The sequence below is a fragment of the Glycine soja genome, chromosome 11 (assembly GCF_004193775.1).
Source record: "Glycine soja cultivar W05 chromosome 11, ASM419377v2, whole genome shotgun sequence".
NCBI lineage: Eukaryota > Viridiplantae > Streptophyta > Magnoliopsida > Fabales > Fabaceae > Glycine > Glycine soja.
The window spans coordinates 29,636,069-29,708,157 of record NC_041012.1 but is presented as its reverse complement, the minus strand read 5'-3'; the positions used below and the strand labels follow the sequence as shown (position 1 = coordinate 29,708,157).

Sequence of the window (72,089 nt, the reverse complement as noted above, 5' to 3'; positions counted from 1 at the left end):
CTAAATATTTTGAAATTAATTTAAGTGTTCCATGTTAATGTGAGAAATTCTTTTATGCCATAGCCATGGATCATTATCTTTGCTAAGAAAACATTGATTATTACCTAGTTTTTGACTTAAGTCTATCATGTAAACATTATTGACTCTAAACCCTATATGCTTTATATTTGTATCATGTCCATGTTCAATGACACATTTTTGAGAATCAAATGATACTAGATAGCCTTTATCACACAATTGACTAACACTAAGCAGGTTGTGCTTAAGACCTTCAACTAGTAGAACATTTTCAATGGAGGTTGAAGAATTTGTACCTATTTTTCCAACTCCAAGAATTCTACCTTTGTTGTTGTCACCATAGGTTACATGCTCGCTTTTCTTGGGAGACATATGTGTGAACTTTGATGCATCTCCTGTCATATGTTTTGAGCACCCGCTATCTATGTACCACTTTTCCTCAAGGGTTCCTACAAGATCAATATTGTGACTTAGGTACCCAATCTTTATTGGGTCCTTGAGTGTTAGTGTGAACAATGGATCCTTTTGGGACCCAAATCATTTTAATATTGTTGCAATTTTTCCTAAAATATCATTTAGATATGCCATGCCCTTTTCTTCCACAGTAAAAACATGTAATGAAAGGAGAATTATATTTTTGTGTGGAAGAAAAGAAATTTTTATAAAACTTTTGTCATTTTTCTGGTTTATATCCAATCCCTGCTTTATCAAAAATACATCTTTGTTTTCCTAATATAATATCTAGGTTGTTTTTGCCACTTGAGAGTTTGGCAAGTGAGTTTTTCAGATTTTTAATTTCTTCTACATATTTACTACAACATTCACATGAATTTTCTTTTTCAATTGTCATAGTAGAAGCATGAACTTTATCACTTGATTTAGAGATTGACACTTCAAACTTAAGATGATCTAACTCTTTATTTAACTTTGAAATCTCTTTCTCTAAATCTGAAATAGTTTTCTTAGATGAACAAACAAGTTTTGCAAGTTTAATAGATTCGCTATGTAATTCAGCAAATGCATCTTGTAACTCATCAAAAGAAATAGATTTGTTAGAAGATGTTACCTTTTCGTCACTTTCATAGTTTTTGCCCATTAGACATAGATTAATCACTTCTTTTTCAGAATCATCAGACGATTCTAAGTCGTTATCATCCCATGTGATGTAGGCCTTCTTTGCCTTCTTTTCTCCAATGTTTTGTTCTCGAATTTCTCCATTCTTTTCTTAAAGATTGGACAATCAACCCTCAGATGTCTGAGTTGATTGTACTCCTTGGAGTTTGAGATGATTCTTCAATCCTTCTTTTAGGTTTGAAGTTTTGTTTCTTTGAGTTTTTCTCATCCTAAGAAATTTGTTGAATCTTTTGACAAAGAGACTAAGTTCTTCATCATTATCCAAGTCAATTGAATCTTCCGTATCACTTTATTCTTGGATTGAAGATGAGGCTTTAAGAGCAATTCCCTTCTTCTTCTTATCATTTTCTTCATGTTGATTTAGTCTTTGCAACTCCATTTCATGTTCCTGTAATTTTCCAAATAATGTAGCAAGAGACATACTAGATAAATCTCGAGATTCTGTGATGGCTGTTACCTTGGGTTGCCTTTCTCTACTTAGACATCTCAAAACTTTATTTATTAGATCCTCATTTGGAAATATTTTTCCTAAAGATGCAAGATGATTAACTATGTGTGTGAACCTCTTTTGCATGTCCTGTATACTTTCATTTGCATTCATCCTAAATAGTTCATATTCACGAGTTAATGTGTTTATCCTAGATCTTTTAACATCTGTTGTGCCTTCATGTGTTACTTGTAGGGTATCCCACATATCCTTTGCACTTTTACAGTTTGATACCCTAAGGTATTCTTCCATTCATAGGGTTGATGTAATTATGTTTTTGGCTTTTAAGTTATATTGTACTAGTCTTCTTTCTTCCTCACTCCAATCTTCCCTAGGCTTTTCTATTGTTGTATTTCCAGCAACCATGGTGGGAATATAAGGCCCTATTTCTATGGCTTCCCAAATGTTTAAATCTATAGCCTCTATGAATATTTGCATGCGGGTTTTCCAATAGTGGTAACCCACTCCATTAAAAATGGAAGGCCTATTAATTGAATTGCCTTCGGGGAACAAGTAGTTTGATGAGGCCATTAATTCTTGAAGCTTCTAAAATTTGTACAAGAATGAAGCTTTGATACCACTTGTTGGACAAGTGGCCTCATATACCTTAAGAAAGGGGGGTTGAATTAAGATATCACAAACTATTCCCCAATTAAAAATTCTACTTTGATTTTAACCCAAGTCCCAAGATTCCTTTTAAAATGAATTCCTAAATAATAATTCAAATTAAATTTACAAAATAAAAACAATAAGCAACAATAAATAAAAGAGTTTAAGGGAAGAGAAAGTGCAAACATAATTTTTATACTGGTTCGGCAAAGTTTGTTGCCTACGTCCAGTCCCTAAGAGATCCGCTTGGGAGTTCCACTATCTCACAAATCCTTTACACCTTCTGAAACACACAAGGACAACCCTTCCTTTGTGCTAAGATGCTTTATAACAAGAGACTCACAGTCTCTTAGCCCTTTTTCATAAGTAAGAAGAAAAAGAAGAAATTATCTCTCTTGAAAGAGACAGATGTTACAATAAGAGCTTTTTGTTTGAGAGGATTATGTCTTTTGTGAACAGTGAAAACTCTAAAGAAAATTCATGCCCAAGTCACCTATTTAAATGCCTTTGATGGCCATTCAAGAATCCAATGAAAAGTTGTGACTATTGGCAGATTTTCTCGAAAATCCTCTCTGGTAATCGATTATAGCATTTGTGTAATCGATTACACAGTTTATTTTATTCAAAATTCGAATGTCCAACATTCAAAAGCTCTGGTAATCGATTACATATGATGTGTAATTGATTACACACCTACAAAATCATTTGTAACCGTTTTAAAGCATTGGTAATCGATTACATAGTTTTGGTAATCGATTACAGCTTTGAAAACTTTGAAAATAACTTTGAAAACATTTCCAGAAAGCTTTGTGGCCACTTGTAATCGATTACCAGAGAGTAAAATGCTTTGAAAAGTTTTTTGTTAAGATAGAAACTCACTTGGCCAATCATTTGTGCTTTTCAAAAACTTTTCTAAGAGTCTATCTTAATTCTTATCTTGAGATCTTTGCTTTGCTTGACATCTTGCTTTCTTCATCCTTGAAATTCATCTTGAATGATCTTTGAAATTCCTTGGCATCATCAAAATAATTATTGAAGCTTTGCTTCTACAATATGAACTCTATCACGCAAGATTGTGTGGTCACTGGCAGCCATATTTTTAATCAAATCCATGGCTTCTTCAGGAGTCTTCAACTTAATCTTTCCTCCTGCAGAAGCATCAAGTAAATGCTTTGACTGTGGCCTTAACCCATCGATGAAGATGTTCATCTTTATAGCCTCTAAAAAACCATGAGTGGGAGTTTTCCACAGCAAGCTACGGAACCTCTCTAATGCCTCACTTAAAGACTCATTGGGAAATTGATGAGATGAAGAAATTGCAGCTTTTCCCTCTGCAGTTTTAGACCCTATAAAATAATTTTTTAGAAACTTCTCAACAACTTGATCCTAGGTCTTTAAACTGTTGCCCTTGAATGAATGTAGCCATCTCTTAGCCTCCCCAGACAAAGAAAATGAAAACAAACTGAGCCTAATAGCATCCTCAGGTACACCGGTAAGCTTGACAGTATTACAAATCTCAATATATGTTGCCAAGTGTGAGTATGGGTCTTCATTAGGTAAACCATGAAATAAATTGCTCTGTATTAGCTATATCAAAGAAGGTGGGTAAGTAAAATTTTGTTCTTGAACTTCTAGTCGTGCCTCACTAGTAAAGAACTGCGGCACACTCGAGCTAGAGTAATCTTCAAGGGTAATTCTTCTTTCCTCATCCGCAATGATATTGGCTTCAATTAAAACTGTGTGAGATTCCCCTTGTCTTGGAAAACTAGAAGATGCCTCAGAAGATAAAGGTTTTTCTTGAATTGCTACTGCCTCAATGTCCTACAAAAGCTTTCTATTCCTTTCTGCATTCCTTTTCCTGCAAGTTGCGTTAATTTCCAAATCTATAGGAATCAAAACACTTGCAAAAGATCTTCTTTGCATGCAAAACAAGCAAAAACAGCAGTTAACCAATTCCAAAGAACAATGAATTCTGAACTAAACAAATATTGACAAAAATAGAAATTAATGAATCAAAGAATAATGAATTGATGCCTTCAAATTGAACTAAACTTTCCAAATAAAAATAGTTCCCCGACAACGGCGCCAAAATACTTGTTGACTGCTTTCACGACCACTATACTTGTTTATATATGGGAGTGGTCTTACCGGCAGGTACACCGGGTCGCCAAGTAAATAATTAAAACGAAATTATCCGAGTATCAAACTCAGGGAACTAGTTATTTGGCATAGGTTTGTTCAATAAGCAGGCATTTGCAAACAGAAATCATGGTTTTGAATGAAAATAAAAGTATTTTTTATTCTAATTGAAAAGCAATAAACAAAATCAAGTAAGTTTGAAAACAAATATCTAAAGGCATTGGGTCCTCTTACTGAGTAAGTTGATGCAATTAAAGGTGTTTCTCTAATTAAAGATATTCCTGTGTTCTATGCTAATGACTCAAGTACTAAACACCGATGTCTCGCGAGTTTAGCCTAATTCTAATTAAACTTCGTTCGCAGATGTCTCTTGTTGAACTTAGAATAATCGAACAACATTATAATCACAGCATAAGGGAAAATTAAATTACCGCACTCTGTGTCCAGACATACAGTAACCTAATCCTTCCCTATCAAGTTCTAAGGAAACAGTACATCTTTCAATGCTAAAGTTCCCCAACAACACATACAAATGGGTGATCTAGCCACAAGCATGCAATAATGAAGCACTGATAAAAGCAATGAACACATAAAATAACCTTAATTAGATATGAAAAAGAGTTTACATCAACTACACAGTAAGAATCCCCAACTGAGGGTTTTGGCCTTCCATGGCAAGGAAGCTCCTTTTACACTCAAGAAGAGGAATCAAGAGAAATTGCTTGCTTACTAAGGAGTGGGGATGTCTCCTCCACCTCTAGGAATCTCACAATCACTCAAAAACTCTCTAATCTCCCTAAAAGATGAAAACTTGTCTCCTTGCTCTGTTCTTGCACTCTCTGCAATCCACACCTCAGGCCCTTTTCTCAGTCTATTCAGACTCTTTAAATTATATGAAAATCAGGCTTAAAAGGGCTTCCTGACCTCGACGCCGCACTTAGCGCCATTCTCGCGCTTAGCACGAGTAAGTGAATTTGAGCTTAGCGGCATTTTCATTCTAAGCCTGGAAGGCGACAGACGACTCGCTTAGCGAGCTGATAACGCGCTAAGCGCGTCCTTACATAGCATATGCCTTTCCAGATTCCCTTGACTTGCTAAGCGCACTGGTGTTGGGCTTAGCGGTTGATGCGCGCTAAGCGCATTGAACTCGCTTAGTCGACAACCACTTTGGCACATCCTCAAAATAGCTCCTTTTTGCCTGAAATTGAAGAGAATTTAACATTATTTCCATATAAAGAGGATTCTAATGAGCAGAGATCAAAACAAAGCAAAATTTATTTATAATCCTATAAAAAGAACTATAAATTGGGGAAATATTTATATTTTCTAAAAATTTTCTATACAAAAGTTAGTCGAATAAGACGACTAACAATGCCTCTGGTTGACAAAGGGGAGACTAAAGTAGTCTCGATCGATAGACATTGAGTCTTCGATGAAAGGGTGCAAATGATCATATTGGTCTCTGCGTGTCAACGGGCTTGCTTGCCTCTAGTTGACAAAAAGGAGACTAAAGTGGTCTCGGTCGACAGACATTGAGTCTTCGACGAAAGGGTGCAGATGACCATATCGGTCTCTGCGTGTCAATGGGCTCGCTTGCCTCTAGTTGACGAAGGGGAGACTAAAGTAGTCTCGGTTGATAGACATGGAGTCTTCGACGAAAGGGTGTAGATGACCATATTGGTCTCTACATGTCAACGGGCTCGCTTGCCTCTGGTTGACAAAGGGGAGACTAAAGTAGTCTCAGTCAGCATACATGATAGAGGACTTTGAGTCCCATAAAGGCAAGTGAGGACTTTGAATCTTGTGAATGATTAGGTTAGGACTTCGAGTCTTATAAAGGTGAGGACTTTGAGCCCTACAAAGGTGAGGACATTTGAGTCCACTGAAGGCAAGGACTTTGAGCCTTCTAAAGGCAAGGACCTTGAGTCCTCTAAAAGTAAGGACTTTGAGTCCTATGAAGACGAAGACTTTGAGTCCTCTGAAGGCGAGGACTTTAAGTCCAATGAAGGCTAGGACTTTGAGTCCTATGAAGGTGAATACTTTGAGTCCTCTTAAGGCGAAGGATGTTGAGTCCTATGAAACAAGCCAATGGGCACTAGTACCAAAGGGCTCAACCTTATGAAAAAGCAAGAGATTGACTCCTTGAGAAGGCTTATCCTCTTTAAAGAGAATATATGCATTTAATATGAACATGATTTTTTTTTCGGATGCAGACGCATGCAACTTTTATCTTGAAATGCACTAAATGCAGGCTTTGTATGCTACAATGCAATGCAATGGAAATTGTACAATGTTCATGACATTCTTTCCTATTTTGTAATTTTGATTTGATTTGACATTCTTTCCTATTTTGTAATTTTGATTTGATTTGAATTTCTTCATATTTTGTGGGAAACCTAGATTGACTGTCTCTTTTTTGAAAGATGTGATAACTCATGCAACCCCATCCTATTTTGCAAATCTCTTTGGAAGCTCCCTCAAAGTGTATGTTCTATTTTGATTTTGTCACTTGACAATTTTAGAGTGATGGCAGTTGAGGCATTTGACATTTAATCAATCAATTGAAATATTGTTTCTAGGGTTTGTCCCCCCTTGTTTTCAAAAACTTTGATTATTCTGCACAGCAAGAAAACACAAGTCTTTGGGATCAATCACATGCACCATTAAAGGATGGCAATGGATTGTTACACTTTGGTATATGACCAAGTGAAACTTTCTTGAAAGAGTGATGCTATGGGTTTGTTGATCCCACTGATACTCAATGGCAAGGGCCAATCCTGAAAGAACTTATCTGACGAAGGCTACCCTTGGATTCGAATGGAATCCTAAGGAGTTTTGCATGAGAGACTAACATCAGATGTTTGGGCATCTTCCACGAGCTCTTGGTCAAATGAGCTTTCTTCTTAAATGTGCAAGCCTGAAACCTCGGGGGTTTTTCTTTTTTTTTAGATATATATTTTTTTTAACAATCACAAGCATGTGCGAGTTCCATTCCAGAATCCCAACTTAAAAGCAAATTAGTCATTCCTTGATCCACATGGACTTTATTAGGCTTGTAACGTGGTCAGGGGTGAGAGGGCTATGAAAGAAAGGGTTAGAGGCTCAAAGAGTGTTTGAGGGTTATATTGAGTAAGAACCTCGAGAGCGTCCCTTGTAACTTTTGGGTTGGGCTCTACTCTTTTTATACATTAATCTTCCATTGCACTTTTGTGCCCTCTTTGTAGAACCTGGAGACCTTTGTCTCTCTTTTTTTCATTTGCCTTTGGCGGATTTTATTTTCCTTTTTTTTTTGCTGCCCAATTTCATGCATGTGTTGTTTTGCATTGCTCTTCCTGCTGGTTTAGTGGTGATTCCTACTCAGGGTTTCTACTTTGCTTTTACTTTTTCTTTTGTTTGTTTTTAGAAAACAAATATGCTTTGGCTCTGAGGGGGTAGCTAAGGATAAACTAGTGTTTGGGATGTTGAAACATGGCCATGTGTCATTTCAAATCCTGACTTGGATCCTTTTGTAGTTTGGATTTTGGGACCAAACCTTAACAACATGCCCCTGATTTTATTTTTTTACATCACCCTAATTCTTGCCTGGATCATCCTTTCCAGGTTTTCAACCTACTGGGTGAGAAATTTTGATTTGCCCCATAGGTTCGCTTAAGGCTCATGCACGGTGCCTCTAATTGCCCCAATGTTGGACTCTGAGGTTTCTATTGCCACCTTTTGTCATGACCTTGTAGCAAGGAAAAAAAGAAAGAAACTGTGCGGATTCTCGAAAATGAATTTTTCAAGGACGAGAAACATTCGCAGGATTTTTCAATTGACAAATCAAGTCAAATGACTCCTATTATTGATAACTCACTTTTCTCTCAAAAAGACAAACTTTTAGGAATGATAAAATGAGGTCACATGAAAGTCTTATTTTTGGTTTGAAACATAGTCAATCAAATGTTTTTGTTAATTTTTTTTTGTTTTTTTTTGCTTTGAACTTTACTCGTCGTTTTACGGCACCCTTACCAAACGTGTAGAACGAGTAATTTCTTATTGAATGGTCTTAAAAGTCAAGACTCAGAAACATAGGTCACTTGAGAAAACAAAACCATCAGCTTACACTCACATTCCAGTGGAAAATAAGCAAAGACATATTTGGGAGAGGATGAGAGACAAAGATGTCAAATTTAACCATATTATTAGCATTGTAACTGTGGCTTACAATAACGGCATAAACTTGAAAACCCTAATGAGTCATTAGAGACATCTAACAACAACCTTCAAATTGCCCCATGTATAATGTCGCTTGCCAATGTCAGAATTCACAAGCGCTTTTCTTCAAATTTCAGCCAGCCTGTATCAATTAGACCTTGCACCTTATGCTTCAGGGTCCTACAATGCTCAATGGAATGCCTCGGAACTCCTCCTTGGTAAGCACATGTTACATTCGAGTCATATCCTCAAAAAAATAGGGGTTGAGGAACCTTGGCTAGGGTTATGGCTACCATTGAATTATCGAGTAGATACGGGAGCAAGTCAGCATAGGACACTGGAATTTGTAGACAAAGGATCAAGCTGAATGTTTTGATGATGCCAAAGGATTACATGAATCACATGCTTCTCAAAGATTTATTCAAGACAAAGATATTCAAGATGAATGATCAAGACAGTCTTTAGAGTCTTAGGAAGGGTATATTAAATAGGAAGGGAATTCCAATTGAAGTCGCAAAAGGTTTGGCCAAGAAATCTAAGTTAAAAAGGTTTTTTCAATAGATTTACTCTCTGGTAATCGATTACCAGAGGATGTAATCGATTACCAGTGACCAAAAATGATTTACAACAGCTATTAAATTTGAATTCAAAATTTGTATTGTGTAATCGATTACACATATATGGTAATCGATTACCAGCAGATATTGAACGTTTTTAATTCAAATTTTAAAGCTTGTAATCGATTACACACATACTGTAATCGATTACCATAGAAGTTTTTCAGAAAATATTCTCAACAGTCACATCATTTTACTTGATTCTTGAATGGCTGTCAAAGGCCTACATATGTGTGACTTGGGACACAAATTTGCTAAGATTTTTTCAGAACAAAAAGGTCTTATCCTCTTAAAAAGCAAATCGTTTTATCCTCTTACAAATTCCTTGGCCAAATTACTTGTGATTCAATAAGGAATTATTTGAGTGCTCAAATTGTTCAATCAATCTCTTTCAAGAGAGATTTCTTCTTTTCTTCTTCTTCATTCCGAAAAGGGATTAAGAGATCGAGGGTCTCTTGTTGTGAAAGAATTCTAAACACAAAGGAAGGGTTGTCCTTGTGTGTTTAGAACTTGTAAAAGGAATTTACAAGATAGTGGAACTCTCAAGCGGGTTGCTTGGGGACTGGACGTAGGCACAAGGGTGTGGCCGAACCAGTGTAAATCTGAGTTTGCATTTTCTCTTCCCTTAAACTCCTTTATTTATTATTTTTTATATTCATATTCAAATTGTTCTATTTGAATCAATATTTAAGAAATTCATTATTAAGGGAATTTATAACTTGAATAGAAAGTGAAATAGAATTTTAATTGGGGAAATAAGTTGTAATATCTTAATTCAACCCCCCTTCTTAAGATATCTGAGGCCACTTGTCCAACATAATTGGGGTGATTTCTATAGGCTTTTTTGCTACAAAATTCCTTCCTTGGTTGGTGTTTTGGTTTGTGCTAAAGGTGGTGTTTGGCATTGGTCTATGGTAGGTAGGCTTTGTGGTTGATTTACGGATGGCCTTTGTGGGTGATTGGGTGGTGGGTAATGAGAAGGGTTGATATTGGCTGAGTAATTCGGCCCTGTAGGAATGGCAGTCACAGCATGGGTTTCTTCCTCCTTCTCATTCTCAGGCTTTTTACATGTCAAAGCGAGACAATCAAATTTGCCTCTTCTCAGACCCACTTCGATCCTTTCGCTGGGGAACACTAAATCGACAAAGCTTGAAGGCATGTAACCCACCATCTTCTCATAGTAGAACATTGGTAACGTGTCTACTATCATTGTTATCAACTCTCTCTCCATCATTGGGGGTGTTACTTGAGTTGTCATAACCCTCCACCTTTCGGCGTACCCTTTGAAAGATTTGTGCTCCTTTTCAAACATGTTCTATAGTTGCATCCTATCTGAAGCCATATCAGAATTGTACTGATGCTGCCTAACGAAGGCAACCATTAGGTCCTTCCAAGAATGGACTCGGGAAGGTTCCAAGTTAGTATACTAGGTGACAACTGCCCTAGTAAGACTTTCTTGGAAAAAATGCCTCAGCAATTTTTCATCTTTTGCATACGCCCCCATCTTCCAACAGTACATTTTCAGATGATTCTTGGGGCAAGTAGTCCCCATGTACTTATCAAATTTTGGCACCTTGAACTTTGGAGGAATGAGCACGTTGGGTACTAAGAACAACTCTTCTATGTTAGCAAAGGCATAATCTCTGCCTCCTTCAGTGGCCCTGAGCCTTTCCTCTACATGATCCAACTTCTCCTTTTCCGCCATAGCAAGAGGGACTCTTCCCGCTGCAAAATGCAAGGGTTGTGGTTGTGGGCAAAACTGAGTGCCCTCCAAAGTGTTAGGCAGGGACTACCAACTTCCTACCCCTTAGTATTGTATCCGAGGCAAGACTCGAAGTTGGCTAGATTGTGGTGGGATATTTTATGCGTCTTCCCCATGGGCTGAGAGACATGTGCATGATCAAATTGAGGTCGTTGGCTCTCAATAAGTATAGGTTTAGAGTTATTGACATTCTCATCGGGAGTGTGCGCCACATTGGGTGGTGTATAGTTGGGAGGCAAGTCATATAGCGGGAAGGTGTGCTTGTTCAGAACTTGCACAAAATAGGGGCCACTCATACTTCCCAACTCTTTGCCTCCTAGACCTACCATATCTGAGGTTGGATGATTTACTTGGTTGAGGCCAGATGGGGGAATCGGTTCCACTCCAACAATGACACTAGTAGCGGCAACTGCAGTCGCATTGACTTCCATCATCTTCTTCATGCCCATCATGGCCTCCATCATTGTGGCCATTTGCTCTTTCATGGCCTCCATGTCGGCTTTCATCCGCTCTTGCACCTCCTCTTCTTCACCCATTACTCTAGCTCTTGCACGCGTTTGGTAAGGGCATCGTAAAGCGCACTCTTTCCTTTTGATAACAATGATTGTAGTTATGATTTCAAGGAAAGAATGCAATGAGCAAGGCAACCAATGAAATGCATGGATGTATGTGAATGATGCATTATTGAAGTATTGCAAATTTTACACAGGACATAGGGTTGAATCAATCTAGATTTTCATTAAAACAACAAGGTCCATCGCATCTTGTCAAAGAGGAGCTAGAAATAAAACATGGACGTCAATAGTCCTCAAGTTTTTTTGTAAATTGGCACAATCATGTGTTGGCATTAGACAAAGAAACAATGTAACTCGATCCATCTTTTGCCCTAATTTTTGCAAGCTGGTTACTTCCATACTTGACCTTGACTTAATGACCCTTTTCTTAAAACATGTGCTTGGTTCACTCCCATAATCCAAGGAATAGCAATTTTGATCGCAATTACTTTGACAACATCTCATAGAGATGAATGATTTGGGCATACTTATGCATGGAAAATGTAATTATGAGATTGAGATGCCCGAAGAACCATCATTTCCTAGTTAACCACATTCACATGATTTTCAATCACTTTTTTAGGGAGATGGGTGTATAATCCCAACATGGTTGGTTTATAGCCATTATCATGGTACAAAACACATGCAACTAAGAATATGGTGTGACTTTCTTTTGTTCTTTTTTTGTTTTTGCTTTTGCTTATTTTCTTTTTTGTTTTGCAGAGGAAAATGCAAGGATCATGCATGAGTGAACATGAAAATAAAAGGTATGCAGATTGTAGAACAAAAAAAGCATGTTGAATGCAGATGCATGATGATGCAATGACTCATGCAAAATGCAATGCTTGAATATGATAAATAACAAATGCAAGAATGATATGTTCATTACGATGCCATGAAGAGATTCATGATGTAATCAAGGAATACGCCAGAGTGAGTTTTCTATGTGCCCCTAATTGAGGAATCTAATGGAAAAGACCCAAAATTCCCCTTCTAGTGACAATTCCCAAGTGTGGTTTCATGTAACCTTACTGGCTTCTAGAGATATCATCCTCTTAGGTAATATATTATGGCGATAGGGACTATCAGTGACAATGCATCACTGAAAAAAGAAAACTCTAGATGAGGCTTCACTGTCATCAAGCAAGTCAGAGACCCAACATGACCACAGATTGACCTCTACTCCTTATGGCTCACATAGACCCGGGTATAGGGAAAAATATCTTAATGTGTGTGCGAGGTGTAGGTGTCATGTGTGTGTAGAAAAAAATTATTTCTAACTATGAATGTAATCGATAGACAAACACACACCAAACACAACAACATAGCAAAGGTTATGTACAAATATGGACAAAAAACCAAAGACAAAAGGGAAAAGGGAACATAAATAACAAAGAAGTCATGATAAGATGTTGCACACTGATTGAATAGCCTAACTCTCTAAAAATAGTCCCTAGTAGAGTCACCACCAACATTTATTTGAGGAAAACGTTAGAAAAACCAAAAGATGATGGTCTACAAAATTTTGAAAATGAGGGTTCGGGAGTTGTTTGCGCACGGGGAAGGTATTAGCACCCCACGCGCCTGTCACAAGGGACGGAAGCCTTCAATCAAGCATGCAATGTGACTTCAAAACTATATATTTTCCTTGTTTTATGTTTTTTATGTATTTTCCCTTTTTAAGTTTTTTTTATCTCTTTTGCTTTTTATGTTTTTTTACTTTTTTATGGTCGACAAGGGTGCTTCCCTCGCTCCTACGTATTCTCGAGTGCGATGAGGAAATTAGATCTACGTAGTTCTTTAAGAACTAAATGGTGGTTAAATTGTTTTTTTATCTTTTTTTGTAAGATTATTTTTAACCAAACAAAAGTTATTTAAGGCGTTAGACCTTTAAACGATCTTTTGGTTCTTGAAGAGAAAATCGTTAAGGCGTTGGACCTTTGAACGATCTCTTGATTTTGAAAGGAGGAGAGAAACGTTAAGGCGTTGGGCCTTGAAATGATCTTCTCAAGTTTGAAAAGAAAAGAATCGTTTAAGGCATTGGACCTTTAAACTATCTCTTGATTTTTGAAAGGGAAGAATTGTCAAGGCGTTGGACCTTTAAACGGTCTCTTGATTTTTGAAAGGAGAGAATCGTCAAGGCGTTGGACTTTGAAACAATATTCTTAAGTTTGAAAAAGAGAGAATCATTTAAGGCATTGGACCTTCAAACGAACTTCTCAAGTTTGAAAGGAGAGAATCGTCTAAGGCGTTGGACCTTTAAACGATCTCTTGATTTTTTTTATGAAATGAAGTTTATGAGTTGGTTTTTTTCTTTATTTGTCTTTGGGCTCACTAATCTTCAATTCCCTCTTTTTTTTAAGATAACTTACGGCGTTAATGACCAGTAAAAACTTACTTTATATTGATGAAAAACAATCGATTGAAATTTATTTTAACGGTGATTAAGTGAGATTACGGTATGAACGACCGGTCGAAACTCGCTTAAAACAAGGAAAAGGAATACCGAAAGTAAAAGATTGAAGATGAAAACATACAAAGCAAGAATGGACCCTAAGGGTGCATAGAATGAATTCAAAGCTTTGAAATCAAAAACTAACCGGTCAAAGAATGATGAACGATGAAGAACAAATGAGGAACAGTGAAGAATGTCCACGAATTTGATCACAGAAATGTTACGGAAGCGCCTCGACCTTGATTTTCTCCTTCTTTCTTCTTCTCTTCACTAATTTTAAGTGAAATATGCTTGCCAAGGGTGTTGAACCCCTTCCCCTCAGCCTCCTCTGCCATTTAATAGCCAAAATAGGGGAGGAGGTTACCGCCCAGCTCGCCAAGGCGAGCTGGTGGCTTAAGCTTGAAGTAACATGCTCGCCCAGGTGAGCTAGTTGCTTCCTCCAGAAGCTTCCTGATAGGCCTAGATGGGCCCAGGGTTAAAGAACACCCCCTATATTGATTAGTTCACCCCAATTATGTGTTTCTGGCTCATTTCCTTCCAAAATGTCATGAAACTTTATGGACTACACGGCAATGAGTGTTAAGCATCTCAATTTGGCTAGCAAAAGTCCACACATTGACAAACAATTGTCCCCAGACGAAATTAGGGTATGACAGGGGGCACATAGCAAGCTCACTCTGGCATGTTCCTTGCTTGCATCATGCATATCTTCATGGCATCGTAATGGACATATCATTCTTGCATTTATCATTTATCATATTCATGCATTGCATTTGCATGAGTCATTGCATCATCATACATCTTCATTTAGCATGCTTTTATTTTGCCAACTGCATACATTCCATTTTCATCGTTCTCAAGTTATGTTTACTCGTGCATGATCCTTGGATTTTCCACTGCCAAAAAAAAACATTTGATTGACTGTGTTTCAAATCAAAAATAAGAAGTATGAACATTCATGTGACCTCATTTTATTGTTCTTAAAAGTCATATTTTTTAGAGAAAACTGAGTTATCAAGAACATGAGTCATTTGACTTAATCTATCAATTGAAAATCTTTTAAATATTTCTCGTCCTTGAAAATTCTTTTTTTGAGAACCTGCACAATTTCTTTCATTTTTCTTTGCTACAAAGTCATGACAAAAGACAACAATAGATACCTCAGAGCCCTACACTAGGGCAATGAAAGGCACCATGCATGAGCCTCAAGCAAACCTAGGGGCAGATCAAAAGTTCTCACCCGGTAGGTCGAAAACCCGAAAGGGCGGCATAGGCAAAAATTAGGGTTGATAAAAAAGAAAAAAAAACAACGAGGAGCATGTTTACCAGAGGTTTGGTCCCAAAATTCAAACTATAAAAGGATCTAAGTCAAGATTTGAAATGACACATGGTCGTGTTTCAACATCCCAAACACTAATTTATCCCTTGCTACCCCCCTCTGAGCCAAAGCATATTTGTTTTCTAAAAACAACACAAAAAACAACAAAAACAAAATAGGAACCCATAGTAGGAACCACCGCTAAACCGGCGAGAAGAGCAATGACACATGCATGAAGTCGGGCAACAATGAAAAGAAAAAGAAAATGAAATTTGCCAAAGGCGAGAAAAAATAAAAGAGATACAAAAGATCTCTAGATTTTACATGAAAGGCACAAAAGTGCAATAAGGATTAATGTATAAGACAAAAGGAGTATAGTCTGACCCAAGAATTGAAATCAACAAAGTACGAGCAAGACTCTCAAGGTTCTTACTCAATATAAACCTTAAACACTCTTTGAGCCTCTCTGATCCTTTCTTTCATAGCCCTCTTACCCCTGAACATGCTACAAGCCCAATAAAGCTCATGTGGTTCGAGGAATGATTAATGTTGCTTTTAAGTTAGTATTCTGGAATGGAACCTACACATGCTTGTGATTTTTTAAATATATATATATATATATATATATATATATATATATATATATATATATATATAAGAGAAACCTAAGGTTCACACACATTTAAGAAGAAAACTCGTTTGACCAGGAGCTCGTGGAAGATTCCCAAAGACAATTGTGATAGTAGGGTACATCTGATGTTAGACTCCTTGGGATTCTTTTCAAATCCAATGGTAGCTTCATCATATAAATTCTTTCATGATCAACCCATGTCATAAAGTTTCAGCAGGATCGATAAACCCTTGGCATCACTCTATGACCTTAAATCAAGAAAGTTTCACTTGGTCACATACCAAAGTATGAGAATCCATTTTCATCCTTCAATGGGGCACAAGATCGATCCCAAAGCCTTATGTTTCCTTGTTGTGTAGAATAATAGAAGGTTTTAAACAAAAAAAAAGAAAGAAAGGGACAATCCCTAGGATCAATATTTTGGTTGATTGATTAAATGTCAAATGGCTCCACTGTTGTCATCCAAAATTGTCGAGTGACTAAATCAAACAAACATACCCTCTAAGGGAGTCCCCGAAGAGATTTGCAAAAGGGTCTCATGAGTTGTCACATATTTTAGATAGGGGCAGTCAATCTGTGTTTTCCACAAAAATGGAAAAAAAGAGCAAAAAAATAATATAAAAATCACAATCACAAAAATAGGAAAGAATGTCATGAGCATTACACAATTTTCATGGTTCAAAACCTTTTACATTTTACTACATTTAAAGATGAAGGTTGCATGCATCTGCATCCCAAAAATCATGTTTGGTTATAATTACGTAGATTTCTCTTTATATACCCAATTCCTAAATCTAGTGTCCTATCTTTTGAGTTTAGCATGAGAGGCTCTCTCAAAGAGTCAACCTCTTGCTTTGTCATGAGGTTCATCCCTTTGGTACTAGTACCTATTGGCTTCTTTCACAAGACTCAAAGTCCTTGCTTTATCTTTCATAGGACTCAAAGTCCTCGCTTTTATGCTTTCATAGGACTCAAAGTCCTCGCTTTTATCTTTCATAGGACTCAAAGTTTTCGCCTTTGTCTTTCATAGGACTCAAAGTCCTCACCTTTGTCTTTCATAGGACTCAAAGTCCTCGCTTTTATCTTTCACAGGACTCAAAGTCCTCGCTTTTATCTTTCATAGGACTCAAAGTCCTCGCTTTTATCTTTCACAGGACTCAAAGTCCTCACCTTTGTCTTTCATAGGACTCAAAGTCCTCGCTTTTATGCTTTCACAGGACTCAAAGTCCTCGTGTTTATCTTTCATAGGACTCAAATTCCTCGCCTTTATCTTTCATAGGACTCAAAGTACTCGCTTTTATCTTTCATAGGACTCAAAGTCCTCGCTTTTATCTTTCAAAGGACTAAAAGTCCTCGCTATTATCTTTCATAGGACTCAAAGTCCTCGCCTTTATCTTTCATAGGACTCAAAGTCCTCTGCCTTTATGCTTTCATAGGACTCAAAGTCCTCTATCATTTACATTTCAAAGACTTCAATGTCTTCAGTCATTTATGCTTTCAAAAGCCTACAATGTCTTCATTTATATTTCAAAGACTTCAATGTCTTCAGTCATTTATGCTTTCAAAAGACTACAATGTCTTCATTTACATTTCAAAGACTTCAATGTCTTTAGTCATTTACACTTTCAAAAGAATACAGTGTCTTCATTTACATTTCAAAAGACTTCAATGTCTTCAATCATTTACGCTTTCAAAAGACTTCAATGTCTTCTATCTTTTACTCTTTACAAAACTTCAACGTCTTTTGTCTTTTATAGGACTCATTGTCCTTGTCTTTGTGCTTCATAGGACTTGACGTCATCTGTTTCTATGCTTTGAAAAAAAAAACTTCAGATGTCTTCCGCTCTATAGAACTTCAATGTCCTCATGTTTTCTCGGTTTAACTTTCTTGGTTCGCCAGTTGCTCGGTCGAATAGCAAGATCGCTCGAACGAAATTAGTGTCTTTATCTTTACTTCCCTTTTATTTCCAATAAGTAAAGAGGGCAAGCAGTTGGTGGTATACCCCTGCAAAACACTTTGGAGGGCCCTCAGTATCACCCATAACCACACCCCTTGCATTCCACAACAGGTAAAAACCCTCATGCTATGGCAGAAATGGGAGAAGTTGGATCATCTAGAGGAAAGGCTCAGGGTCGTTGAAGGAGGCAGAGATTATGCCTTTACTGACGTAGAAGAGTCGTTCCTAGTACCCAAACATGGTCATTCCCAAGTTCAAGGTGTCGGACTTTGACAAGTACAAGGGGACTACTTGCCCCGAGAACCATCTAAAGATATATTGTCGAAAGATGGGGGCATACGCAAAAGATGGGAAACTGCTAATACATTTCTTCCAAGAAAGTCTTACTAGGGTAGTTGTCACCTGGTATACTAACTTGGAACCTTCCCGAGTCCATTCTTGGACGGACCTAATGGTTGCCTTTGTTAGGCAGTATCAATACATTTCTAATATGGCTCCGGATAGGATGCAACTACAAAGCATATGCAAGAGGGGTCACGGATCTTTCAAAGAATACGCCCAAAGGTGGAGGGATCTGGCAGCCCAAGTGGTTCCCTCAATGATGGAGAAGGAAATGATAACAATGATAGTAGACATGTTACCAGTGTTCTATTATGAAAAATGGTAGGTTACACACCTTCAAGCTTTCCGGATTTGGTCTTCACTGGTGAAATGATCGAAGTGGGTCTGAAAAGAGGCAAATCTGATCATCATGCTTTGATAAATACAAAAAAACTGGGGCAAATGAAGAAGGTGAGAATGAGGGAGAAACCCATGCTGTGACTGCCATTCTTATACGGCCAAGTTTCCCACCAACCCAACAATGTCATTACTCAGCCAATAACAACCCTTCTCCTTACCCACCACCCAGTTATCCACAAAGGCCATCCCTAAGTCAACCACAAAACCCACCTACCACACAACCAATGCTAAACACCACCTTTAGCACGAACCAAAACACCAACCATGGAAGGAATTTTGCAGCAAAAAGCCTGTAGAATTCACCCCAATTCTGGTGTCCTATGCTAACTTGCTCCCTTATCTACTTTATAATGCAATGGTAGCCATAACCCCTGCTAGGTTTCCTCAAGTGTGGTTTCATGTAACCTTACTGGCTTCTAGAGATATCATCCTCTTAGGTAATATATTATGGCGATAGGGACTATCAGTGACAATGCATCACTGAAAAAAGAAAACTCTAGATGAGGCTTCACTGTCATCAAGCAAGTCAAAGACCCAACATGACCACAGATTGACCTCTACTCCTTATGGCTCACATAGACCCGGGTATAGGGAAAAATATCTTAATGTGTGTGCGAGGTGTAGGTGTCATGTGTGTGTAGAGGGCTACACATCCTTGTCTTCAGAGGACTACACATTCTTGCCTTCAGAGGGCTGCACGCCCTCACCTTCAGAGGACTACACGTCCTCACCTTCAGAAGACTACACATCCTCGCCATCAGAGGACTACACGCCCTCGCCTTCAGAGGACTACATGTGCTCGCCTTCAAAGGGCTACACGTCCTCACCTTCAAAGGGCTACACGTCCTCGCTTTTAGAGGGCTCCACATCTGCGCCTTTAGAGGACTTAAGGTCCTCTGCCCTTAATGCTTAACCAAGACTTACGCTCCCGGGTGAAGGGCCAGTAGTTTCCCTTTATCAGACCCTTGGTCAGCCCCATGATCTCGGAGGAGGGCCAACTATGTGAACACAACCAGAGAAGGAGGCTATCGTGCAGGTACTATGCATACCGGGGCAAGATTTCACCCAGCGACCACAATGCCGATCTCCCCCTACGGAAGTATCAGTTGGTCTGTTCCGTCATGACATTGGTAAGTATGCACGTGGCTCAATTGATTTCTGATTCCATCCACTGCTTGTAGGGATCACGCCCACAAGACACCTAGTGGACCCGGAGAAGTCTAATAGGGTTCTGGGGTTTCCAGCTCTGGTTATGGGCCTCTGTAAGTCCTACCGAGTGCCCGCCCCCCCAGCAAGATCACACCATCGTGACATAGGTAAGTATGCACATCACTCAACTGATTTTTGATGTCATATATTGTTTGCAGGCATCACGCCCGCAAGACACCCAGTGGACCCAGAGAAGTCCAGCAGGGTCTTAGGGTTTCCAGCTCTGATTACGGGCCTGTATCAGTTCTACGGAGTGCCTGTCACCCCCAGCATGGTCATCAGGCCCCCTACTAACCGAGCTTTCGCCAAGAAGTACTGCGCCCCAAGGCAGGCGCAGGGCGAGACACCACAACAGCCTGGGGATGGCCGACAGCAGGCAACAGACGCACCGCTGCCCCCTCCAAAGCCCCTCAGCTCATCTACAAAAGCTGGAGCATTGCCTATGACCCGTGGTCGACCAGCAGGTGACCAAGTCCAAAGCCAAAGGTAAGCAAAAGTACTAGGTCCGTGACCGACAAGTCATCACACGTCCAACTCAAGACGTTAAAGAAGTGCTATCAGGAGGCAACCTAGTACCTTTTAAATTTCTGCTTGTTATTTGATCACCTTTTGTTTCTCAAGTCATAGTAGGACACACCTAGTGGCTCATGATCCTAGGAATTTAAATAAGACAAGCACAAGCTCGGAAGGTAGTCATACCTCACAAAATATATGTATGTGTGTTTAGGTAGTGAAAATACCTTAGATATGCATGTATATAGCAAAAATACATATATATATATATATATATATATATATATATATATATGTATGTATGTATGTATGTATGTATGTATGTTTAGGTAGCAAGATACCTTGGATATGCATGTATATAGCAAAAATACCTCACAAAAATATACATATGTTTAGGTAGCAAAATACCTCAAAAAAAAAAAAACAAAAACAAACAAGAACAAAAAATATATCTTTCGGCTGAAAAGCCAGCACGCTTTTGAAAAGAAATAACTTCCAGCTTTTCTTTGAAAAAAATTCACTGATCATAACCAGTTTTTGAAAAAAAATGTGTATGCACCTGAAGGGTGAATGCTGTGAAAATTTTCCCGAACGCCCAAAATGAACTTGGATGAATGCACGAATTGATGAAAAAACATGTTTTGGAAACATTGGGTTGACTTAATAGGGAAAATGAATCCTGAGCCCTAGTGTCACATGACCATAAAAACTTGATGCTTGAGTGTCCCCATGGGTGCATGCATGACCAGTTTTGCATAAAATTTCCTAATCATCATTGTTGCATGTGTGTCATGGAAATAATGTGGGACATCCCCTTTATCCCTGAACCACTGACCAAACCAACACTCCGACATATATCATGTCCAGCCGTTCTACAAGCCTTGAGCCAAAATCCCAAACTCATCATAAACCTTGACCCAGGGTGAGAATGTCCATCCTTGCCCTCAGAAGAAGAGAAAGGAAAGAAAAAGAAGGTTCCCGATCAAAGATCGAAAGAAAGCAAAAAAAAAAAGAAAATTCCCAATCAAAGATTAGGAGAAAGCAAAAAAGAAAGAAAATTCCCGATCAAAGATCGGAAGAAAACAAAAGAAATATGCAGAAAGGTCTTTGGACCAGAAAATATCTTAACAGTACAGAATTGTCACCATCAAATAAGGAAAGAAAGGAAACCATGACCTGAAGTGGTCCTCTCCCTTTGATTGCCAACCAAAAATCCTGTGCGTCGGTGACTTTTTCACCTCGCACTAAACAAAAACAGAAAAGGAAAAGGCCAAAACACTCAACCAAATTCCCCTCCAAAAAAGAACTATTCCCAAGGAAAAGTCCTATTGATCCATGATCACGCGTGTAATCTTTGATTTGATAGGAAATGATTTGCAAAATCAAGTCATGACATATCCATGGTTCAGAATTAGGATGAAGCACTTACCTGTGTGAGATTGATACACTTGGAGTGATTTTCTTCTATTTTGTTGGACCTAGGGTTTCCTCTAAGTGGTCGTTTAGAAACGAAACGCTAACATCCAAAATCTCATTCATGGTTATGAGAAAATTTTATCAGCATACTCTCCTTCCCCAATGGACACATTTGTTTTTCATCAAAAGTCATATGTTGCTCTGATCAGTTGGAGGTTTTGTTTCTTTACTAAAGCATGTTCGCATTTTAGTGAAAGAACACCGAGACTATTTTAGTCTCACAAAGGCAAGAACTACGTAGGTCTAAGTTCCTCATCACAAATTGAGGATACGTAGGAGCAAAAGCCCCGCTTTTGTCGACTGCCCCACCTTTCGCTATCGTGACCCGTGAGTCCGTTGGCACGCGGAAATGCCCTATACGGTAACCCGCACACACCCTTTGCTATCATGACCCAAGAGTTCGGTAGCATGCGGAGACACCTTACGATTATCAGTACCCCATCATTCGAAGACCCCAAGCCCGATTGACACGAGGAGACAAATGTGGTCATCTGCACCCTTTTCGGAGATGTCAGCATCTTCCAGCCGAGACTATTTTAGTCTCACACAGTTAGCAAGAACTACGTAGGTCTGAGTTCCTCATCACAAATGGAGGATACATAGGAGCAAAATCCTCGCTTTTGTCGACCACCCCACCCTTTGCTATCCAGCGACCCGAGAGACCGGTAGCATGCGGAGACACCTTACAGTTATCCGCACCTCATCATTCGGAGATCCCAAGTGCGATTGACAAGTAGAGACCAATGTGGTCATCTGCACCCTTTCCGAAGATGTCAGCATCTTCCGGTAGAGACTATTTTAGTCTCACACCGCTTTTGCAATAACTATGTAGGTTTGAGTTCCTCATCATAAATGAAGGATACGTAGGAGCAAAAGCCCCACTTTTGTCGACCACCCCACCTTTTGTTATCATGACCCGTGAAGTCAGGTGACGTGCGGAGATACACAAGTGATTGTCTGCACAAACTATTTCTGTTGATCCTAACCCATGAAGTTAGGTGGCAGGCGGAGATACCCAAGTAGTTATCCGTATAAACACACTTTCACTATCCGTCAGACTAAGAGTCCAATAGCATGCAAAGACTAATGTCGTCTTCTGCCCCCTTTTTCAATCGGGGCCAACGAACCCGTTGACACACGGAGATTCGTCTTCCGTGCTTTCTGTCATCCTAACCTGTGAAGTCAGGTGACATACGGAGATACCCAAGTGGTTATCCATACAAACGGTTTCCGTCAGCCTGACCCGTGAAGTCAGGTGACGTGCGGAGATACACAAGTGATTGTCCGCACACATGATTTTTGTTGATCCTAACCCATGAAGTTAGGTGGCAGGCGGAGGTACCCAAGTGGTTATCCGTATAAACACACTTTCGCTATCCGTCAGACTAAGAGTCCGGTAGCATGCAGAGACTAACGTCGTCTTCTGCCCCCTTTGTTAATCGGGGCCAACGAACACGTGGAGATTTACGTCGTCTTCTGCGCTTTCTATCATCCTGACCCGTGAAGTCAGGTGACGTGCGGAAATATCCAATCGGTTATCCGTACAAACTGTTTCTGTCATCCTGACCCATGAAGTCAGGTGACATGCGGGGGTACCGTATGGTTATCCGCACCTTTCGTCAACCAGGGGCAAACAAGCCCGTTGACGCGCAAAGACTAACATCATCTTCTGCACCTTTTGTCATCCTGACCCATGGAGTCAGGTGACATGCGGGGGTAGTATATGGTTACCCGCACCTTTCATCAACCAGGGGCAAACGAGCCCATTGACGCTTAGAGACTAACATCGTCTTCTGCACCTTTTTCCATCCAGGGACAGCGAGTTAGGTGGCAGGCGGAGATACCTTATGGTCATCCGCACCTTTCATCAACCAAGGGGAATGAATTCGACGGTATCAGGATGATGTTGGTCATTCGATTCTGATTATTTTCAAAAATTTTGTAGGTTTTTACTCTCGTCGTCCGGAGAGATTCAAGATTGACGACACACGAGATTCTTCTCTGCTAGGCGGGGACGATCATGTTAGATGGCGTAGGGAAGTGTCGTGGTTGTCCCACTTTATCGCTTTCAAGACACTGAAGTTTTGTTGACGCTTCTGTTTCCTTTTCTTTCTTTCTGAATGATAGGTTCCGCTGGTCGAGATACTAACCGACCGGATGATGATGTTCTGCTCGAACGAAATTAGTGTCTTATCTTTACTTCGCTTTTATCTCCAATAAAAGATAAGTAAAGAGGGGCAATTGTCATAACCTAATTTCGTCTGAGGACCATTGTTTGGGGGCATGCAACCTTCGCTTGACCGCCTCGCGGTACTTCACACCCATCGTTAGGCAATCCGTGAAGTTCTGCAACATTCCGGAAGTCAAAAGGAAGCATTATTACGCAATCCATAAAGTTCCGCAACATTCCAGAAGTCAAAAAGGGCATAGTTGCGTAATCCGTAAAGTTTTGCAACATTCCGGAAAGAAAATACGTGTCGTTACGTAATCCGTAAAGTTCCGTAACGTTTCGGAGAAGGAATCAGCAAAAAAAGAATAAAGGGGGTGTATTTAGTAAAAGGGGGTGAAAATAGCAATCAAGCCCACTTGGGCCTTCTAGGGGGTTCCAACAGAAGGCGGTGCCTTCTGGTGGAAGCAACCCAGCTCGCCTGGGCGAGCCGGGCTGCAACCACCTCCCTCTTTTCTCCTATAAATAGGGGAAAGAGGGCAGAGTGAAAATGTTCAACCCTTCTGGTATTTAGGATTCTTTCCTAATTAGTGTGGAAAATTATTTCCGTGGAAAAAATCCAAGCCGAGGCGCTTCCGTAACGCTTTCGAGATGTTTCCGTGAGCGATTTCGTGAAGATTCTTCACTGTTCTTCATCGTTCTTCATTAGTTCTTCATTCGTTCTTCGGTCTTCAACCGGTAAGTTCCCGAAATAAAATCTTGCAATTCATTCTATGCACCCTTAGTGGTCCCCACTTATTCCGTGTGCTTTTATTTTTATTTCGTTTATTTTTCGTACCCCTTTGACGTGCTTTAACCATTTATTTAAGTCGTTTTCTCACCTAATAAATAATAAAATGAATTTCCACCGATCATTTGAGTTGTAATATCGTTTAATCGATGTAAAAATAAAATCCAACCGATCATTCACGCTGTAATCTCGGTTAAACCAAAAAAAAAGGCAAAATATCTTGAAAAATAATAATAAAATAATCAAAAAAATCAATAGGACGTTTTTCTTTGGAAGTTTTCTTGAATGAATTGACTAATAATCAAAGTGAAACTAAGGCTAAAATCAACTCACAAATCAAGCTTTTGTCCGCAAAAGTCACTTAAAACCGTTTTAAGGTCCAACGCCTTAAACGGTCCTCTTTGCCTTTATCGGTTAACATGGACCGTTCAAAAGCATAAAATCAACCCATAACTTTACCGCTTTTGCAAGAACTATGTAGGTCTGATTTCCTCATCGCAATTGAGGATACGTAGGAGCAAAAGCCCCGCTTTTGTCGACCACCCCAAGAGATCATTAATGGTCCAACACCTCAATGTTTCTATCCTTTCACCCCAAGAGATCGTTAATGGTCCAACGCCTTAACGTTTCTCTCCTTTCAAAAACAAGAGATCATTAATGGTCCAACGCCTTAATGTTTCTCTCCTTTCAAAATCAAAAGATCGTTTAATGGTCCAACACCTTATATGACCTTTTGTTCAGTCAAAATATATCTTGCAAAAAAAAGATAAAAACAACTTAACCAACGTTCAGTTCTCAAAGAACTACGTAGGTCTGATTTCCTCATCGCAATTGAGGATACATAGGAGCGAGGGAAACACCCTTGTCGACCACAAAAAGATTAAAAAATACAAAAGGCATAAAAGGACATAAAAACGTAAAAAAGGGAAAATAAATCAAATCGAAGACATGATATTGCACACTTGGTTAAAGGTTGTCGTCCCTTGTGGCAGACGGGTGGGGTGCTAATATCTTCCCCATGCATAAAAACAACTCCCGAACCTTTCACACTTAATGTTCGTGGACCACACCTTTTCCAGTTTTTCCGACATTTTCCTTGAATAAACATTGGTGGCGACTCCGCGCATTTTCCTCCCGTGGAAGACGCACCTGCAAGCCCCGCATCGCCCTCCCGCCGAAGGGTAGGTTGCGACATTGTGCAATATTTTTTATCATGACTTCTTCTTTATTTATGTTCACTTTTCCCCTTTATTTTTTGTTTTGTCCATATTTGTATATAACCTTTGCTATGTGGTTGTGTTTGGTGTGTGTTGTCTATCAATTACATTCATAATTAGAAATATTTTTTCTACGCACACATGGCACCTACACCTCGCACACACATTGAGATATTATGCCCTAAAATACAAGGGCTGAATAATCATACATTTCTAGGGTACCCTACCTACATTATGGAGAAGGCCCAAAAATAATGAAATCATAATCTAATATGTACAAAGATAAGTGGGCTCATACTTAGCCAATGGGCCCAAAATCTACCCTAAGGCTCATGAGAACCTTAGGGCCTTCTCTTGCATCTCTGGCCCAATCTTCTTGGAGTCTTCTATCCAATGCCCTTGGGAGGTAGGATTGCATCATTCCCTCTCCCTTCAAAAGGATTTGACCTCAAATCCAGAGGTTCTTGAAACTCTGGACTTCTTCCCTCAACACCTGTAAAAGGAATAAAAACATATATATTAGTGGTGTTTGGTTTGTTGGAGTAAGGTAAGGTCTGAAAACCCATTTCTTGGGCATCTTCCCATGAGGGAACATGGTTCCTCACCAACTCAATGAGTGGTGCTAAAAGTATAGAAAAATATAGGACAAACCTTTTGTAAAAGTTTGTTAAGTCATGGAAGCCCCAAATTTTCCTTATACTTGGTGGAGTGGACCACTCAGGAATGACCTTTATTCTCTTAGGGTTCATGGGAACCCCTTGATCACCATTTAAAAAATTAAGGAAAGTAATGTAATAAAACATACCTTTTTTATTACTCCTACCAAAAAGTATGACAAACCTAAGGTGTCCCATATGAGCACCTAGGTTTGTATTGAAACAAAAAATAAGAACAAACATGCCTAATGAGTCCCTATGTACACAAATCATGAAGATGTTGAGTGCATGAGTGATTTTACAAAAGAGGGTTTCACCACTCAACACATTCATCATACTACCTATTTTATGGATTTGGTGCCTAATAATACCTATTTTGGGCACCAACAAAGCACAAGGATTTAAGCTCTTACAAACCAAGCCCTTATCCAACAACTCCTTTACTTGAGGAATAACCTCAAGCCCAAGAGGTGTGACAGTGCTAACAAGTGTCTTTTGACAAAGGAGAAAATGTGGAGGTTGTCTAAGAGGGGAAGTTTCTTTAATTTTTGTCTTTATTGCAAAATGACTTTCCTTCTTAGCTAACCTCTTGGAGGAGCCACTTACCTTCTTACACTCCTCCTTAACCATTAATGGTTGTCCTTCTTCTTGGGAGTAGATTTCTTCACTAGATTCATCCCCTTTTGCTTCTTCACTTTCACTAGAAAAAGGTGAAGTAGTAGCCTCATCTTGACTACTATAAATGTCTTGGCCCCTCATAATCATGGTTTTCTTCGTGGGGCATTGAGAAGTAATGTGTCATCTTCCAAGACATTTAAAGCACTTTATAGAGCTAGTCTTCTCTTGAATACTATCCTTAGGGGGTTGCTTTTCTATTGTCTTCCCCTTATCATCTTTGGGCTTAGAAGGTGCTGCCCCTAAGATGCCTAGACCTTGGTCTTTCTTTGGATAAGAGTGAGAGCCATAAGATTTTGAAGTAGACTTTCTTTTAAGTTGTTGCTCTACCCTTCCCATAGAAGTATGAGAGGTTAATGTTAGCCTATTGAGGCTTTCTTTCCTTTTCTCACCTATGGAAGGGAGGTCTAAGATGTGACCTATGCCTTCCTTCATAATAGTCACAAAGTTCTTCACTTAGACTCTTACAAGAGTCATGACTACTATAGGTGGCATGTTTTTCTTTCCTTAACTCTTTTAGTATTTTCCTTCTTTCTTCTTCCCTTATTTGTTCCCTCTTATCTTGATTTATTTCTACCCTCTCTTTTACTTTTTCTTTTCTCTCTATTTTTTCTTTCCATAACTTGAGGGAACTCAACTCATCTAAGATTCTAGATAAAGGTTCCTTATGACTAGTACCCTCACCATTAACACTAGATGAATGATGACTCATGTTTGTGACTAAGTTGTGGTTCTTTCTTGTTGGGGGTTTGCAAAAGGTAAAAGCTAGGGTTCAAAAGAACTCAAGATAAGCAAGAAGAAGGTATCATGCAACAACAAGATAAACTAGGCATGAATAATAAAGAAACTAAGCTATGAAAGTAAGCAAGAAATTAAAGTGCAAGAAATGTGAAGTAGGCAAATCCTAAGAGTGTTTGGATGACCACATTTAAGGTTCCCAACAAAACACTCACTATTGTAAGAGAAAATTGCCTAAAATTATTACACACAAATGGAAGTTTGGTAACCTATTAGAGGCTCCCAACACACTTCCAATGAAAGGCATTTATGTTACAAAATTTGAAAGCAATATAGGTGAGTAAATTGCCAATTACAAAATTATAAAACAATCCTCAATTTTGGTGGTTGCGCTCTCTTTGATGATTCACTTAATTTAGAGTGCTTCTTAGTGCAATAGCTCTTAAGGTGGTTGGCCCCTTGCTTCTTAACTCAAATTCTTCAAGGGATGGCACCAATCCTCATTTCCAATTCCCTATATGGCAAACCACAAACAAGAAAACAAAGAGACAAACAATAACCAAAGACCAAAAAAATGAAATAAAATTTAAACCAATAGAGTTTTAACAAGAAAAATTTTCAAGGATTATTTAACAATTAAAGCAATGCAGAGCACATAAAAGCAAGCTAGGACACAAAGAGAAACCTAGAATGGCTCTAGAGTAGAGTAAAAAACTTTAAAAAATAAGACTCAACAAACCTCTAGTTTTAACACTTTTTTCACACTAATTTTCAATTGAAATTTCATATCTATGATTGGTATAAAATAGGCACAAATTACAGAACAAATTTCAAGCTCAAACAACAAACACACTTTCCTTTCACTTTTTTTTCCTGGACACTGATTTTCCTTCCCACTTGTGTGATTTTTAGTATTTGTTCCTTTTATCCATATCACTTGGTTCGTTTTTTATAATTTTGTTCCAGATGTCCAAAAAATTCAGTAAAAATTTCATCTCAAAATTCGCAGTGACCAATTCGCCGTAAAAATTTTGCTTCTATCTGAATTTAATTCTTGCATGCTTTTGGTCTGATCACCCATTTGTGTGTAAAGTTAGGATTTTTAGCATTGGAAAATGTTTTGAATCCTTAGAACTGGATAGAGTAGGGCTAGATAACTGTATTATTGGACACAAGGTGCAGGGATTTAGTTTTAATTATGTTGTGGCCTTAAAGTTGTTCAGTTAGGCTAAGTTCGACGAGGGATCCGAGAACAAAGTTTAATTAGAATTAGCCCATTCATGCGAGACATCATGGTTTGGGATAATTGTCCTCAGCATAGAACACAGAAACAATCTTAGATAGAGAAAAAAAATCTTTAATTGCATCAAGTTACTCAGTAGAAGGACCCAACGTTTTAATCATCTATTTATCTCTCGCACATAGATAGTTAATTTTGTAGTTGTTTTTAGAATTACAACTATATCCTTTGTTTATTTTCATTTCGTGATTTTATACCAATGTCTATTTACTGAATGAACTCTTTTCCAAATGAAACAAATTCCCTGTGATTGATACTCGGTTCTTACCATTTTATATTACTTGTGACTCAGTACACTTGCTGATAAGATTTCACAGTAATGCGTATTGAGCTATGAACAAGTTTTTGGCGCCATTGCTGGGGAATTTCTTTCCATTTTGGAAAGTTTAATTCAATTTGTAGGCATTAATTCTTTATTCTTTGATTTATTGTTTGGGTGAATAGTTAGTTAGTTCAAAATTTATTTTCTATTGTACTGGTTAACTGCTGCTCTTGTTAGTGCTTTGTATGCAAGGTAAATCTTCTGCAGGTAATTTAGATCCATTGGATTTGGAAATTGAAGCCACTTGTAGGAGGAACAACGCAAAATAAAGAAGGAAAATATTACAGGACAGGATAGCACTACCAATTCCTGAGGAACCTCAATCATCTGAGTCGTCTTCTATCTTTCCAAAGACAAGGGAATCTGAAACAGGGGCACTGAGGCTGACATAATGGCTGAAGATCAACCTAGAAGGGTTACCCTTAAAGATTACTCTAGCTCAATTGTGCCGCAATTCTTTACTAGTATAGCGCGGCCAGAGGTCCAAGCACATAATATTACTTTTCCTCATTCTTTGATACATCTAATACAGGGAAATTTATTTCATTGCTTGCCGAATGAAGACCCATATGCACACCTGGGCACTTACATTGAAATTTGCAATACAGTCAAGATTGCCAGTGTGTCGGAGGATGCTGTGCGGCTAAGTTTGTTTTCATTTTCACTGTCTGGAGAAGCGAAAAGATGGCTACATTCATTTAAAGGTAACAGTCTTAAGACTTGGGATGAAGTGGTTGAAAATTTTTTGAAGAAATATTTCCCTGAGCCCATGACAGCAGAAGGAAAGGCAGCCATCTTTTCCTTCCACCAGTTTCCAGATGAATCCTTAAGTGAGGCATTGGAAAGATTCTGTAGCTTGCTGCAGAAAACACCGACTCATGGATTTTCAGAACCAATTCAGCTAGATATATTTATTGACGAGTTAAGGCCGCAGTCCAAGCAGCTGCTTGATGCTTCTTCAGAGGGCAAGATTAAATTGAAGACCCCCAAAAGAAGCCATGGAACTCATTGAAAATACGGCTGCAAGTGATCATGCAATCTTGCGTGATCGGACTCACATTCCCACAAAAAGAAGTTTGTTGGAGCTCTCATCTTAAGATGCATTATTGGCACGGAATAAGTTGTTGTCTAAGCAACTTGAGACATTAACAGAAACATTAAATAAGTTTCATAATCAATTGCATGTTAATCGACCTTCACATTCAGTTGTTTTGCAGGTTGGAGGTTGCAACATATGTGGGGGAGCTCATGAGTCTAGATGTTGTATTCCCTTAGAAGACACAACTCAAGAGGTAAATTACATGGGGAATCAGCCCAGACCCAATTTTCATGCAGGTGGATATTCAGGTTTTCAGCATGGTTCGAACTTTAATCAACAACAAGGGCAATGGAGGTCCCATCCAGGAAATCAATTCAACAAAGACCAAGGTGGACCATCCAATAGGCCTCAAAACCAAGGGCCTAGTCTCTATGAAAGAACAACCAAGCTAGAGGAGGCTTTGTCTCAATTTATGCAGGTCACAATGTCCAATCACAAGAGCACAGAGCCTGCAATTAAAAACCTTGAAATCCAAGTGGGAGAGTTGGCCAAACAGTTAGCTGACAATTCTTCTAGCACTTTTGGAGCAAACACTGAGAAGAATCCAAAAGAAGAATGCAAAGCTGTTATGACTAGAGGCAGAAAGGCCACCATGATTGAGGATAAGGATAGGTCAGTTGAGGACAACCTAGAGCTAGTTATTGAAGAGGAAGAAGAAGGGAAGGAAACAGAAGAAAACCAGATGAGGGAGAACAAAATAATTGAGAATGAGAAAGAAATAAATGGAGAAGGAAAAGAAAAAGAAAAAGAAAAAAATGAAAAAAAAATGAGAGAAAAGAAGGAGTAAGAAAGACAGAGTGAGCTTGCAAGAGAAACGAAGAAAGAGGCTATTCCATACTCAAGGAAAGAGGTGCCATATCCATTGGTACCATCCAAGAAAGACAAGGAGCGACCCTTAGCTCGTTTCCTTGATATCTTCAAGAAATTGGAGATAACTATTCCCTTTGGAGAAGCCTTACAGCAGATGCCACTCTATTCAAAAATTTTGAAAAATCTGTTGACTAAGAAGAGCAAGTACATTCATAGTGACAATATTATTGTGGAAGGAAATTGCAGCGCAGTGATTCAAAGAATCCTTCCACCGAAGCATAAAGATCCTAGGAGTGTCACAATTCCATGCTCTATTGGTTCAGTGTCTATTGGTAAAGCTCTCATTGATTTTGGGGTCAGTATAAACTTGATGCCACTCTCCATGTGCAGGAAGATTGGAGAGTTGGAGATTATGCCAACTAGAATAACACTATAATTAGTAGATCGCTCTATTACCAGACCTTATGGAGTGATTGAAGATGTTCTGGTCAGAGTGAAGCATTTCACTTTCCCTACTGATTTTGTTGTTATGGATATTGAAGAAGACACAAAAAAATCCCTTGATCTTGGGATGTCCCTTCATGCTAATTGCCAATTGTGTGGTAAACATGGGAAAGAGAAAATTGGAAATCGGTATAGAGGATCAAAAGATCAGCTTTGACCTGTTTGATGAAAAGAAGCATTTGCTAGACCAGAATATTTGTTTAAAGGTAAATGAATTCAAGAAGGAGATAGTTCTGAAGAGTAGAACCAAATTTGGTCCAGGTCCATGAGGTACTATGCGTCAAGCTAATGACGTCAAATGAGTGCTTACTGGGAGGCAACCCAGCTCTTTTTAATTTTCATTCATCATTGCATATAGTTAGGAATACTTATTTGTGATTGCTTGAATCATCAACATGTTTTGCATTGTCATTTGGGGTTGATAAAGCTTTTCTGAAGCTGTGCATGGAAAAGTGACTTAGAAAATTTTTCTCAGCCATCCACTCGCTAAGTGCGCCCTACGTGCTAAGCAAATCTTTATGCATGCGCTGAGCGAGTCACCTCTCGTGCTAAGCGCATCAACCCCAACTTATTGGCTAATGGGGCCTCGTTAAGCGAGACATGTGCGCTAAGCCCAAAAACTTCTCTGGAATTTCATCTTCTGGAATTAGGCTAAGCGAGTCATCTCGCTAAGTGCACAGCATCATCTCACTAAGCGCTCCTGTGCGCTAAGCGATATTTCCTCTATGTCTGGACCTTAATGTGAATTGGGCCCAACGGGTCAGCCCGCTAAGCCCAAATCCCTCTCGGGTTTGGAATTGCACTAAGTGAGGGGCTCTCGCTAAGCGAGCCCCACTACTGCATCAGGAAGCATTTTATTCACTAAGCCGGCCCATGGCCCACTAAGCGAGAGTTGCAGAACTCACTAAGTGCATATCTTTCGTGCTAAGCCCAAATCCTTCTCTGGATTTTCTAATTTTTGAATTGGGCTAAGTGAGTTTTCTCATTAAGCGCGTGAATTAGAAACCTGAAAACTCAAACGTCATTGAGTGCTCGCTTAGTGAGTCACCCGTGCTAAGCGAGGCAGTCGAAACTGCCAAAAATAAGGCTTTACTGCCTTAGGTAGTTACATTTGCACTTACAGTACACATTCTTCATTCTCATCTCGCATCTGCACTGTGCTCACATCTTCCTTTGCTTCTTTGTGCTTCCTCTTTGCTTCTCATTACTTCAGTCCAAGTAAGTGTTTCTTAACTGTGCACTTTAATTTTTGTTCTGAACCATAGGTTAGAAGACTTGTTTTACTATTTCAAAAGTTTTAATTTTGTGATTTGTAATGTACTATTAGGTTAGTTATTAGAAGCTATGTTATTAGGGGTTTCATTTTGCGTGCAATATATGTTCTTTTGTGTTGTTTTGAATAGGATTTGATGCCTTATAGAGGCCTATGGTTAGGGGCTAAAAAGCCCCAAGTTTTCTGGAAAATTCAATGTGCTCGCTAAGCGAGTTCATCCATTTTTGTTGAATTTCTGGGATTTCTGATGAACTCACTAAGCTGACTCTATCCCACAAAGCGTGTTCATCATTTTTGTTTAAATATTTGAATTTTTGTATGAACTCGCTAAGCCACCGCACATCGGCTTAGCGAGAGTTTAAATTTTCAGTTTTTGTTTAAGTGTTCGTATGAACTCGCTAAGCTGACATGCCACGCTTAGCGAGTTGTGTTCCTTGAGTCTCAGTTTAAGAGGCTTTTCATCTTCTATTGGTGGCTAAGCGAGTCAGCCTCGCTAAGCCACCTAGCCTCTGTAGGTTGAATATGCATGGGCTAAGCGAGTCAGTCTCGCTAAGCCCAAAGAAATTATGTTTTTTGTGTTTTTGTTCATGCGCTAAGCTAGCCCTGCTAACTAAGCGCTATTTCTTCTCTGTTTAGTTTTATTTTGGAATTGCTCTTAGCAAGTTTGCTCACTAAGCCAATTAAGTTCCAATGGTCCATTTGAGCTAAGCACCTACTGGGGCTAAGCCTGTGTCATGTGTCGCGCTAAGCGAGCAATCTCGCTAAGCGCAATTAGCTCTCTGTTAGAGAATAAGGCTTAGCGAGCCATGCTTGCTTTGCCATTGTGTTGTGTCAAGCTAAGTGAGTGTGTCTCGCTTAGCCAGAGTCCTTGTTTTTGCGTTTTCACGCTAAGTGCGCCCTGTGCACTAAGCATACATTGTTATTTTCATAAGGCGCGCTAAGCCAGCCAGTCTCGCTAAGCGCACAGTTTGTTTTTATGTTTTATTTTTCTGCTTTCATAGTGAAATAAAACTTGTCTAACTTGAATCTTGTGACTCTTTTTCATGCAGATGGCCTCCAAGAAGAGGAAAGCCACCGCATCCCATCCCCAGGAACCCTATGACACCACTAGATTCATATCTGAGGGTGCCTGGGAAAGGTATTCACAGAACATTCACTCTCGAAATATCCTTCCGGAGAGGAATGTTAATCTCTTTGTTACAGAGTATAATGACTTCTGCCGGGAGCTTATTAGGAGGAACTGGCACAAGGCCTTGACCCAACACATGGATGGGCACATTAATGCGGCCTTGGTCAAGCAATTCTACTCGAACCTCTATGATCTAGATGATAAATCTCCCAGACAGGTTCAAGTCAGAGGAAAGCTGATCAAATTTGATGGGGAGTCGCTTAACACCTCACAGCATTCTCTAGATTTTACCACCTCAGGCCAGATCCCTAGGAGCTTGTAGCTAAGCTCTGTATCCTAGGGAGGGGATTTATGCTGAATGTAGAGGGTGCCTCATGGAAGTTGCATAGCAAGGACCTCACCACTCTTGAACAGGCATGGAGTGTCCTTTCCTACTCCAACCTCGCCCCTACATCTTACACATCATATTTAAATATGGATAGGGCAAGGTTGGTCTATGGCTTGGTGATGAAGATGGATATGGACGTGGGTTCATACATTTCAGGCCAGATCTCTCAAATGGCCCAATCCAACTCCTCTCGGCTCGATTTTCCAGCCCTGATCATTGCACTATGCATATCTAAAGGAGTGGTCTCAGATTCTCTGACTTTTGAGTCCCTCAGCCCTGCCATTAATTTGGCATACATAAAGAAGAACTGTTGGAACTTGGATGATCCTTCGATCACATTTCCAGGGACTCGTAAGGCTCAGGCTCGAGGATCTGAGGGCCCATCTTCTTCTGCTCTAGCTCCCCCTAATTCTTCTACTCCCTCTACTTCAAGTCCACCACCACCACTTCCACCATTGGTTCCAGCATCTGCCAACACCTCCTCTCAGAGCTCAGACCTCACAGTGCCGATGCTGCAGAGCCTCCACCATGGCTTATGCCTGGTGATGCAGAGTATCCATGCTCTGGCTCAGCATCGGCCCATTATTAGCATGGAGGATTTCATGGCACAGGTGGCCTGGCCAGGAGTCCAGCCTTTTCCTTTGAAGGGAGGTGAGGCTTCTACAGCCCAGGAGCCTCAGCCATAGCCGGAGGCCGCTCCAGAGACCACTCCACGGACCTCACCAGTCACTACACCAGTTTTGGAGGTCTCAGAGGAGGAGGATGGCGCTGCAGACATAGATTATGTAGCAGATATGGCAGCAGCGCAGAGCACCTGGGATCCATGGCCCACAGCAACCCAGGACACTCCTAAACCAGCCCAGGATGCTCCCTCCTCACCTCAGGATGAGCCTACAGCACCACAGGAGGAGCTCTAACAGGATTTTTATGCACTTTTCCTATTTTTGATACATTTTTATGATTATTTTATGCTTTTAATTTCAGTTTTATATTCAGTTTATTAGTTAGTATATTTTCCAGCTTGTTGAACAGTTTGCAGTTTTGATTGATTTATGCAGTGGTTGATTTGATTTGAAAATTTTGTGTTTGTGAATGATTTGAGTTGATCAATTGCATGGATTGAGTGAATTGTGATGTGTAGATCATATGCTTCGAATAAGTATGCAGTAATTAGAATAGAAAGAACGTGAATTAGGGGCATGAATGAAAATGTTAGTTGGTTTGACAGGTAAATTGTGAAGGTAATCATTAGTCACACCCGGTGAGTTGTGTGATCTTTAATTGTTAGAGAATGACTAGAATTGAGTACCGATTTTTGCATGAATCTCTGAATACTGAATGGATGCATGAATTTTGGAAATGATGAAGGCCATGATTGATTGAAATAGCTACTTAGCCAAAAATCTTACCATGTTCATGAATGATGAATCCCTTGCACCCATGTTGAGCTTGTTTTTATTGTTTGAACTGAACCTTAAGCCTGTAAAGTCACAATCTCCATCTACCTTTTCTTAGGTTGTAGGAGAGCATTGTGGTTCAAAGCAAATTTGTCCCGAATTTGGGGGATATTATTGGGTGACAATAATTGTGGTAAGACAAATAACAGCACACAAAATAATATCAAGAAGCAACAAGTAAAAGTTTCTAATAATATAAAAAAAAAAGAGAAAATTCAAGAATAAAAGTTGAGTGTGTTTTTATTGAAGCTAAGTGCTATAAATATTGAAAGGCAAGTAATAGAAGCTGGAATAAAAGAGAAAAAGGTTGATCTAAGGATGAATGCTCTCCTAGAACCTAAGTTTTGCATCCTAGAAAAACCATAATTTGTTTGCAGCCCAGCCTCATTACAAGCTAAAGAAAGTCCTTCATATTCAATTTGTGTGTTTGTGACTGTATGGCAGAGATGAAATTCAAAAGTTGGGACCTGTGCTGGTTGTTGATTGATAAATTTCCTAAACACTGGTGCTTGAGTGAAACAGTGGCCGTGAGGATTTGGCTTGATGAACCTTCCTTGATATTTGTCTTGCTTGCTAGCTTATTTCACTTGTGTGCCTAATAATCATGTTCAGATCTTTGAAAGTCTGCATATCTTGTGAGAAGTCGTTGGTTGAAGCATTGCTTGCCACTTTTATTCATGTGATTGAATTCTTTGGAACAAACACAATTTTGAATAACCACTGTGAGCTTATCACTTGAGGACAAGTGAATTGTTCTTTCTTTGCTTAAGGACAATCAAAACTGTAAATTTGGGGGAGTTGTTAGTCTTCATTTACGATTAACTTTTGTAATGAAAAGCTTTATGAAATTCATGTCTTTTCCCCAATTTATGGTTCTTTTGTAGGTTTGTACATATTTTTATGTTTAGTTTAATTTTCATGCAGTAGATATTCCCTTCACTGTGCATTAATGTGTTTTCAACTTTAGTTTTAGGTGAAAAGATGAAGAAATAGAAGGTTGTTGTAGCTGGTGTCTCGATAAGTGAGGTATATGCGCTTAGCGAGAAACATCCGCTAAGCGAGACATCAACTCGCTTAGCGAGTCAAGAGAATCTGGAAGAGAATTTGCCACACATGCACATGCCCAGTACGCCATCAACTCGCTTAGCGAGTCATTTGTCTCTTCTGGTGCCCAGCACGCCTAATGCGCTAAACCAAAAATCACTTACTCGCGCTTAGCGCAAAAATGGTGTTAAGCGAGCCTTCGAGGACAAAAAGCCTTTAAAAGCTGAAGTTGGCAAAAAAAGAGGAGTCTTTAGTCTCAGAGAGCAATTGTGCATTATGTGAAAGACGCAACAGGGCAAGGGAACACCAAAAACCCCAACTTTCAAGAGGATTCTAGGTTTCAGAGTAATTTGTAGGTTCCTAGAGGTGGAGGAGACATCCCCACCACTGTGTAATCTGTATTTTGCTTCCAAAAACCCCTATTTTAGCTGAAAGGTGGTACCTTGCCATGGAAGGCTAAAGCTTTTGTTGGGAATTTTTGTTGAGTCTTGATGTAAATATTCTTTACTATCTATTTAATGTTGTTTTAATGTGTTCATTGCTTCTATCTGAATTTAATTCTTGCATGCTTTTGGTCTGATCACTCATTTGTGTGTAAAGTTAGGATTTTTAGCATTGGAAAATGTTTTGAATCCTTAGAAATGGATAGAGCAGGGCTAGATAACTTTATTGTTGGACACAGGATGTAGGGATTTAGTTTTAATTATGTTGTGACCTTAATGTTGTTCAGTTAGGCTAAGTTCGACGAGGGATCCGAGAACAAAGTTTAATTAGAATTAGCCGATTCATGCGAGACATCATGGCTTGGGACAATTGTCCTCAACATAGAACACAAAAACAACCTTAGATAGAGAAAAAAAAATCTTTAATTGCATCAAGTTACTCAGTAGAAGGATCCAACGTTTTAATCATTTGTTTATCTCTCGCACTTGGATAGTTAATTTTGTAGTTGTTTTTAGAATTGCAAATATATCCTTTGTTTATTTTCATTTTATGATTTTATACAAATGTCTATTTACTAAATGAACTATTTTCTGAATGAAACTAATTCCCTGTGATTGATACTCGATTCTTACCATTTTATATTACTTGTGACTCAGTACACTTGCTGATAAGATTTCACAGTAGTGCGTATTGAGTTGTGAACAAACATCACCTAGATGAAGATGCTCTTGATACCATATGATGTGGATCCATGTGGAGCTTGTAGGCCTTGGATCTTCTTCATCAATGGAGTCCTTTGCTTCTTGAAGATGAATGGCAGTGGAATGGAGAAGGAAGAAAGATTATTGGAGATGCCACTTCAAGGAGAAGATGATCAAGAAGAAGCTCACCACCATAGGAAGCCATGGATAAGAGCTTGAAGGTAAGAGAAGATGAGTGGAGGGGGAGGGAGAGAATGAGCACGAAATTTTGTGTCTCAAATGAGGTATGAACTTTGAAGTTTAATTCTCAAATGATCAAAGTTGAAAAACTCCACACACATGACCTCTATTTATAGCCTAAGTGTCACACAAAACTAAAGGGAAATTTGAATTTCTATTCAAATTTCACTTGAATTTGAAAATGAATTTCTGGAGCCAAATTTTGGAGCCAAAATTTCACTAATTATGATTAGTGAATTTTAGCTATGGTTCAGCCCACTAATCCAAGATCAAGTCCAAGATTCTCCACTAAGTGTGCTTAGGTGTCATGAGATGTGTAAAGCAGGAAGGGCATGCACAAAGTGTGACTATGTGATGTGGCAATGGGGTGTAGCAAGAAAATTCTCACCTCCACCTCTAAAATTTAATTGGATTGGGCTTCTCCCAATTCAATTAAATTTATTTCTCCACACACATCAAATATTCACTTAATGCATATGAAATTACAAAATTACCCCTAATACAAAAACTAGTCTAGGTGCCCTAAAATACAAGGGCTGAAAAATCCTACATTTCTAGGGTATCCTACCTAAATTATGGAGCCCTAAATACATGACCCAAAAATAATGAAATCCTAATCTAATATGTACAAAGATAAGTGGCCCAAAATCTACCCTAAGGCTCATGAGAACCTTAGGGCCTTCTCTTGCATCTATGGCCCAATCTTCTTGAAGTCTTCTGTCCAATGCCCTTGGGGGGTAGGATTGCATCACCTACCAATGCTCCTAACTACATCAGCTTGGCTGCCTTCACATTCTCATTAAGGGGAAAGTTTGAAGATTGGCTTGGTGACTTGCCAACCACTTGGGATCAGTGCTCAATAACATTCTTGAAGAAATTATTTCCTATAGCAAAGTTTGAGAACTGATTCGAGAAATTGGGAACTTTTCCCAATTTGAGTAGGAGTCACTATCTGAAGCATAGGAACAATTCAAAGGGATACAAAGAAACTACCCACGTCAAGGCTACCCACCACAAAGACAAGTTCACATCTTTTATGGAGGACTATCACAACACAACCGATCATGCTTGGATGTTGCAACAAAGGGAACCCTCATGCATAAGTTGACATATGCAGCAATGGAGATTATTGAGGCTATGGCCTCTAATGCTTACAATGGTGTGGATGGTAGAAGAATTCTCAGGACATCCTCTAAGGTTCATTAAGCTGAAGCTAATTCATCTATTTTTTCTCTTGAACAAAATATGGATATGTTGGCCAAGCATATGGAAATCATGATGAAGGCTTAGGTGCAGATGATGAAACCCACACCCCCCCCCCCTCTTGTCTGTGAGGAATATGAGGAGACATGACATGTGGATATAGTTGGAGACTACCCATACACCCAAGCCTTAAAAAAATTGAACTATGTTGGCGAAAATAGTATTGGTTATGACCTCCACTCTAATACCTACAACCAAGGGTGGAGACATGACCCAAACTACTCCTGGAAAGAGTAGAGATCAAAGGCAAGGTCAGAGTCAAAACTACAATGTGTACAAGCCCTTCACCTGCAAAATCAAAATCAAAACATGTACAGAGGCCCTCAATATCATGATCAAAGACCTAAGTAGGAGGATAAGAGACCAACCTTGCAAGACATGGTAATGGAGCACATAACTAAGAGTGATGAAAGGTTAAAATCCTTGGAATCCACCATGTCAGACCTTGTCACTCTTATGTCTCAAAGAACTCCTAACACACTTCCTTCCCGGGATGAAGCTAATCCTAAGAATGAGTAGGTAAGTGTTGTGAGCACCAGGAGTGGAAAGTCAATGGCAAAACTGAAGAAGAAAGAAGAGGCCACCAACAAGATGGAAGTTAATATGGCTAGCCTCACCCAAGTGTGGGGAAGAAAGACCCTCTTAGGAACAAAGTCATTCCAAAAGACCTTGGATGGAGTAAGAAAAAGGGAGATGTCATCACCATTCAAGCTTTTGGCTATGGAGTGGATGATTATACTAGAGGATCAGTGAAAAACACCATGTTCGAGGTTGGTTTATTCTCTTCCCTTTTTCATCTATTAGGCTCGTGACATTAAACAAGCGTTATCTAGGAGGCAACCCATGACTTGTATCCATTTATTTATGCTTTTTCACATAATTCTCTTTCATTTGTTAAGTCAAACTACCTATCAGTACAAGGGTCATGGTCATCTTACCATGGACCATGCATTTTAGCATCAAAATTGACCACAATCGTGGTCCTTTGACCATGGCCCATGCATTTATCGTCAAAATCGAGTATGACTTTGGTAAAATAACCATGACCCAAGTAGTTAGTGTTAGTGTCGAGCACGGTCATGGTAAAAAAAATTAAAAAAAAAAACTTATTTTCTTTTCTTTTTCTACCTCTTATTCGACCTCTATCTTAGGGAGGTTTATTTTCTATTTTCCTTGATTTTTGTTTTAGTTTCATGTTAGGTTATCTTTCCTTGATTTTTTTTTGGTTACATGTTAGGCTATCTTTTTCTTGATTTTTTTTAGTTTCATGTTAGGTTTCTTTCGTTTTCAATATTTCATTTTTATTTTCAGTCTTTATTTCTAGTTTTAGGTTGTCTTTTATTTTGTTTTATGCATTAAAGGCAATGCATGTATAAAGTGCAGGAGGGGTATCATTGCTCCCCAACTTTGAACGTATATGATGTGATTTCTTGCATTATTCTGATTGCATTACAGTGTGAAAAAATTTCTTGGGTTTAAAATTTTGTGTTTTAGAAAAAGAAAGAAGAAGAGATTATTTTTTTAGAAAAAGCTTGCAAATAAAAAGAAAAAATAGAGCAATCCCCAGAGAAAACATGAGATAGAAGGAAAAAAGGGATAATAAAATTCAAAATAAAAGGAAGGTGCAAAAATAGGTGAAAGTTTCCCCTATTATTGAGTATTTTTGTATGAATAAGTGGAAACCTTTGATTAGTCTGTTTATTTCATTTTCTACTTTACATTACATGCGTGGCCCCATTGTAACTCATGATGTCTTGTTCTGAATTTTTGGGATTTATTTAAGTTGAGTTGATTGATTTACAGAGTTATGAATGTGTAATTGAATTGTGATTATGAGTGTATTTATTCATTTTTCTAAACACTGAGCGATAGTGAGCCAAGTGAACTTGAAGCTCTTTAAGACTGTTTGCATGTTAATTATAAGCCTGACGGATTCCTTTTGTGTGAGTTTTACTTTTGAATGAATGGGGATTTCTGAATCATGAGTTCTGACTTGAAGAAATTTGTTTAATTGGGAATTAGAATAATTTCTTGAGCACAAGCAAAGCTCAAGTTAGGGAGGTTGATAAACCATAAGTCGAGTGATATTTTATGTGAGTTTTCATGCTATTCCATGTATTGAACTCACATTTGGATGTTAGTTTTTGCCTTGTAGAAATACAATCGCTCAATCAAGTGGAAAATATGAAAATGCACAATTTCATGAAGATCAGATGCTATTTTCACTTGAGAGTCGGTCGTGGTACATTGACCATGACCATGGTCAACCAAGAAGGCCACAATCAATCATAAGGACCCTCATCATTTCACAACATCTCAAGCTTCAACACTAGGATTTTGATAACGACTATGGTGGATATCACCATGACCGTAGTGAACTTAATTAAGGAAAACTATCTTTAGGCGTCTAATTAGCGTAATTATGTTTAGGGATCTAATCATAATATTTATCTATAGTACACCTAATTAAAATAATTATCTTTATAGATCATATTAGAATATATATCTATAGTGTGCCTAATTAAAGTAATTTTCTTTTGAGATCATATTATAATATCTATCTATAGTGTGCCTAATTAAAGTAATTCTCTTTAGGGGTCTATAAATAGGAAGTTGGAGTCTGTACTTCAAAAATTCGACATTCATTATACATTTTATGAACAACAAGAGCTTTTGAGAGGATAACTACATCGGGAACAATTGGGGTCTGAATCTATAAGGATTTTCAAACTTTTTTATTTCTAATGCAATGTTATATGTTGTTGAGTTATTCCATTTAGAACTTGGATTTTGATGTAGTTGTACCCATTTACTCTAGTTCCTCATTTTAATAAATTCTTCGATGTTATTTAGTTAATTATATCTTTCTATTGCTTTCACTTCTATATAGGAATTGATCACTCTGATTATTAGTTAATTGTATATTTGTGACCATCTTCCAATAATTAATTGACTTATAGAATGATAGGGTTCATAAAGCTTTCATGACAAAATTGGCAGCATGAATCCCTTTTTTACAAACTTCTCTGTTATTCTTCCTTAACCCTAAGTTAAATCCCCAAATGACCAAGGCAAGATTGATTTAAGGGGAAGAGTATTCGCAGACCTTGACCATAGGATGATAATGAAAATAAAAGGTATTTGAAAATTAATTGATAACTGAGAGTTCTTAACTAAAACATGAATTAAGGGAAAAATGTTACATGTGAAATCATAATCTGAGTCACTTTTATTCATATGTATCTCTTCTTTGAAATTGTTGTCTATCTTTATTTTTTATTTTATTGAACTCAAACACAAATAATCTCCAAATCAAGAAAAACCCAAAATTATTTAATTTACGCAATTTAGATTATTTGGGAACACAACTAGTCTCTAGGGTACAATATCTGAACTTTTGAGTCCATTGTTGCTACTGAGTAGGGTACACTTGCCCTTAGCACGTACATATTTTACACATCAATGTCCATGTATTATTCGTAAGTGAAACCAACTGTTTATTTGCATACTACACATATTTTAACTTCTCTTTTTCATTATTAAACACTTGAATGCAACATCTAGCAATAGTCACATCAGAAGGAATTTTAAAATATGGTTAAGCCTTTTCCATAAACTTCCTAAACCCTTTATTTTCAACAAATTTAAAAGGAAGTTCATCTAAAATTATTATCTTTACAAGTGCTACAAGAGCCCGTTCTTGATTGAATTTAACTAGTTTCATACTAACAACATTAGGGTCATCCTCAAATCCCTTGCCAACAACAATTGTCTTTTGTTTCCTATCAACCTCCCTCTTCTCATGCTTAGCACACACAAGCGTGCTAAACGAGCTACTTCAATACTTCAAACATCTTCCAGTCCATTGTTGTTGTACCAAAATTCTACAAAACACATATAAAACTATAAATTTCACTAACATTAACTTTCATAATCTAAAAATCCAAAAGAACCCTCATTCTTATCTTTTTGGATAAAACGAAGCATTAAAAGAGAAGAAGTGAGATTATTGCTATGTAATTTTAGTAACAAAAACAAGCATGCATAACAATTATCAGTCACACATTTCATCAAAAGCAATATGTACAGATTCATATGAATATATGCAAAAGGTCTATGCCAAAGCCATGCATCATCATTCTTACTCAACAAGCATGTCGATTCACTAATGGATGCTTTTTCTAGATCTAGCATGTAGATATTATCAAGTCTATTTCCTATCAACTTCATGTCATTTAAAAGATTAAAAATCATACAGAAACTTGAAGTGAAGGAAATATCAAAGCCTTTATCACACAATTGAATTATACTAAGCAAATTGTGCTTTAGACATACCGCATATAGGACATTTTCAATACAAGTAGTTTGTGAATTACCTACATTACCAACCTAGAATCCTCCATTTGTCATTGTCACCATAGGTAACAAAACCTTCTTGTTTTCTGTTAGAGAGAAACTTAAATTTGTCTCCAATCATATGCCTTGAGAAACTTCTATCCAAATACCATATTGATTGTTGGTCTTTAAGGCATACCTACAAAACAAATTTAGAGAGAATATTGAGGTACCCAATTCATGTTAGGTCCTTTAGGTTAGTAAACTTTTGTCTTTCTTTAGGAACCCAATTGTACTTCCCACTCGGGACACCATATCTTTTGATGAAACATGATGAAGATCTATGACCTTTATACATGCAATAGTAACATGAAATGAAAGGTGAAGTGGAGGGTGTAGAGAAGTTAAATAAATTCTTCTAAGCTTTTTGTTTTCTCTTTATACCAAAACCAAGTCCAGCCTTACCCATGACACACTTTTGAGAACTCAACAAGGCATCTAACTTTTGCTCTTCCACTTGTGAACTTCAGAAGTGTCTTTTCAAGATACTCAATTTTGCAATGAAGTTTCTTGCAATTTTCACAATTTGAGCTGGAAGAAATATTGCTAGATTTACATTTACAAATGGATTCCTCAATAGATTTTTCTAAATCAATTTTCTCTTTTCTTAAACCAAGTACTTTCTTTTGTAAAGGGGTAAATTTCTCAATATGTCATCTAACTTGGCATTCTAGAGTCTTGTTCACAAAGATGAATCTTTGTGACTCTTCATGTAACTCTTTGAATGCATATAGTAAATTGTCATAGTTTGTGTTGGATTCGGAAAAAGAGTCACTTACAATACTTTTGGTCTCATCTTCATCAATATCGGCCATGAGATACAAATTTCCTTCCTCCTTAGTTGAGTTACTTGAAGAGCTCATCATTGCCATCCTCTGCTATGTATGCTCTTCTATTTTTAAATGGCTTCTTATCACCTCCTTGTTGTTTCTTGAGGTATGTTGGATAGTCCATCTTTATGTGACCTTGCTTCCCACACTTAAAACATGTGTAGGTGGTTAACGTTGGACCATTTTTATTGGTGCTCTTCTTTTGGAAGTTCCCTCTGTCTCTTCCTTTTTTTCTTCATGAACTTGGAGAATTTTTTGACAAGTAGATTCAAATTTTAATTATCTAGGTCATAGAAAAGGTCTTCATCACTAGCTTCATGATGTGCGGTGCTTGTCTTCTAGGCCAATCCATTCTTCTTATCAAATTCTTCTATTATCTTTAGTCTCCCAAGCTCTAGCTCATACTCTCTTAGATTGCCAAAAAGTGTAGCTATGATCATGGTTGTTAAGTCTTTTGATTCTGATATAGTTGTACTTTTAGGTTTCCAAGATCTATTGCAACTTCTCATAACTAATGGAAGCTTGCTTGAGAAGCCTCTATAGAGGCTGGATCTTTGAGCTTCAATAAGGTCCTTCAATGGTGATTTTCAGCCATGGAGTTACAGCAGAAGATAAAGAATAAGAGGTGAGATGAGGCCTCATCCACTAGAGAATAAGCCATGGAAAGAGAAGCTTCACCACCAAGAGAGGGGGGCTACTCACACCCCTCCAATAGCTAAGTTCACCCCCATGTCAAAATACATGAAAATATAATGGAAAGCTTCCTTGAGAAGCAAGGAAGGTAGCTTCCTTGGGAAGCTAAAGGAAGAAAACTTCCTTGAGAAGCTAGATGGGGGTTACTCACACCCCTCCAATATCTAAGCTCACTCTCATTCCAACATACATGAAAATACAAAAAAAATCCCTACTACAAAGACAACTCAAAATTCCCTGAAATGTAAGGCTAAAACCCTATACTACTAGGGTACCCTTAACTTGTAGGGTAGGGTACCCTTAATACCCTACAAACCTAAAATGGCCACAATACAAGACCCAAAAGAAGGAGAGTGCTGCTAGGTGCACCCAGCACTTGAGATGAAAAGCCCTTTATGCCACTGGGTTATTTTTTAAAAAAAACGCTTGACTCTCTCTCTCCCGCTACTCTCTCTCTCATTTCCGTTGCAGTTTCTTTTCTTCTTCCTCGCACAACATTTGATTCTTCTTCTCCCTCAAAGCATTTGATTCTTTCCCAGAGCCATTCTTCTTCTTCCTCGTGATACCTTCTTCTTCTTCTCCGTTTGATTCTTCTTCTTCTTCCTCAGCCACGAAGGACGAAGCACGAGCAGCCATTTTTGATTCTTCCTCGCGCTACCTTGTTGCCGTGAAGAGGAGCCACGAACCACCGTCTACCATCGAGGGAGCATCGTCAGCGTCGACCGTCGAGGTAAGCACCACTGTCCTTTCCGCCATTGATGTCGGAGTAGGGAAGCTTGGAGGAGCTTACGGATCACTTGATCCATAAATAGTCACAGCTTCATTTTACAAATTGTATCCTCTTTCAGGGATGAATTAGATTGATTAGCATGAATTATGATTATATATAGATGTATCCTCTTTCAGGGAATTATCAAAATAGTATATATTGATTAGCATGAATTATGATTATATTGAGATGTTGACAATTTTCTTCATTTAAAAAATTCCAAAAGATACCTAGTGCTTGTCAGAAATTATCCAAATATTCCAAACCATATATTGCTACTAAAATTAGTCTTATTATTACAAAGATAAAAATCACAACTAGAGAGAGCTTAAGGGTTAATTGCATCAACTTCATCCTTATGGTTTGTGTGGCGTCCCTAAATAATGGCTGGTTTAATAGTAATAATTTAAATAACAGAAACCATGGGAAATTTTTTTTATTTTTCTTTTTCTTTTTCTTTCTTTCTCTTTTTCATAGTAATTAAATTCAGAAGGAAAATTATGACTATAGAGTCCTGAATGGCTAGTTCACAACTCTATTCAGAGTCATTTCTTTCCAATCACTCATAACCTCTAAACTATTTTGCTCTTTCAAAAAGAAAAATATATCAGCCATCATTTTAGGTCGTCACGTGAAAATAATAAAATGCGGTCGATAAACTCTTTTTAATAAAGTTTGTTAACACTTCCTTTTTAAATAACAAGATTAAACATAATTACATTCATCATCTAAAACTGTCCAAAATATGGGAGTTTTCAAAATACATAGTGACATCCAGAGCAAAGGTATCAACTGTGGTGGCTTCAGCCACATATATACAATCATCAAAATTTCTATACAATAGGTCTACCCACCCAAAAATCAAAAGAGTAAACCTAGCAGTCTGAACTAGATACGCCCACCCACAAAAAGTATGTAAACCTAGTCTAAGGAGCCGTCTGCTATGATGAAGAGCCCTCACTACTCGCTGTCCCTCCAGGGCCGCTCTCCTCTGTATAGTCTGCCTCAGATGCTGACATGATATCCTCTGGAAAATCAACATCAAGGAGTGGGTCTTCATCATCCTCAGGTAAGTCAAGAGCATCCACAGCAGGCTCAGGAGGTAACTCCTCTAGGTCTTCCTCAGGATCCTCTTTAGAGGATGACACTTCTATCACATGAACTGGCTCCACTAGTCGATATGGAGTAGGTGTAGGTAGTATCCACTCCACAGGCTGCTGAAGTGTGCGTGCGGGTACCTCTGGATGTACCAATGAAGTAGCGGTGAGTCGAATCGTGCCACGGAATCGGCACCTCTCATTGCCTTCGAGGGTCTCCCAAACTTCCTCTAGGCACTCCATCACCACGCGATCATGGATTAACTGCGCTGCCATCGCGATCTACAAGAAATAAAAGGAAGAAGGTAGACTCTTTCACAAGAAATCTAACTACAGGAAACAATACAATGCATCCCATAACCGCTATGTATAGTCAAAAGGTCTCTCTCAAGGGATTTCCTCTCTGGTAATCGATTACCAAAGTATGTAATCGATTACCAGTGTCCAAACTCGAGTTACATAGCTTCTGCACATGGAAGCCTACAATTTACATTGTGTAATCGATTACACATAACTGGTAATCGATTACCAGTGCCCTATTACTCTGTGTAATCGATTACACAGCATTGGTAATCGATTACCAGAGGCCGCCTTAACATCCTGTCTCCATTTTTAAGCCTTGTAATCGATTACACACCCTTGGTAATCGATTACCAGAGGCCATCTTAACTTCCTGTCTCCATTTTTTAAGCCTTGTAATCGATTACACACCCTTGGTAATCGATTACCAGAGGCCAAATTCCCGATACCACTCAAGATTCATAGCTGGCCAGCCACCACACAAGCCTCCTTGCTTTGTGGTCTTTGTTCTTTTATTGGTTGACTGCCAGGAGCTCGCCTATTTAGGTACATCACAGGTTCTCACTGACTGACTATGCCCGGGTTGGGTCGGGATTGGTCAAGCTTGGTTTTGGGCAATAGCACCCCACCTGACATCCCCAAGGTCTCCTGACCCCCGCGACATATCTCCAGGTACCACTCTGTGGTCAACCAACAAAAGTAGGAAGACTGACTCTTCCACGCTTTCTCACATCAAGCTTGTTGGATTATGGGGCACCCGTCATATGTGGTACTAGGTGGCGATCGGGCGATGGTGCAAATCAACTCTTCCACATCCACAAATCAAACATGAACCCACCATCCCCAGTTGCCCACCTTGAACTGAGCTCACGTACTCCTACGTAGCCCTTATCCCAGTTCCTCTCAGCACCGGGTCCCCATCAACCCCTCCAAGCTTCCACAATATCCATGCAATTCAATTTCCAAATATCATGAACTACCCTAAACCAAGAAAATAGGGTAGAGGCAGAAAACTCTGCCCAAAACACATTCACATATTACAGCTTTCCTTACTCAAATACCCCAGTAACATTCTCTTCGTTCCGATTCATTAACCGTTGGATCGACTTGAAAATTTTACTGGAGGTTCCTAGTACATAATTCTACATTTTGACCGTTGGGATCTGCTAGAAAATGTCCAGAACCTAATATGACCTACCTTTCCCATAACCAGCAATGCACAAGCATTTTCTGCAAAAGAACAAAAATTCTGCTGCACAATTCAACAACAATTTTCTGCATAATAGGGCAGATTTCGAAATCCTTCTTGCCCACATCCAATTTTGCTCAAATTAGATCCTACAAGTCCTAAATCATGTATAAATCGTATTTAAATCAAAAACAAGCTTCAGGTCAAGGTAAATCCAAATCTAGGTATCCAAAACCCATTAATTGAGTGAATTTTCAAGGTTTGAGAAGTGAAAATGAGAATGGGGTAATTTTGGAGTAAACTCTCATCTCAAACAAGTCTATAACATTAATTTAAACTTGCGCAAACTGGTTTTACGGCGAAAACTCCACCGATTCAAAATTTGACCCCTCAACACCCAATTTACCCTAGAAGTGACTCTTGTTTTCACCTTTGTCACTCATTGTTCTCATTTGCTCTACCCAAGCTTTCCCAAAAGTCCTAATTGACATTTTAAACTAGGATTAACTCACTTTAGCCTCCAATTACCACTAACCCCAAATTTAGCTTTTCAAACCCTCAAAATCTCACACTTTTCCACTCACATCACTACCATTCTCACATTTAACCCTAGGTTAACTCTCCCCATCATCTCTACCAGATTTCTACCAACAATTTCAGCACACAAACATCACAAAGCATCATCATAAAACCCTAAAACAGAATGGGTAAATTTGGCTCACATCAAACATGTCAAGTTTAGCATGCTTTCAACAAATTCCTTCACAAATAACTACCATAAGGCATAAACCTAGTAGAACTACCCATCATATCTCCCAAAAACCCAATACCCACGAAATTCATGTGAGAAGAAGTCTACCCAAACCTGAAATTCAAAGTCCCACAACGTAGAGGTGCGCTTCACGACTCCGAAAATGGCTTCCTAGTGCAATTTGGAGTAGAAATGGTGAGCAAAGTTTGGAGCTTTAATGGAGGCTTCAATGGAGAGGAAGAAGAAGAGAAAAGCAACGTGAGAAGGTGAGGAAAAGCTTTCTGAATTTCTGTTGAGTGAAGAGAGAGAACGTGGCTTTTATTTTAAAAGGATTTTCTCTTTCCTTTTTCCTAAAAGTTATGCCACATGTCTCATTTTGAGTGGAGCAAAAAGGGGCCCACTTTTTCTCTTGATGTGACTTCATACTCAGCCACAAGGAGAGAAAAATTTTGACCTTTTGAATGCTAAAATCTTGCCTTGATTTGCGTGCCACTTCTCTGGTTCCAGTTCCTCGCGTTTCTCTGCACCCGTCAAGACCCGTTTTCGAAAGTAGGCAATATATATATATCAAAACGCTCAGAATGAGACCCTGAGTGTGGTTTAGAGGTTGGTTTTGTTAAATTTTTAGTTGCACGCAAAACGATAATTTTTAGACTAATTAATTGAGAATTAATCTATAACTGTCCAGTTATGGATTACTCTTCGTTAATTAGCCTAACCCGCGTATCTTTCTCCCAATGTACATACATCTACCAGGAGTATACATATATACACTGAATAATACATATATATATATATATAATTATTTAAAATATAACGCTTACAAAATTCCGGGTAGAAATTTCCAGGATGTCACAGTTTGCTTAAGGGTTGGTTACGAAGTCATGCAATCTTTTATGCTCAAACCTATTCCTTTTCTCAATATAATCTTTAACATTGAGATAAATAACTAAGAAATAATTATAAGAAAGATTTGGAATTGATTATTGACTTTAAAAAAAGCAAATTACTTCCTCATAGACACTTCATTTATGTTGACAATTGAATGCACTACAAATAAAGCTTTAATACTATGCACATATGCATATTTCTCCTTGTCTCTCAAGGTGGATGATTAATGCTCTAATTGTGTAAGGATGGAAATTAATGATTTTATCCACTAGTCCCTGCTTATTGCTTACCAAGTATTGTATGCATTAGAGTAAGACACTTGAGCACAACCATGAAAAAAATAAGTACTCTAGTTCTTACTCAAGTATAAGTATTATTTTGTCGATTGCCTGTGTGGTCCTTTTGGTTATGTGACTACTTTCGATTATAGGACAAACCATTGGTGACATAATTTTCTTAGAAATCTTAGTTGAAGTTGATTTTTTTCTTATTGTGAGATGAAATTAATGAGCCTTCCCTACTTAAATTTTTTGCGAGCTAACCCTCCCTACTACTCCCCCAAAAAGGCATCAGCATCATTATTCCTCAAGTACAAGCATCATTTTTTCTTAGAGCCACCTCTAAGATAATAAAATAAAGCAATAAGCTTGTGTTGTTATAAGAACTTTTATAACAGTAATGCCACTGCTGCACCAATGAATACAATCTTTAAAGGGGTGTCATTGTGCAACCATTGATGTACTTAATTAACATATAACCATGGGCAATTTGGGAATTGCAAAGGCTTCAATGTTGGGATTGGGGTCCGTTGAAAGCAAAATCCACAATTATGTCCCCTCTTCCTCATCTGTCCAAGGAACAACCACTTCTTCAAAACCTCAACACATATAAAAGCCAGTGCAATCACCTACAAGTTTTATCCAAAAGCTACCTCCTTTTCTGCTTCCAAGTCATTTACGCAAAACCAAAGAGACAACCATGAGTCCCATTGGCTTGTCCTTCCTCTTCCTCATTTCTTTAGCACTTCTCTCTATTGCCAGAGGCCAAGAAAGGGCACCTCACGGGCTTGTTTACGAGAGCCCTGTAGCTTTTCCACCAACAGCATATGACTTCTTTCATCCCAATGCTCAAAAGCCTGAGAACAAAGACCCGTGTGTTGCATCCAAATGTTCACCACTGCCTCTAGTAGCTCAAGTGGATGCCACTCAAATATATGAAAACAAAGCTTCAACAACGCAAAAAGGTGGGAAACAAATAGGAGGTGGGGGTGTAGCTGGCATTATCACTGATGTTGCTTTGCCTGTGCTTTTAGCTATGGGAATCTACTATGTAAAAGTCACTAGCCAAGCCAACATGAGTCGAGCCAGTAACAGTGTTCAATCTCATGCTTGGTGTGCTTTCTTTAATCACATCAAAATCTCAGCTTAGAACAAAGCATAAATACTCTTTCACTTTGCCCAAATTCCTAAAAAATCGTTTCCTTAACTATATATATATGTATCTCACTCTCTTATTTCTTAGCACTAGCTCCATCTCCCGTTGTTTATGGTCAACAATGTAACTACGATTGTGATAGAGATTGATATCAAATTTGGATGTTTTCACAATTATCATAGACACATGTTTCCAATTTCTTACTAACTACTGAAAATATTAAGATAAATTCAATGTGAAGCAACATCAGATACAAAATAGCATGTCTATCACAGATACTAACTACTGAAAATAATAAGATAAATTCAATTGTGATTGAACTCTGCATTCGAAAACTGGACAACCACATGTAATAGGTGATGAAGTTGGATATTCTATCTTCGCTCAATGATTTCGAACGCACAAGTGTGTGTGCTTATTGATTTAGTCAACATATGAGAAAATTTCTAAAATCCTAAAGTGGCCTAACCATGCTTTCAATGATTTTAATCACTCACTTAACCATGCTTTCAACTTATTGATGCATGTACATAATTCCCTTATAATCTCACTATCAAATTGCTTCTGAGGATTGTGATTGAACTCTGCATTCGAAAACTGGACAACCACATGTAATAGGTGATGAAGTTGGATATTCCATCTTCGTTCAATGATTTCGAACACACAAGTGTGTGTGCTTATTGATTTAGTCAATGATTTCAATGCTTTCAATGATTTTAATCATTTTCATTTGTCATCTGACTTTGATGGCTTTGTGAGACTCACGCATAAAATTTGAAAGAAAGAAATGAGTGATGGATTTTGCGGTACTCATTTGCAGATCATGGTTAGGACTAGAGGATTAGGTCGTGCGTTAGATCAAGTCACTGGCAGAGGTGTGGGAAGAGGAGATCGTGATGATTCCGATGATGCTCCACAGCGTCGACGGCCTACTGCATCCGCACGGAGGCAGCGAGTCACTGTGACTGCGGATCACGTCGATGAGCCAGTCATCCCTGAGTCAGATGTTCAGGATGACCCGATGGAGGCACCAGTTGCTGTAGAGGACATTCCTGCGAACATAGGCGCAAAGGCTGCTGAGGATGAGCATGAGGGATTTCCGGGTGGTCCGAGCGACCCATCCATGTTGACCCTGTATGCGGATCACGTTGCTTGCAGCGTATGGACGGGAGAGGTATTTATAATATTTATTTTTAGTTACTTGTAAATTATACTTTATGATTGAAATTAGTTTTCCTTTAAATGATAATTTTAACAAATTTTGTGTTCCTTTATACTTCAATTCAGGAGCGTCCTGAATTGAAGCTATTCTCTCATGGGAGGAAGGTCCATAGTTTAGGCAGGCCTGTCCCTACCATTGAGGGACTTATTGCTGGTACAGGACTAAGTCCTCTAATCGCGTGTTCGGTAGACACCGGCGATCGGGGACTTTTGTCCGCGTTTGTGGAGCGGTGGCACCAGGAGACGTCTAGTTTCCATCTCCCGGTGGGAGAGCTCATCATCACGTTGGATGACGTCTCCTCGCTTCTCCATCTGCCCGTGATTGGAGACTTACACGCCTTTCAGCCCTTGCACGTGGACGATGAGGTTCAGATGCTGGTCGACTTATTGATGGTCTCTACAGAGTCTGCCAGGGCTGAGACAACCCAGTGTCGTGGACCGTACGTACGCCTGCAATGGGTACGTGATATATATGAGCGCCAATGTCAGACAGGTCATTGGACAGCTGCAGCTCGCGCATATCTTCTCCATCTTCTGGGTTGCACTTTGTTTGCTAACAAGAGTGCAACCAATGTGCATGTTGTCTACTTGGAGGCCCTTCGTGACCTCAGTATGACAGAGAAGTATGCCTGGGGAGTGGCTGCTCTGGTTCATATGTACGACCAGCTGAACGATGCATCTATGAGCCACAGTCGACAGCTTGGCGGTTACATCACACTATTGCAGGTAACAAATATGTTTTTCATTCATTCAGGCTCAACAATGTTCAACTTTAAATTTTGTTACACTTTCATTATTAATGTTTATAATTTTAATGTTACATCTGTAGTGCTGGATTTACGAGCACTTTCCCTCGGTCGTGGAGTCCACCGCTGATCAGGACTACGACGAGGCTTCCCCGCGTGCATGCAGGTGGATTGCGACAAAGAAGACCGTGAAGAGCATTCGCACGCTGGCATACAGGGAGCGCCTGGACCGACTTTGGATTTCGGATGTCTGTTGGATCCCTTACGGGGAGCATCGGGAGGTCCGGGACTTCCACGTCAGATCATGCTATTTCGGTCTCTTGCATTGGGGGCCTGTTGCTGTTTATTATCGATCGGAGAGGGTCGTGTGGCAGTTTGGCTACACACAGACCATTCCTGCTCCTCCTGTCAATTCATGGGTCTCGTATGATGATATACACGACAGGTTGATGCACTACGAGGATCATATCGTACTAGTAGGTGAGGTGTGCGTTGTGCCAGGGGCGTGTTCCAGTGACTACATGGACTGGTTCTTCCGCATCTCCCATCCTTTCATGACACCAGGCCACGCATTAGATCCTCTGCCTCATGGTCACGCCCCGCAGCCCCGAGTCGTCCCTCAGGCCCCGCAGACGGATATCCCTCACGTGCCGGAGCCTAGAGCATCATCCACATCTACGGAGGAGCCTAGACATGCAGTGGTAAGTAATACTAATAATTTACGTCATTTACCTCAATATTTGCATAATAATTTGTGTAATTAGTGTGTTTTGTGTGTAACAGGAAGTTTGTGATGACATTGCTGAGAGGTTGGAGTGCCATCTGAGTCTAGGGGTGGTCACGCCTGGCTCATCGACACATAAGGTGATCGAAGAATGCCTCAGATTGGCCATGAATGTGACACAGGACCATCTAGTATGCGTTAGGTGTAGACACAGGCGGCGCACTGATCAGGCGTAGTTTATGTACATATTTTATATTGATATTCCATGTATATACAGATATTGTACATGAACTCATTTCATGAGTATTGTTGGTTTTATTTATTTTCATTACTAATGTTAATTTTATTTATTTTCATTGATTGTGTATTCCATTTGTGTCTATATACAGGCGTGTTATTAAAATGGTCTAGTTAACTTAGTTATAGTATATGTAAATTATTATAAATGGTCTAGTTAACTTAGTTTACCAACTAATAAAAAATAATTTGAAATATAATTGAAATAAAGAAGTTGAAAAGGGTGTAAAAAAATTTGAAAAAAAATGGACATCATTCGTTATCTAAGATCTTTATTTTATATAACGTACTAATATTTTTAAATTCTCTTATAATTACTATTTTCCCACTTATACTAATGATCATGTAAAAAAATGTATTATAAAGTAGTTAGTATTTTAATTTTTAATATAATACTAATTATTTTTTTTATATTCTTTATAATATTAATGATATGATTAATTATAAAAATAAAAAATAAATTAATGATGATAATATTAATTTTATAAAATTATTATTATCTTTTATGTATTTATTGATTTTTATTAATATGTATAAAATAACCTTAAACAATATCTTTAAAAATGCTGTATAGTTAATAAATTATTATTTTTCTTCTTACGGATCAAGTTGATCCGTAAGTCACTTACGGGTCAACTTACGGATCAACTTGATCCGTAAGAGAAAAACCAAGCAAGGGTAATTTCACCATTTTTTTAGAATGTTGGGTGCACCAGCAATAATGCTGGGTGCACCTAGCACCACTCAAAGAAGGACAATCTATTCTAATATTTACAAAAAAAAAAAAAGAGCTCATACTTAGCTCATGGGCTCAAAATCTACCATAAGGCTCATAAGAACCCTAGGACCTTCTTTTGCATCTTTGGCCCAATCTTTTTGGATTCTTTTATTCAATGCCCTTGGGGGGTTGGATTTCATTAATAACCTTGACATTGAGCTCCTCTCTTTCAAAAGTCTTGCCAAGAGCCAACAGATGGTTTACAACATGTGTAAAACATTTTTACACATTCAAAATGCTTTCTCATGACAATAATATAAACATTTCATATTCTTGAATGAGAGTATTCTTTCTTGCTCTCTTAACTTTGATAGTTCCTTCATAAGTTACTTCCATGATTTCCAAAATTTCTTTGGCATCTACACAGTGAGAAGCACAATAAAACTCATCAAGGGTTAAAGAGAAGGCAAAAATATTTTTAGATCTAACATTGTATTGAGCATGTCTATTTTCTTCCACTATCTAAGAGTTAAAGTTTTTTTTCTATCTCTTCCATCAATAGCAACTTTAGGAAAGTAAGGACCATTTGCAACAACATCTCATGCTCCTCTATCAATGGATTCAAGGAAAATTCTCATGCGTACTTCCCAAAATGGATAGTTTTCATCGGTAAAAAGAGGGGTCGATTTATAGAAGCACCTTCCACAAAAGGTTTGATGATTTTCAACCATTTGAATGACTATCAATAATGGCAAGTTGGATTATAAACCAAGAGGGGAGTGAATTAGTTACAAAACAATTTTTTACCCCAAATGAAAACTTTTTGCAAATACCTTCTTTAATCCAATTAATCCAAGAGACTAGGCTTGTTACAAATGCCCTTTGATTTCTTAAACTTAATCAAACACTTACCAAATGATATTCAACAATTATACAATGTTCAAGGAATAAGAAACTTATGCAAGAAGCAATACAAGAGTTTAAAGGTTAGAAAAAATGCACAAAATTTATATTGGTTTGATTTCAAAGAAATCCACATCCAGTTGATACAAGTAACCCACTTGAATCTTTCCACTATAACCTTTGGAGTTACAAACAAACTCACAAGAAAATGCACTCCACAAATGCCTAAACTTTTTTAAACCTATAAAAAAAAATTAAAGCCACATGTAGAAAACCCACTATATGTGAACCATTAAGAAACCTATTGGATGAAAAACAAAAAAAATAATCACAATTAAGGAAAGATTTCACTTGATCTTTGAAATATATGAATGTTAGAAATACTTCCTATGTAGTCTCAAGCTACTCTTCATGATCCATGCCAAGATCCATTGAATTCATGTTTTCAATCAAGGATCAAGGTGATGATGACACTCTAAGATTTTTAGAAACTTTCTCAAAGAAAATGCAATGATATATATGGCAGAAATGGTGTCACATACCAAGTCCTTCGAAAAACTCATTTTTATAGCCTTAGAACTAAAATAGTCGATTATGACAAAGAGATAGTTGACTATATTGTTCTTTGCATAACCTAAGTTTTTTGAATAACATATAGCCAATTATATTACCATTTAATTGACTGTTTGCAAAAGCGAAAAACTTCTTTAGAATCATATAGTTGATTAGACACTTAAGATAGTAGACTATAATAATATATAGTCAGTTATCCTGATGCAGAGTTTAAACTTGGTGATTTTAAAAGCTAAGTTACAAATTTCAACTCTTTAAAGCTAAAGATTAATGATCAATGCAATGTTAATCATGTTTGAGCATATTGATCTACTTCACCTAATCTAGGATGCATGTATGCTTGATGTCACACACAATTAAGTATTTTAAGTATAAGAAAACCATTATAAATTCCAAAAAATTCTACATGAAGCGACAAAGTGTAGCCACATGAACCCAAGTAACTTGTAACCCAAGCTCCTCGACTGTCATGAACGACCCCTCCAAAACCAGAGAGGCTTGGATTATCAATAGAATTGCCATTGGTATTTAATTTCAAGAAGTCCAAAGTCAAAGGATGAGGTTATTATAATTATAATACAATAATAAAAATGTAAAATTAAAAAGCACAAACTTGCTTGTGCTTGTGCAACACAAATTGAACCATAACAATGTAACATGGTATTTAAAATGGCAGACCATATTAACTATTAAATATTTTGCTTTATAAATCTTTTGAATATGGAATTTGTAACACCCTGATATATATATATATATATATATATATATATATATATATATATATATATATATATATATATTATTAGTAATTATGTTTGATGTTTGATTATTTGTTGCGTTATTTTCATCCGTAATTATTTTTAAGGAGATTAATTTAGTTAATAGAGGGGTGTGAATAGATAAGGATCTAGTTTCTCAAAGAATCCTCTTGAGAAAGCTTCTCAAAGAAGCCACGAGGAAGCTTCTGAAGGAAGCCTCTTAATGAAGCTTCTAGAGAAAGCTACATGAAGCTGCCTCAGTAAAAATGCTGCCCAGCCTTCGTTAACCGTTGGATCTTCTCGAAATTCGTTCTGCAACTTCACAAGACAATTTTCCATGATTTGACCGTTGGGATCTTTGAGAAGAAGTCTGGAGTGTGATAGAAGCCTCTTAATGAAGCTTCTGGAGGAAGCCTCTTAATGAAACTTCTAGAGAAAGCTACATGAAGCTGCCTCGGTAAAAACGCTGTCTAGAATTCTTTAACCGTTGGATCTTCTCGAAATTTGGTCTTCAACTTCAAAAGACACTTTTTCATGATCTGACCGTTGGGATCTTTGAGAAAATATCTGGCGTGTGCTAGAAGCTTCCGTTCCCGAGAGCATCTCTTATTTAAGCATTTCAGCCTTTGCTTTCGTGTAGCTTAGGAAAAACGTCATTTCTTCTTCTTTCTTTCTTCCAAAGCCATTTCTAAAGTTCCAAGAACTTTCTCCATCACCCACAGCCACCATTATCCACCACAAACCATCATTGTTCTCCATTGAAAACCCACACCAAGAGGAACCCTTCAACCAAAGCGGAATCTTCCAACTTGGCTTGCGGTTCCGGTAGAGAACGAAAACCCTAATCTGATCTTTCATTTTCTTTCGAGGTGACCATGGTTCTATGCCTGTTTCTTGTTAGTTTCATCTTGTCTTTGCATCTTTTCTGACTTTGGAATTATCATTGCATGTCTTATGCTTCCTTTGAAAAACCTTAGAGAAAGAGACTTTGTAAACGTTATCCTTTATGAAATGCATGTTATTTTCGTAACCTACACTGAACCCCCGTCACATTGGCATGGTCAGAATTTCCAAATGATGTTCCTTTGTAAAACCGGAAATGCTCTCAGCTCTTTCATATAGTGATGTGGGTGTTTGACCCAGAGCACTGTTACTAGCTTTGTTTTCTGAAATTCATACTAAGTCTCCTTCGTTTTGGCATGGTAGAGGCTTGTGTGGAATCGACGAGCAAGGACAAAAAGGAATCTTCAAGTGACGCAACGAGGAATCCGCGGGGTAGCTCACGATAGGTGAGGGGAGTTTATTATAAAATTTACTGTTTTAACACTATAGTTAGGGTCAGGGAACCTAGCTATGAGGATATCTGCTTGTCCCTGTTGCATGCTGATTTTTCTTCAAAGAAAATTACGTTTTAACTAATGGGATGCGATATATATATATATATATATATATATATATATATATATATATATATATATATATATATATATATATATTGTGATGAATGATATTGTTTTGGTTGTTTGAAATGTGTTGTTTGAAGACCGTGCGTGTGGAAATGATATTGTTGTGTTTGTTTGAATTGTTGTTGATGTTGCTATTGAGGATTTTAATTGATATGTGATGATAATGATAATTATGATGATATTGATTTGAGATGACGTTGTTAATAAAGACCATGTCAACATGAATTGTTATTATTGATGAATATGTGAATATGAAATGAGGTTGTTGTTGTTGTTGATAATGTCATTGAGATGAGATGATATTTATGTTGTGAATGACATGGAAATACGATTTGTTGATTGATGTTGGAAATGCATTGGCATGTGCATGTTGTGTATGTTCGTGGGGGGCACTGTGCACTGACCTTCCAGGGTCTTTGGCACTAGCTTTTGGCCACGATCATACGTCGTATGGAGTGTATGTCATGGGGGATAGAGTGCATTGACCTTGTCGGATGGTCCAGACGTGGGTAACTAGCGTGGTTAGAGAATCTAAGCATTTCTGAGGGGATGCTTAGGCGCTTTAATTGGTCCATGGTCTTTGACACTTACTTTTGGTCGTGATCATAGCTCATACAACACAGGAAATAGAGTAACAGTGGCCAAGTGTACTTTGTACTAGGGGGCTGTCACCTGGTAGGGAACACCTTTGGGCTCCCAGGCTGATCACCTATGGGAGGGGGGCTGTTACGTGCACAATCGGGTGGTCTCGATAAACTCAGCACAATTCCCTAAGTGAGAGTGTCGTGTGGACACGCTTAGGCTATTTCCTGAGGTTTGGTTGTTGTTGGTACGTACCACATTGCATCTGAGTGTTGAGTCAGGTGCATGCATCATTCTGTGCAGTCTTGATTGGGTCCATGGATGGATGATGAGTAATTGTTGGATGTGAATGATGAATATTTGTTGGATATGAGTGTTGAATAATGATTGTTGTGCATGCTTATCATGTTTGCCTATGTTCCTTGCTAATTGTGGTTATTTGGAATTGGTATTGGTTCTTTTATAATAAACTCACCCTTGCAATTTTGTATCGTGTGGTTGATACCTGTGATGATCACGAACCTTGTTCGTGGGAGCAGAATGACAGTGGCAGGGTGTAGGGAGTAAGATTCTGGTGAGGAGCCGTTGAGCCGACGTGATGACGTTGGCGTTATTTTGGGAGAGAGTTGTGTTTTGTAATCAACTCCTCCGTAGTTGGTTTTTAAGTTTTATTTTGTTGAGTTAAAGATGTAAAACTGGAATTTTAATTATATATATGAACATATTTAATTTTCGTTATGTGTATGACATGTACCGAATTATTGTTTCTATGTAATTATGCATATTCACTTAAGTAATTGCGTGTTGTTGGATGAATTTATGTTGTGACAAAATCACTTCTATTTTCATAAGCAAAAATTAAGGGAGTTCTTTTTATATAAAAAAATTGAAATTATCTAATATTAGAGTGTGGATACCGTAGCGACGAGGCGGGTCGTTACATTTAGTGGTATCAGAGCAGGTCGAACCTTTCGGCCAGTGAGTTGTGAGTCTGCTATGTTTTTCTGTGCATTCTCTGGTTGTTTTGTTGAATGCTTGGTGTTGGTTGTTGCTGATGTTTGATGTTCGTTGTTTGCTATTAGCACTTACTCACTAGTTGTGTTTTAATGAGCTATAGAGATTTGATTGTTGTAGTCGTATTGAATTTGTTTTTCTGATGTCTGCTATACCATGAATTTCAATGCCGGGTCACGAATTATCAGACTGGCCACCTATATAATTTGTGAAGGGTAATGGAATGATATGGCAAGCGATCAAAAAATGCAAATGATGGAAAGTGGGTGTTAATGTCTTGAGGTATCAACTCTCAAGAGTAACTGAGTAGGAATTTGTGATGGTTGTGATTGTTGTGTGGTTCTTTGTTTGTGTGTAGGAAAACTTATGCTTTTTGTGTTTTCTTTAAATAAAGATCTAGTAGTAGAGACCCCTACTAGTGGTTTTGTGTTAACTTCTTATGTGTGTTTGAATTGTTCTGTGGAGATTTCTGGTAGGATATTCTTGATTGATTTGATTTGTTTGCCTTTGAGCCAGATTGATGTTATTCTTGGTATGGACTAGTTATCTTCCAACCATGTCTTGTTGAACTGTTTTGATAAAAGTGTGATCTTTGATGATTCTGGAGTGAGTAAGGATATGATGTTTATCTCTGCCAACCAAGTTGTGACATCTTTAAAGGAAGATGCTCAAGTGTACATGATCTTGTCTAGCCTGGAAGTAGAGACAAAGGTTTCTATGAGTGACCTCCCTATTGTAAGAGAGTTTCCTGAAGTGTTTCCAAAGAATATATCCCGTCTGCCACCTGAGAGACAGATAAAGTTTTCCATAGACTTAGCACCTAGTGCTGGACCTATATCCATAGCTCCTTATAGGATGTCTCCTATAGAGTTAGCTGAGCTTAAGAAACTGTTAGAGGAGTTGTTGGATAAGCAGTTTGTTAGGCCTAGTGTATCTTCGTGGGGAGCCCCAGTGTTGCTAGTGAAGAAGAAAGATGGAACCATGAGGTTGTGTGTGGATTACCGTTAGTTGAATAAGGTAACGATTAAGAATAAGTAACCTTTGCCTAGAATAGATGACCTTATGGACCAGCTGGTAGGAGCTTGTGTGTCTAGCAAGATAGGCCTTAGGCCGGGTTATCATCAGATCCGAGTGAAGTCTGAGGATATACCAAAGACTGCTTTTAGGACCCGTTACGGTCACTATGAGTATCTAGTCATGCCCTTTGGTGTGACTAATGCTCCATGAGTGTTTATGTACTACATGAATAAAGTTTTTCACCCTTACCTTGATAGTTTTGTGGTAGTATTCATAGATGATATTTTGGTATACTCCAAGACTAGAGAGGAGCATAAAGAACATTTGAGGATTGTGTTGCATACCCTTAAGGACCGACAACTCTATGCTAAGTTGTCCAAGTGTCAGTTTTGGTTAGAGAAAGTTAGTTTCCTAGGGCATGTGATATCTCAAGGGGGTATAGTTGTGGATCCCTCTAAGATAGAAGTTGTTCTTAAGTGGGAGAGTCCTAAGTTTGTTTTTGAGATTAAGAGTTTTATGGGCTTAGCAGGATACTACCGGAGATTCATAGAAGGCCTTTCCAAGTTGGCTCTACCTTTAACTAAATTAACTCGTAAGGGTCAAGCTTTTGTGTGGGATACCCAATGTGAGCATAGTTTCCAAACCCTTAAGGAAAGATTGACAACCGCTCCAGTGCTAGTTTTGCCTAATCCGAGAGAACCATTTGAGGTGTATTGTGATGCATCAAAGATGGGTTTAGGCGGAGTGTTGATGCAAAATGGCCAAGTGGTGGCCTATGCTTCTAGACAGCTTAAGACTCATGAGAGGAATTATCCCACCCATGATCTAGAGTTGGCTGCTGTAGTTTTTGCCCTTAAGATTTGGAGACATTATCTGTTTGGCTCTAAGTTCGAGGTGTTTAGTGATCATAAGAGCCTTAAATACTTGTTTAGTCAGAAGGAGCTGAACATGAGACAAAGGAGATGGTTAGAGTTTCTTAAGGATTATGATTTTGAAAAACCGATGTTAACGTATGATATGTTAACATCGATTTTCCAAAAAAACCGATGTTAATATAAACTTTTTTTTAATTATTTATATATTTAAAAAAATCATATATTGCGTTATTAATTATATTTTAATTAAAAAAATATAATAATTAATAAACAATAATAAATTCAAAAGGTAAACATTTAAAAATTAAACTAAATTTTTAAAATGAATTTCGTAATTTTAATTTTATTATTTTATGATTATCATTTAAATATAACACACATTTATATAAATTATTTGATATAAGTTAATTTGAAAATAAAAAAAAAACTGTTTTTAATAATAGAGTTTAACTTTTATAAAATTTTTATAGAATGTTGGTAAAAACAATTATATCATAAAAAAATTAAAATTTATTACTGATATATTTTGATTTAATTATTATAAAAATAAAAAATTATTTTTTTCTTCATAAAAAGGTAAATGGAGAATATTGTTTAAAAATTCTATGAAATCCTACTATATTTATATTATCGTATTATCTTTAAATTAAAAATAAATTAAAATATTTGTATATATTAATTTGATTTATTGAAAATATATGTTACAGTGGTTTAATTTAAATAATTATAGTTATCTCATATGTTTGTAGGATTTAAAAAAATGATATTTTCATTATTTTTAAACAAATTTTTCTAAACAAAAATAAAAATATTTTCATGAGACACAAAAATTATGTTTTAAGTCTTTAAATTTAGAGTTAATTATAATCCACATGTAATTTATTTTTATTACATTTGTCATTTTTTTTTATTATTTTTAACCTCATTTGTTAATTATGTGAATTTTTTGTTAATAAATTTAATAAAAAAATTATTTAGGAAAGAAGAAACAAAGAAAAAGAATTATATTTAAATAGTGATGAATTTTTTTGTCAAAAGTTATTTTAATACTCAATTAAAGATATTTTAATATTCATATAAGAAAGAAGAAACAAAGAAAAAACATTTCGGATTAATTATTTTCAGTCTATTTTTTTAAAATTCTAATTTTAATATTTGAACAAATATTTGGCTTGTCAAAGTCTTCAAACTTTTCTTTATCTTTAGATTTTGCCGTCAACTTTATTTGTTTGATAAAATGATGTTATGATAAACATTGAGACTATCACATGTTATTTTTAATTATTTATGAGGTCTATTTCTCTAATATTTAAAATTATTTTTCAATAAATAATTTCAACTAGACCCATTATTTATGAAACTCACGATTGTATGTTATTAGAGAACATAATAGTTTGCTTAAAAAAAATAGTAAAAGATTTTAAGTGTAGTGTAATGTGTATGACCCATTAAAAAATTACTTCAACAACTCAATAGGTAAGCAATTCAACACAATAGATGTTCTTAGGTCGTTTTGCATTAGATAAAAAATATATATTGAATTTTATTATTAACTTGTGTTAAAATTTTATTTCACGACTGAGTTTCATTCATTTTTTTCCCACTTTTCATAATTTCTTGGAGCTAGGGTGGATCCTTTGCTTAAAAATAATTATTTAAGTTCCTGAGTTATGGTGAATTGGTGATAACTCAAAAATTTTTTTTAAAAGAGTTGCAAGGGTGTGAAGAAAAAAAAAACAGGAAGAAAGAAAATATAAATAATAATGTATTTTTAAATAATGGAAAAATAAAGAAAAAAAGTTAGTAATAATTAATTTGAAAAAACAAATTATTTTTAATTCAAACTTTTTATTTAAAAATTTTCTTCCGTCTAAAAAACTAGGATGAAGTTGTTAGATCTTACACAAACCTGCACCGTCAATATTTCCTTTTCTTATTTGTGTTTTAAGTGAAATGTGCAGCAAAACTTACATCCTCGTGAATGAATTCAAATAAATTTTGAAAATTAATTTCTGAAATATATTTAATACATACCAAATCTACGTGTTTTACTAAGATATGTTACTTAAATTAATTTTGGCGAAATATGCATTTATAAAAAAATATAAAAACATGGATGGTCAAAATATTTTATAAATTTATTTATTTATTTATGAATGAGTATTTATATATTCTTTTTTATTTATTTAGAATGAATATTTTTGTTTAGACGGTATAGTGTTTATTTATACCAAATTATTTTTAAGTATTTGTATTAGGTATACCACTTAAAAAGAATAGAACAATGTTTTTTTTTATTATAAAGTTTACATAAAAAACTAGTTTTTAATTTTTAAAATAATTTAAAAATTACAAAATATATCCCTATTATTTTTTTTATCTAGCATTTAAATTCATAATACATGGTTTAAAAAAACAGTAAATTCAATCGTTTCATTAAATATAATACATGATTGAATTTTACGTTTCCAAATTTTTAATTGTTTTTATTTCGTCATTCATATTAATCATGATTGATTTTAACAAAAAAAAAAATATGAATTTATTTTGATTAATGATAATTTTAATTTTGTATTGAATTATATTTAATTATTTTAATGGAAAAAATTAATTATGCATAAACTAAGTGTTTTATATAATAATAATACACAGAGAGATATGTTTCGTACACTACACAAAGAGATATGGAAAAAATTAATTTGAGGTTCATTCACTACACAGAGATATTCAGAAAAATTAATTTTGATAACATTACAATTTACCGCTTGTACGTATAAACATTGCAATTAATTTGAGGGGCATCCCTTCCATCACTTCACTCCACACTCAATTTTTGGCTTCCCGCTTTCTTCTCTCTCTTTACAACAGGGAGGGAGTGTGTGTGTTCACGCTCAACCCTTTCAAACACAACACCCCTCTGCTTCGTAGTCGCGGTGCAAGTAAGTTCCCTCAACAATTTTTTTGATCTGGCTCTTCCTTAGGGTTTTAGTTGAAACGAAACTCTTTGCTATGTTCCTTTTCTCTCTATTTCGATCGCTCTTTTCTAAACTTAGGGTTTAGGTCATGCAAGTAAGTTTCGGTTTTAAAATGTTGAGAGCTTCTTACGTTTCTTTTATTTCCTTATTATTAGGCTTTGTTTGTTTACTGTTTTCAAAAACAGTTTTGTGTTTTATAAAATTTGTTTTTGTCTCCTAAGCACATTTGAAAGTTTTTGTCCCTCCTTGAACACATTTTTGTTTTCTAAACGTTTTCCCCTGTGCATTTGAAGAAAATAGAAGAGGATAAGAAAACAACTTCCAACTGTTTTTGGTTTTTAAAACACTGGTTTTGAAAACAACTTTCGAAACTTATTACATATTGGATGAGAAATAGATTGTTGAGTACTGTGAAATTGTTTTAAAAATCAGTTTTTATAAGAAAAATTGAGAAGAAAATCAAACAGGCCCTTAATATCTATATTCATTTTCAATGCTTGAATGTGACATTCAGCCTTATGTATTTGTTTATCTTTTACAATTTATATGCTAGAAGGTTTTGGAAGCTTTTCCATACTCATGCGCTTTTTCTTCTTGGTAATGCTATTGCAGATGTTGAAGATTTCTACAACCAATGTGATCCTGGTTAGTTATACTTTCTTTTCATGTAGTCTTTGTGTGCCACAACACTTGTGTTTTTGAATAGCCAATTGGCTTTTAATTTATTGTAAGGATGGATTCAATTGTGGATTCAATTGTGGCTGACTTGGTACCCTTTTAAACCAGTTTTTCTTTTTAATGCGGTTGTGGTGTTTGGGGGAGGGAAGGAATTTAGAGTCTTGGTACCAGCAAATTATATTAGAAATTAGTTAATACAGAGACCAAATCAAACCACGTCCTTTACAATTGGACCTTCTGAGCGTCTTCTTTCAACTGTTGAACCATAATTATATCATATGAATGCTTAATATCTATTTTTTCATCTCAATATAATAAAGGGGAAAATATCTTCGATACTGCTATATTATAAAGCTGATACTTCTTCTAGATTTAATTGAGATCGATTAACTCTGTCGCGATGATAGTACAGACTAACTAGAGACATTATAAGACTAGGTGTCATTGTCATGGTTAAACCAGCTGTGCAAATAGAGTGATCCAAAATAAAAGAGTGTCACTTGCGGTAGTTTTTTCTATTGGTAAGATGTTGTAAAAAAGATAGTGAGGGGTGAAGTGATTAGATCTTTAAGAGTAAATAGTATACATGTATCGGTAGTGTAATTATTCGATTTTTTATTTTAGTCTTTTTAAAAAAATTAAATAATTTTTAATTTGTAATATTTAATTTTTATCCTTAGTTTCAATTGTTGTTTAGTTGTCAGTAGCTGTTGTTTCATTCTCTTGTGCGATGACATGCCACTTTATACAACTTTTAATTTAATCACTGTAAATATATTCGCTTTTGTTTATTCTCTTTAATATTTTTTTTTAATATTTTACGCTCTTAGTTTTTAACTTCCTCGACAACTAATAGTTATTAAGTAACAGTACAGAGACTAATGAACCCGAAAATATTTAAGTATATATTAAATGAACTATATATTTTTATAATTATTTTTTAAAGACTAATTAATCATTTATTTATTATTTTCTCAGAAATTAAGCTTCCAAACAAATAATCATTAAGTACCGATTGATGAACATTTTTTACTCTAAATACTTTATTAATGTGTACTGTTCATTTTAGCTCTTTCTTTTTATATCTTAGTAAATCATATGAGTTACTCCTAAAGTTTTGTGAAATTACAAGACTTTTTCTATTTTTTAGCATTAACACTTAAAAGCACAATGTAATGTTTTTTCAAATAATTAAATAATTAGTGTGTTCTATAACAAGTGTCGGTAAGTATTTTTTAAAAATTGAGAGGTTAGTGTTGAAATAAATAAAAGCAGGGGAGGAATTTGTGTAAATTTACAAAATCTCATAACGTGCGTCTGTAAAGTGGATTTTACTTGTAAGTGATTTTTCTCTTTTCTTTCGCTTTCACCGGTGTCAATAGTGGATCCAACTTACTGTATCCAACTTACTTGTAAGTGATTTTTCTCTGTAAAGTGGATCCAACTTACTTGTAAGTAATTATTATGACGTTCATAAATTTAATGCTTTCTTTAATCTGCACACGTTCTTCCTGCGCACGTTATCATGTTTCCCAAACACTAGGATGTGCGCAATTGACGCCACGAATAATCTGCACACGTTCTTCCTGCGCACGTTATCAAGTGATATGATGCAGTGCTTCTTGATTAATTTTAATTATCTATGAGATTTTATTTTTATTTTGTATTGTTCATTTAATATTTTGTTCTACATACATTTACCCTTATAACAAATTATAATACTTACTTTTAAGTGTGAGATGTTTGTCATCTATTTTTTTTCGATAAGTAAAATTATAGAAGTATGTCTCTACTAAGCATAAGAAGTACCTGAGTACAGACTCGAAAACATGTTTGTCATTAATTAAATCGTAATATAATCTAATAGCTATATATATAAAGGATAAAATTTAGATAAGGCTTTTTATGTTTTTTTACTATTTTATAATTAGAATTGGAGTTTTACTCACTTATTGAAAGAAAAATTATATTAAAGTTTTACTCAAATTCACGTAATCTTGAAGGTTGGGTTAACATAGAAGTAGAAAGAGATTGAGAAAAATATTGGATGAAAGTGAAATATAAGAGGTTAAAAATTGAGATGTATGAACATCATTCCCCTAATCTAAAAAAAAAAAAAGAAAAAGAATATCATTCCCCTTATACGTTTTGAAGCTAAAGGTTTGTTTGTATTCTTTTGTATACATTCACCCGCTGTAATATTTTACTTTTTATGGCTAATGTGTCTTGGGTCTTGGTATGTACATGAACTCCGTTTTTAAGGTTCAGCAAATAAGCACTAAAGGCCCACACTAGGGAATATCTTGAGCTTATTATAATAAAGTCTTGGTAGAACTCACTTTTTTTTCAAGAGGCTTCAGTCTTCACCATTTATTCAGAAACAGCCCAAAATGTTGGCAGGAAATAAAAAACCATGACATTTTTTTCCCTTTCTTCTTTTTCTTCCAACTTACTGTATCCAACCTACTCAGTCTAATTAATTGTAGTTATTATATATTAAGTTTTTATTTTTCTTGAGCTTTGTTAAACTCTGTGTAGTGGTAGTGGTGGGTGTTCTTTGTATAGAAAGATTCTTTCTTGTAAATTAATATGAGCATTGGCCACTTGGAGATTTATTGCAGTGACTAAGGCTTCTTGGGAGATTGAGCAATCCTTACAAAGTTTAATAGGTACAACGATAATCTTTATGTTGCATTTTGTCTCCGTGACTACCAGAGATTTAATTCTCACCATTAATTCGTTTTATCTTTTTTTCTCCATTATTATTATTTTTTAAGTAAACTGCCGGTGACTCTCCTATGTGATCTGTCTCTCTCTCTTTTAGCCTTTATCATTTTGTAGTCCAAAAGTTAAGAGAAAAGGGAATACAATTGCAGTTAGATCTCTATTTCTCACAAAAAGGAGTCATAAGTAGTAAGTAAGACATTTTTTTAATATAATTTAGAATAAATTGTTCTCGTATCTTCTGAGCGCTTATTATACTTAATCTTACTCTTTTTTTTTATCATACACAAGATTGTCTTATGTAGGTGTTCATTAAGTTATTTCTTTGATTCTTGCTTTCATTTTGGACCGTGCTGCTCATCATCACAGGTACAAATGTTTGTTACCAATGAATATTTTTATTACGTGTTCACTGCCATTAATGACAATTGATATATGCTATACAAATTGTGTTCATGATGAGTGAACCTTAGATTCCCGTTTGAGATTGGATGCAATGATTCTTGCGGACAGTTTGCATTAATCATTGTATTCAATCTTGAATTGTCCGTTTGGACAGTTTGGGGAGACTGATATTTTTATGGTAGATTCATGTGTTAAGGTTAAAATTATTTTGTTTAATTTGATGAAATTTCGGTAATGCATTTTTAGTTGTTCTCTGAGTGCATACTTGATTATCGGGAAATTCATTTCACCGATTTCATGTCGTGTACTAGGAGACCAATGCGAAATGCTGCCAAAATTTTGTCAAATTTAACAAAATAGAATTAACCCTGATGTATGAAGCTACCATAAAAGACGGTCTTCTCGAATGGGATAGGGTCACACCTTTAATAAAAAAGTGAGATTTTCATGCATCGAATAACTTTGAGAGTATGACCGAGTTATTACTTAGATGGATCGAAGTTAGATGAATGAAAGTCGCATCAGCCCAGAATATGAGGCAGGCGTCGAGCAATTCTTACAATTTGCTTCAGAAAGAGGTCAACCGAATGAAGATGGAAAATATTATTGTCCTTGCATCAATTGTTTGAACGGAAGACGAAAAATATTGGATGACATACGATAGCATTTGTTGTGTGATGGAATTAAGAGAAATTATACGACATGGATATGGCATGGTAAAATGACAGACATGCAGAGTGGGCAACAATCCGAACCGTTTGATGTAGAAATGGGAGATCGCTTGGAGGATATGATTCGTGACCTTGGACAAGAGTCTTTCCAGCAAGCACATGTCCCTGTGTATGAAAGATTGCAGAGTGACTCAAAGAAGCCTTTGTATTCGGGGTGCAACAATTCCTTGACGCTATTGTCGGCGGTGTTAAGTCTGGTTAATGTCAAGGCCAGATATGGATGGAGTGATAAAAACTTTACTTCATTGCTTCAAATAGTGCACGATCTGCTTCCACAGAATAACACATTGCCTAAAAGCTACTATCAGGCCAAGAAGATATTGTGTCCGATGGGTATGGAGTATCAAAAGATTCATGCTTGCCCTAATGATTGCATACTGTACAGACATGAATTTGAAGAAATGTCGAAATGCCCTAGGTGTGGGGCGTCACGGTACAAGGTGAAGGATGATGAGGACTGCAGTTCTGATGAAAACTCAAAGAAGGGCCTTCCAACGAAGGTGTTGTGGTATCTTCCCATCATTTCAAGGTTTAAGCGTTTATTTGCTAATGAGGATGACGCAAAAGATCTTACCTGGCATGCAAATGGGAGAAAATCTGATGGAATGGTCCGTCATCCAACTGATTGCTCACAGTGGAAAAAGATTGATAGTTTGTATCCGGATTTTGGCAAAGAGGCAAGAAATCTTAGACTTGGACTAGCCAGTGATGGAATGAATCCATATGGCAATTTAAGCACTCAACACAGTTCATGGCCAGTTGTACTAGTAATTTACAATTTTCCGCCTTGATTGTGCTTGAAGCGAAAATACATGATGTTGTCTATGATGATATCGGACCCAAGACAACCAGGAAATGACATTAATGTTTATCTAAGTCCGTTGATTGAAGACCTGAGAAAGTTGTGGGATGAGGGGGTTTTAGTGTTTGATGGGTTTCGCAAGAAGACTTTTCAAATGTGTGCAATGCTTTTTTGTACCATTAATAACTTTCCAGCATATGGGAATCTCAACGGTTACAGTGTTTAGGGTCATCATGCATGCTCCATCTGTGAAGAAGACACAAGTTACACTTGTGGATTCTATAAGTCATTTTAGATTACTGTTAATTACCAAAGTAATTGTTTTAAATTCATACATAATTAACTTTGGCTTAACAACACAACCATCTGACTGAGACAAGTGTGCGAGCGGGGAATTCTGATGTGTATGGATTCCTCGAGTCACAGTCCATTCAGAGATCTGGGCAATCACAATTTGAATCTGAAAGTTACATCAAGAGTTGGATACAGAGTTCAAAAC

General features: G+C 37.3%; 2 protein-coding genes and 1 long non-coding RNA gene across 3 annotated transcripts; all 3 read left to right on the top strand.

Moving 5' to 3' along the window:
* Positions 1–51,872: 51,872 nt before the first annotated feature.
* Positions 51,873–52,488, top strand: LOC114373966. The gene has a single exon (XM_028331544.1). The coding sequence runs from the start codon at positions 51,926–51,928 to the stop codon at positions 52,373–52,375; it is 450 nt and encodes a 149-aa protein (XP_028187345.1). The 5' UTR covers positions 51,873–51,925; the 3' UTR covers positions 52,376–52,488.
* A 680-nt stretch (positions 52,489–53,168) lies between these two features.
* Positions 53,169–55,308, top strand: LOC114373148 (protein MAIN-LIKE 1-like). Its single transcript, XM_028330684.1, has 4 exons — positions 53,169–53,555; positions 53,669–54,328; positions 54,432–55,049; positions 55,132–55,308. Exons 1-4 carry the CDS (start codon positions 53,169–53,171, stop codon positions 55,306–55,308), a joined length of 1,842 nt encoding a protein of 613 aa, XP_028186485.1.
* A 10,759-nt stretch (positions 55,309–66,067) lies between these two features.
* On the top strand, positions 66,068–69,893 carry LOC114374567. The gene is made up of 4 exons (XR_003658581.1): positions 66,068–66,214; positions 66,863–66,895; positions 69,550–69,597; positions 69,753–69,893. It is a non-coding gene; the product is annotated as an uncharacterized LOC114374567 (long non-coding RNA).
* Positions 69,894–72,089: the final 2,196 nt, after the last annotated feature.

Coding starts and splice junctions, on each gene's coding strand:
- LOC114373966 (XM_028331544.1), top strand. CDS start 51,926: ATGAGTCCCATTGGCTTGTCCTTCCTCTTCCTCATTTCTTTAGCACTT.
- LOC114373148 (XM_028330684.1), top strand. CDS start 53,169: ATGAGTGATGGATTTTGCGGTACTCATTTGCAGATCATGGTTAGGACT. Junction 54,329..54,431: donor GTTACATCACACTATTGCAG/GTAACAAATATG, acceptor TTACATCTGTAG/TGCTGGATTTACGAGCACTT. Junction 55,050..55,131: donor AGGAGCCTAGACATGCAGTG/GTAAGTAATACT, acceptor TGTGTGTAACAG/GAAGTTTGTGATGACATTGC.